Raw genomic sequence first — 72,089 nt, 5'->3', positions numbered from 1 at the left:
TTTGAGAAAACAAAGGAAAACGTATTGAATGAATATTAAACCCCAGCTCATCCATTGATTTGACTATTGAGTTACTAGGTTTTGCTGTGGTATTCTAGGCAAATGTGTCATGGGTGTAACTGCTTACAAAATCAAAAGATTGGAAGATCTAGTACAACAACAGGAAGCACATACCCTAGTAACTACAAATTTGGTCCTAACTCAATTTTGATAATAAAAAAAAGTGAGTTACTAGGTTTTGCCTTTTGACGGGAGACGTTAAAATGTGAAAAATAATAATAATAATCTTATACAATACAATGCTTAACAAGATCATTAACGAGGATAAATTAAATAAAATATAAGCTGAAGTGACAACGTTTGCATATTTCTCTAAAATAGAGAGAGAGAGAGAGAAAGAAGCGAGAGAGAGAGACAGAGAGAGAGAGAGAGAGAGAGAGAGGGGGGGGGTGTAACGTACACTCGATACAAACTAGGTCAATTTTATTCCAATAATTCGCGGCATGAAATCAATTGTTCCCTAAGTAAAAGTTCATCAATTTCAATAACTTTAGACCAGAATTTAATAAATTGACTTTGTGTACAGTGTTATTCTGGAATGTGTGGGCCTAAAATCTAGGCTTTATGTGAAAGAAAGGGATCGAATTAAACTGGGTACCCGGGTTTAACGTCTGCTTCCACCGACGGTGATATCGCAGACAAGTGGTCTTAATTCATACTATTCAGCGCATAGGGACAATATGGTTGAAACACAGATCCTATTTTGTTTCGTTTTTTATACTTCAAAATTTCGTTTTACGTGTCTTCACAACACTAGGATCTGGAAGAGTTGTTATATAACAGGCGTTCTAGTTGATGTGAGGCATTAGCCCATGAAACGGTCTGTTACGGCGAGTTCTTGGCGTGCTCTGCACGGAACTGTGGGTACACCCCTAGAAACGTTAACGCTGATTGATTAATTAATGTCTGACGTCATAGGACCAAAAGCCACTTGTATAACCCCTGACGCGACCTCCCAGTACAAGTGGTCAGATCTTCATGTAGTGTAGGATATCGAAAGTATAAAAAAACGAAACGAAATTTAGATCTGTACTTTAATCAGATTGTGCATAGGGGATCGAAACCACGACCAGAACTGGAAGCGTCACACCCTTTTTTATTCTTTTATCAAGGTTTTGATACACGGAAAATTATTTGTACTTAACGACCTCTAAGTTTCTATGGTTTCTCATTGTCAAGAATGGCTGACACCAGCAGAAACCAATAATCTGACAGGAAGAGACGCCAAGCCGTATTTATTACAGGTCGCTGTTGGCGGGAAAATAAATTATAGAAGATGGTCTGTCTATACAGGAACAATGGCGTTCCACTTTGTCAAGTCATTGATGATTATTGATTCCATTCTTATAGTTACAAGATCCATTAGGTCAATAAAAAAATACCTGGCCGTAAAAATAGGGTCGGTTGGTCGATCGGAAATTTGTATTATTTTCATTATTATCTATTTCCTAGCATTTCTGGGGGCCACAGTGGCTAAGTGTGTAAGACGCTGGCTCGCTAGCATGGAGGTCGCATGTTCGATCCCTGCATTGGCAGAGAAAGTTCATCTGGATTTTCCGACATGGTTTCCCCTTGTCAGTGGTGCAGGATGGAGGGCCTGACAAGGACAACTGTTTAGTCGTTGGAATGGTACGAAAAACCGAAGTCCTATGTATACATTGTCGTGAACGTAAAAGATCCCTTGGCAGTTGGAATTCGCTATAAGAATAGGCCATAGTGCCGCTGCCTGGGCAAAATTTCCCTCATAGCACACTGTGTGGAGTATGCCCGTCTGCATTAGCCCAGTCGAAGAAGGAAAGTAGGACGTTAAGCCCCATTTCATTTTATTTTCCTAGCATTTCAAATTTAATTTGAGAGTGTTGGAATTTGTCTAAAAAAATCACGCCAAGACCGAGTTGTACGGCCTGGGAAATGGAAGATTCGGTGGGGTAACCGTAAAAACGGGTAGCTGTTTCTATTTTGACCTTAATAGTAGATTTTTTCCAATTCTAGTGTTCGTAATAACATCACCATAGAGGCTTTTACCGCTTGACGTCTTACTAATACAATAAACGTAACTTGTCAATCGCGTTTACTATTTAACTCGTTACAGACTGGACAACCGCGGCACACGAAATGAAATGAAATGAAATGGGGTTTAACGTCCTACTGTTCTGCTCCTATACCGGGCTAATGAAGATGGGCATACGCCATACAGTGTGCTATGAGGGAAATTTTGCCCAGGCAGCGGCACTATCGCCTACTCTTATATCGAATTCCAACTGCCAAGGGATCTTTTACGTGCATTCCAATGTATACACGGGACCTCGGTTTTTCGTCTCATCCGAAGGACTAGACAGCTGTCCTTGTCAGACCCTCCGTCCTGCACCACTGACAAAGGGAAACCACGTCGGAAAATCCCAATGAACTTTCTCGGCCAATGCAGCCGCGGGACTCTAAATACGAAAACATGTGAACTATTAACTGACATGCAAACTGGTATAAGTTGTTATCAAATAGAGTAAGTATCATAAGTGTCCCAATACCGACGGATATATGATTGCCTTTTTTTTTAGTATAACCATGAATACGAATATTATCAGCTTATTAACCATTGCTACATTACCATGGGTGGAGGGGGTGGGGCATGATTAATTTCCTCATTAACTCTATGTTTATTCTGGCCCCGATTTCACAAAGCATTCTCAGACTAAAGTTAAGAATTTACTCAACTTTCAATCTTTTTTATCCAGAAACACAATATTGATGTATTTGATACATTAAAACAACAAAAGTTTTATAAAGGGCTATAATTTAGATAAAATAAGGCGAACAATTTTGAGTAAATTCTTAACTTAAGTCTGAGAATGCTTTGCGAACTCGGAGGCGGTCTTTTTTTGAGGCTCCAACATTTCCCAAATTTTCGTTGGGCTGAACATTTTCCACCACAATTACGAGAACGTAACTAAAAACGCTGAAATATACTGATGTGCTTGTTTTTAGCTACGATTGGATGCCTTTAGTTCCTAGTGGCAAACTCAATTTCTTTATTAATGTATGTACCATCTTACAAATAAGTTAATTTTATACTATTAGTACTTATTACACATACGCAGTCCAATCTACTGAAACAACATTCATTTATCAGCAAATATTGACAATAAAGTAAATCAAGCGTTGTTTTTATCAAAATTGATTCGGACGTTCAGAATTACGCCGTATTACTACTGCGCAACTCTGATCAGATGGGTACTCTGGCCGATTTTACTTGAATGTGTTTGGTATTAAACCACTGATTTTGGCTTTATTCTGGTCTTAAGCCATTTAAAGGGCACGCATACATTACTTTTTATTTTCAGAACGACAATCCACTGTACTTGATTCCCCGGTTGTACGTGACAAGGAGTAGGGTCGTCTGTCCAGCCTCGTCGGTTATCTCCGGGTCCTCCGGTTTCCTCACACTGCTAAAGACCCTACGCGCCAGCGAATTATTGAAATAAAATTGAACCATATGTTAGTCCCCAAATGACCTAGTTTGTGTCGAGTGGACATTAAACTCTCTCGCCCTCTCTCTCTCTCTCTCTCTCTCTCTCTACTTGATAATTAACAAGATGTAAGGTTGTTGACAAATACGGGGGGAATATTGTCATGAAATAATGAATATAATATAATAATGAGTGACCAATCATCCTTGTTACCTGTTTGATCTATGACGTGTCTCTCTGCCTCAAGATATATCTGACATTCCAGAGTTCAAATCCACCTAAGGGTAACTCGAGGACTATAAGCACTATTAACGTAAGGTGATTCCGTCTGGGAAGGCCACCGAAGTCCATTTTCAGTTATAGAGAGAACATAAGTAGGATTTATATAGAAAAAAGACAACAATTAAGCTATGGTTATTTGTAATATCAATCTTATCTTTGCTTAAAAGCCCCGGAGATCCTCATTCCAAGTGCAGAATTGTCTGGTTGAGGCTATCGTGCTCTTAGATCATCCGGCCAATCAGCATCACTTCCAATGTTGAACTTTTTTCAACAAAATGGATAAAAAGACCTGGGCCCCGAGCTTACCCAACTTTCAAACACTGTTTATGAGAAATATCTCGGATCCAGAAACAAAAAAAATTTGCACATAGTTTCTTATTGATGTATTTTATACATTAAAACAACAAAAGTTTTATAAAGGGCTATATTTAGTTAAAATAAGGCAAACAGTTTTGAGTAAATTCTTAACTCGGGACCAGACTAATACACTAAAAGCTATTATGTGGTTTGAGAGCTAATATAGATAGTTCTTCTATATCATTAATAGTTTCCTGACAACTACAAGATGAAAGCTAGACGTATAACTTGTCTTTATGATTCTTTAAATTTCAAATATCCTCATGATCAAATAAAGTTAAAGCCACGCCTGTTTCCTTTAGAACAGGCATTCTGAACAGTTTGAATCCCAGAGAGAGAGAGAGAGAGAGAGAGAGGAGAGAGAGAGAGAGAGAGGTTAACGTCAACTCGACCAACTTGACTCGATTTTATTTCAATAATTCGCATGTGCGTAGGGGTCTTTAACAGTGGGGGGGGGGGGCCGGAAGACCTGGCGAAAACCCATGAGGTTGGACTGGCGACCCTACTCCTTGTCACGAACAACCGGGAAATCGAAAAACCGCCAGTTGACTCAATGGCAGAACTTATGATACAGTGCGCGCACGTGCTAACCACTCGGTCATCCAAACCCACGAATGTTCTAGCGCGTGCACTTTAGATCATAATGTATGCCATTGAGTCAAATGGCGCTTTCGATGCCACACACTTGTACGTGACAAGGAGTAGGGTCGTCTACCTAATCTTGTGGGTATTCTCCGGGTCCTCCAGTCCCGCCCACTTCTATTGAACCCCACACACAAGAGAATTATTGAAATAAACAAGAGTACAGTATGTTAATCCCGAAATAACCTAGATGCGTCAAGGGTGTGTTCAATAATTGTTGTTTTTAAGAGAGATTTATATTTGTTAGTCTTGAGTCAAGATGCCTCAATTAAATATAAATGGAATTGAATAAAACTGCTGTAATTGTATATAATAAACACTGGCTCTCTCTATATATATACCACTTTCATAATAATATGGTCATTCTAACCTGATACACAGGTGCGAGCTAGTAATTTTATTATGAATTAATTCTATTAAATTTCTCAACTCTATTTCTATATTCGAGTTGAAACCTGATGATACTGTTTATAATCGGATTAGTGTATTATGTACAATATGATAAACAGCACAGTCTATACAAAGTTTTTACAATATAAAAACTAATCCCTTCTTAACAATTCGTTGTTGTATACCTTTTTATATACATCACAGGAACATCGTCGATAAACCAGGGTTTTGTTGTTCGTCATTTGTAAACATATATTCACTTAGCCTTCCTTAAAGAGGCGTTATGGATAATTAGATGAAAAGCTGACAGTTAAAAACTAGATAATGTAAAGGGAATTTGTTGAAAAGGTCAGTTAAATTGCTCCACGCTGAACCGAGATTTTAGAGATTGAATTGTAGGCCTAGCCTCGACCATCATTACTATATTCGGTACGATAAAAAATATAGTCTCGATTATCCATTTAATCACCAATGAGCGTTGAGCAGCAGATCGGATTCAAATCCAGTGACAATCCGGCACATCAGATGTCATCGAGAGTTGATTAGAGTCTCCTCATGTTAATAAATGTATAATTCATAGTTTATATAACATTTCAGGCCTAAAGAAAGACCTGCAATAGGCAGATTTAGCTCTTGCATAATGTATGTTTAAAAACTGCACAAAGAATACTAGAAGTAGCAGTAGTATTAGCAGAAGTAGTAGTAGCAGCAGTAGCAGCAGTAGCAACAGCAACAGCAGTAGCAGTAGCAGTAACAACAGCAGTAGCAGTAGCAGTAGTAGCAGTAGCAGTAGCAGTAGTAGCTAGTAGCAGTGGTAGTAGTAGTAGTTGTTGTATTTTGGAAATGAGGAAATTATTCATACAATAGCAAATTTTAAATTTAGGCAATAAAACTATAACATGAATTGGGTGATATGATAATAATGTTACATTGCCATGCCAACCGTTTGAAAACACACACACGAAGTGGTTTGTCGAAATATACCTTCATTGTACTCTGGTGGTACGTCGTTTATTTACAGTCAAGAATCACGTCAAAATGTTACTAGAGCCACAATGAAACTATAGCAGATCAGAGCTTGACGAAGATGATCGATCACATTACAACTTTTATGGAATACATTGATCATGGAATTTATTATTTCTTTTTGTCTTCTAATCGGACTGTGTTTTATAAATATTCATGTTTAAAACCAATAAAGTCGGTATAAAATGATTAGGTTTTTGACTCTGATCAAGGTCAATGTTGTCTAGAGATCTGTAAACAACACGATATGTTTCAAGTTGTAAAACGAAAACCCAAGTAATTTTTAATGGAAATCTTCGTGGTAATGAAATGAAATGGGGTTTATCATCCGATTCTTCTGCTCCATCCGCCTGATGAAGACGGGCATTCGTCATGGTTGGAATTTTACCTGGACAATGAAAGAGTAGGCCACAGCAAATGTCCCAAGTAGCACACTACATGACGTAGGCTCGTCGTTAGTCGTTACCCCCCCCCCCCATTCCATCTCATCTCATTTGCAGCTGTCGATCCCAATACCTCCACCAACAATCTGATTAAAATACACATCTATATTTCGTTTCGTTGTTTTTTTATACTTTCGATGGCCTCTACTACATGAAGATCTGACCGGTTGTAGTGCAAGGTTGCGTCAGTGGTCATACGAGCGGCTTTTGACCCTATGACGTCAGACATTTGATAAACCAATCAATGTTGATGTTACAGTGGGATACCCATAGTTTCGTGAACCGCACGCCAAGTTCCATTGGCTAATCTCTAACATAAACCAGAACGCGGGTTATATAACAACTCTTTAGTGTAGTAAAGACAAGTAAAACCAAATTTTGAACTAATAAAAAACGAAACGAAATAGGATCTGTGTTTTAATCAGATTGCTTCAACAAAAAGTATTGACGATGCAAAAGTACTACATACATCTACATAAAAGTGACACCAGATGTTCGTTAAACAATGAACATACTAAGCCTTGGGTACGGCATCCGTAAATACATACGGCCAAATATAGGAACCAAAACAAGTGCTAACAAAAGTGTTAGATATTTCAATTTCCGGAATGCCTGTTAAGTGGTATGGGGTGTTCTTAAAATAATGAACCGATAATTTCATTCTACATCAAATGTACATGTCTTCTGAAACCAGTCAATGGAACCTGCTTTAATAACCCATAAATTTAGTAATGAATTTAGTTCTGAAACATTTGACTTCTAAACGACCTCTTCTCGAGAACCCGTCAGCAATTGCATTAAAAAGTTAGTATCAAATGGCAGACGATGGTCGTCGATATCAAAGCGACTTTTCAGACGACGAAAGTAGCCAGTCATGGACCTTGAAGCCCTCATCAAAATAATATTTTTTTTTCTATCTTTAAATGTAATTGATATTGATTCTTCCAGATTCAACTTGATTCTATTCCTCTATCTTACAACAGGTCGAGATACAATCATTTTAAAGAAATGACTTGGAAATCGTCACGTCGAGAACATCGCCCTCTGTTTGCATACTAGACCTCGATCAATTTCACATGCTTTTCCTTAGAACAAGAAAACCTTTGAAAAAATGCTTGTAGAAGTATGTCCGTGTGGTCGCTATGGTAACTATTTGATTATTATGGGATAATTACTTAATGAGAGTAAAAAGAAATCTGTCAGTGACGTTATTTCGTCATAAGCAATTAGTACCCAATATCATTCGTTCCATACTTCTGTGTTTAATTCGACAAATATCGTTGTTGACATTTCCAAATTTAGAACACTATCGATATTAATAAGCGTTCTTTGCTAATGTATTGAACGTCTCTCCATCGAGGTTTCTTATAATGAAGTTTATGAGAATAAGATAATTGAGAATTAAAGGTTAAACCGCATTGTTGATGAAAGAAGAATAGAATGTCAAAGTCTCAAAGATTGATAGTTGTTGTTTATTGCTTGCAATGTCTGTGTGGTTTGTGCCTTGTCCGCAGGCTTGTCTTATCGGTTTTGTTTGCGTGTAGTGCCGACCCCCTTACACTTACCATTAAACATACATTATGCAAGAGCTAAATCGCCATACAGTGTGCTATGGGGGAGATTTTGCCCGAACAGTTGCGCTACGGTCTACTCGTATTTCGAATTATATCTGTATATATTTTTGGTAACAGCAACTGTTTGCTTCGCCTGTAATAAAGTTAAAGTTCAATGTATTAAACTTCTATCCGCCAATTTGTTCTAAATATATATTTATCATTCTTTCTACAATCAACGAGTAATTCTATCATGTAAATTAATAGTATATGTCAAATTAATTAGTATATGATTTTATGCAACATATGAGAGCAGCTAATTAGATTGAACTAGAAATGTGTCAGTCAGTTTGAAACATAAAATATAAAGAATCTATACAAAGACTTCTCTTCTTTAAAAAAATAATACCAAGTTAAAGTCAATAACTAGCCTTAGCTTTATTAATTCAAGAACTCTCGATAATCTTGCCGTGGGTCTGATCTGAGGTATTCCTTGTTAAATTCGGGTAGGTAACAACTTTTTGTTCACTTTAACGACCGCATTGAGTGTTAATACTTTCTGCATTGATATGTTTCTTGTTGTTGTTTGTGTTTGGTTCTGTAATATGCCTGTATTCTCCAAGTCGTTCTATTAGCCATTAGGAAAGAAGAATTCGCATCGGTTACCCTTTTGGCATATCACACCAAGACTCTGCGCCGAGCTTGCGGCACTAAAAACCAGAGGACACTTCCTTCGGTGATTAGTAATTTTTTAATTGGACGAACCCAATGTCCAGTTTTAAATACTACTTCCTTTCATCTAAGTGTTATTCCCGAAATGGTGTCCCACAGGGCCCAGTCCTTGGTCCAGTCTTATATTGAATCCATATTGTCGAAATTGTAGATAACTTCAAACACAACGGTACAAAAGAAATTGTTCTCTATGCGAACCCCCTCTATGAGTCGAATAATTCGATGAAGATACCACGAATAAGAAGGAATCTTCTGAGATGGTAAAAGCCAACCGTGTAAACAAGGCACCACAGAACAAATAAAATATGAAATGGTATGAAATGGGGTTTAACGTCTTACTGTTCTGCTCCTGTACTGGGCTAATGAAGACAGGCATACGCCATACAGTTTGCTATGAGAAAAATTTTACGTGCACGCCAATGAGTACACTGGACCTCGAATTTTGTCCCACCCGAAAGACTAGACAGCTGTCCTTGCCAAGCCCTCCGGATAAACTTTCTCGGCCAATGCAGGAATCGAACACCCGACCTCTAGACTAGCGAGCCAGCCAACGCTTCACCCACTTAGCCACCGTGATCCCCCCAAAAACAATAAATAATGTACATCATTATGACAGATAAGTATAGGTAATAAGATTCCAGTGCCAATATACGTGTATATCTATATAATATGTACTTAGTTACAGTATGTTTAGGTTACTAACCCACGATAACCCATATATACCCGAAGTACAAAAATACAAGCGTGCTTCATCATATATCTGGTGGAATAGCCACGTACATTAGTAAAGCCGGTGTATGCACAGTCAGGTTTCTATATATCATGAATAGAAATGTCTTATGTGTTAAGAAAATATCAGTAGAAAAATCTCTGACGCACGGCTAAACGTCGATAGGTTGATCATTAGATATGAAATCAGGGTACATTTGGATTTTTGTTTCTTGTTATCATAGTAACGCAGGATTTCACGCGTTCTACAAAACAGATCGTCTTTATTTACTAAATATCTACATTCATTTATCGTTCTACGTAATCAAACTTGTTTTATATCGCTTCTACACATCATGTATTTTAACTGGATTCGTATCGTATTAAAGAAATGTTTCTTATGGTGGATGGAGAGAGAGAGAGAGAGAGAGATATTTCAGACGTCCACACCACTTAACTAGAATAAATTCCTGGACAGTACAAAAACGATAGTTAGTTGTGAGAGAGAGAAATGGGGTTTAACGTCCACTCGACACAAACTAGGTCATTTCGGGACTAACACGTGGTTCAATTTTATTTCAATAATTCACTTGCGCTTCAGTAATGGAAGGAAAAAATAGAAAACCCACGAGGTTGGACAGGCGAATCAATGACAGACCTTATAATACAACGCGCACGCGCTAACCATTCGACCATCCTACGCCCCAATGTCATGCACAAAGCAATTACAGTTTTAACGTTGCCTTTATTATAACTTAAAAATTTTCAACAAAGTCAGGCCGTCATTCTATATAAATTTACCCCAATCCAACTCCCTGCCTACCTGAAAATTCGTGTTTCGATCACTCTAGCTCTAACCTGTACATTCTAAGTTTTGGCAACATAGGACTTTTGTTTCATTAACTGAATTAGAAAAACTCGCTTAGCATTTCTGTATTATCGGTACCAAAAACAAAACAGAAAATCAAACGAGACGATGGATATACCGTGATCCTATTATTCATTAAAAAATCGAAATGAAATGGGGTTTAACGTCTTACTGTTTTTCGTCCCACCCAAACGACTAGACAGCTGTCCTTGCCAGGCCCTCCGTCCTGCATCACTGACAAGGGACATTAAAAAATCGTTAAGGAAATGAAAATATGTGAAAGTTCGAATAAACCCGTCTAGACATCGTTCAGTGACATTTTGTTCAAAATAATTTCAATTATCACGTGATCTTGATTACACGAGATATTGGAGGTTTCTATTTGACTCGAGATAAAATTAGTGGGTATTATACAACCCGAAAGATATTTTACAATTACCTATCAGATATTTATATAGATTGAATGAAAGATAACCTAGAATAATTTCGATAATAAAAAGGTCTAAACTAGAGAATGTCATGTCTCACAGATGATCCAATCATGTTCCAGAGAACGTTGTATTTAACGTGATGTAACATTTTTCGGGCTGTCCGTTCCTAGTTCGAACCAGAGTCAACTGTAACTGTTTATCATTGGGGTACATGAGGTACATACACCTTAAATTTATCTTCACACGTGTACATTGATTATTTCTAAAATATAAATACATGTATCTATATATGACAGGGAGAGGGGTCTAATATAGGCTTTTCCTGCTCCCCATCCATATTCAGACAGAAATCTGACTTCTAAAATATTATCTTTAAAGAAATGTGATGTAACGTATTTAGATGTAACATCATGTCTTTCTTCACCATACTGAATTAAAATTATTAGTGACAAGAAATTCGCCCGTGTATCTGTTATCACTCTTTACTTCAGTCAGTTATATAGAGGGATAACTCGTGTTTTCCTTTTGCGTTCGTCACTTCTGATTGTTGAAACCTTCATTATGCATCTATCGTAGCAATGATCTCTGTGTTAAAATTATATTTGGAACGTGTTTAACCAGTTCTATCACATATGTTATGATGACTGACACCAGTATTGTCCTTTAAGTGAAACAGTCCCATACTCGCCGATGTATTTTAAATAGGGTTTAAAGGAGCTCATCGCTAATATTTGGGATCTAGATATGATTTACATTCAATCGTTTCTGTTTTTACTCTAATTTCCAATCAGTTATGTTCGGCGAAATACGCCAAAAGTCTCAATCGAATGGAAATCTCTAGCGTCTGGTTATTCCAGTCTACACCGATAGTATTTATTGCGCATGCTTTCCAGATAAGAAAATGGCGTCACCGTTTGACATGACTTGTGGAATATGTCTAGCCTCGTTCTTCGGCTCCCTTGTTACAAATTGCGCTGAAACGCACTATGGTACACGATTCGTGTAACAATGGTAAAGTGTTTATTTTGTCGTAAATATTGGATATCAGAAGCCCATCTTTTCCCGGTAAGATCACAACATCAATGTTGATTTAAATTGACAAATAATTCGTATTTTCAATGTCGAAGACTTTGGATGATATTGAGTTAGAGACTTGGCTACTTTAAGCTCTAAATTCTGTAAAAATGAGCCGCGTTCAACTTACATCATAATTGGCATTGATAAATAACATTCTTCGCATTTCGTTTATTTTAGTTTCCTAAATATGAATGCTAATTGATTTTCAGATATAAAGATGAAGATGGCCTTCTTTTTGATTTTCTTGCCGAGTTATTAACGATGTATCTGGTAAATGGAATGAAATGAAATAGGGTTTTACGTCCTACTGTTCTGCTCCGACTGGGCTAATGAAGACGGGCATACGCCATACAGAGTGCTATGAGGGAAATTTTGCCCGGACAGCGGCACTACGACCTACTCATATATCGAATTCCAACTGTCAACGGATCTTTTACATGCACGCCAATGTGTACACGGGACCTCGGGTTTTCGTCCCATCCGAACGACTAGACAGCTGGTAGATAAAGACGTATATTATAATAAGTATATATCTATCTATGAGTTATTTATCCTGTTTACTAAATGTCAATGTCTATTACAAGCTTTGTCGATACTTGTCAATTATTGGTCAATTTATTCACTCTTTGAGCGTGAATTTCACCGATAACGGAATCAACTATTTCTTTGCTGATGATAAGAAAACTAATCGATTGAGACTGTAGACTGGAATATACCAGTTTATTGTATTTTCTTGGCTTTCATTTAGTTGTGTTTATCTAGAGCGAGCGAGGTCGATGATCGATACAAATCTTATTGTCATATAATATCTTCTGGGTTTATATTCTGTATATTCAAGTTTATCTTAAAAAGAAATATCACCCACGGTCGATTTGGAATCGTTTATAAATACTCCATTCCGATAACTCGGTTTTATATAAACGGTAGCAGTAAGATCGGCATTAGCGGATTGATATCTTATTGGGTTTTAAGAATAGGGTATATTTTCAAGGAGTTGGCGGATTGATACATTTATCGGGTTTTAAGTTAATTGGTACATTTATTGGGTTCAAAGAATAGGGTAATTTTCAAGGCGTTGGAGACTTAGTAAATTAATTATTGATAAAAAAAATACAAATGAGTTTAAAGGAGTGGAGGTGGGGGGGGGGTGAAGGGAGTAAAACAGCATATTAAATTTTTAGGGAATTGAGCTTTCAACTAGAATGTCCATGGCTGAAATTACATGTCTTAGTCTACACATTTTGTTTCTCCTAAAAGAACCCATAATAAATGGTATTCATAGAAATATAGATGGAGAAACTATTGACTGGGGATAATTCTCGGCATTGGAAATCTAAACCTACCGAGCTAATTATGGTGGTCATACACATTTTGTCATGGCGTGGTCTCAAGTTTTAAACAAGGATCAAAGTTGAAAGTGGTCGAACGGAGAGATGAAGCTCTTTCTGATTAAAACACAGATCATATTTCGTTCAAAATTTGTTTTACTTGTCTTTACTACACTAGGATCTGGAAGAGTTGTTATATAACCTATGTTCTGGATGATGTGAGGGATTAGCCAATGAAACGGTCTGTTACAGCGAGTTTTTAGCGTGAGGTGTACGGAACTGTGGGTATCCTACTAGAAACATCAACGCTGATTAGCTAATCAAATGTCTGACGTCATTGGGTAAAAATCCGCTCGTATGACTCTGACGCGACTTTCCACTACAACCGGTCAGATCTTCATGTAGTAGAGGCCATAGAAAGTATTAAAAACAACCGAAACGAAATATAGATTTGTATTTTAATCAGATTGGATTCAGCTGTAATTTCCAGTTTATTTCCCTACACTGCACCCTTTCCTGCTACGAGATTAAATTCGGTACTCGTGGGTCTTTCAGTAAAATTCTATACTTTCTATGATTAAGTAATTGTATATGTACGTTCCAAGATTAACGCCTACGCCATTAATTATATTAATAACATTCTGTTTTATAAATCTCACGTAACATTATACTAGACACGAACAGAGATAGTGATATCACATATCTAAAATAAACAGTCTCTCTATCACCATTAAACACTTTATTTAATGTAAATTATCTACTTATTATTATTTATACTATGAAATATACAATCTAAAAATATACAATCTCAGGGCCAAAAACAATCTGATTAAAACACACAGATTTTATTTAGTTTCGTTTTTTTATAGTTCAAAATTTCGTTTTACTTGTCTTTACTATACTAAAATCTGGAAGAGTTGTTATCTAACCCGCGTTCTGGATGATGTGAGGGATTAGCCAATGAAACGGTCTGTTACGGCGAGTTTCTGCCGTGAGGTGCACGGAACTGTGGGTAACCCACAAGAAACGTCTACGCTGGTTGATTAATCAATGTCTGACGTCATAGGGTCAGAAGCCGCTCGTATGACCTCTGACGCGACTTCCCACTACAACCGGTCACACCTTCATGTAGTGTAGGCAATCGAAAGTATTAAAAAAAAACGAAACGAAATATAGATCTGGATTTTAATCAGATTGGACCAAAAAGACATTAAAATATCTGACTGGAATACAACAAAAAAGTTACACAAAAATAAAAGTTTGTTGATTATGTGGACTGCTCAAACGGGAAATAGTGACGTGGTCCGGACAAAAGTTAGCATGTCCAAGGCGTAGGGGTCTATAGCAATGGGAGGAAACCGAAGGAGTCAGAGAAACCCCATGATACCTGGTCTCCATCTATTAGTTTAAAATGTTATATTTATATGGCGAACGGTGGTGGGTGGGGTTTAGATAGATCTGGTCACTTTTATTAAAGATGCATTATGTAAGACTAGATAAAGAGCTGACTGTTCTCGCTATAATAGTTAAAAAACTAGATAATGTAAATAGAATATGCTGAAAATTTCAGTCAAATTGCTCCTCTCTAAACCGGGATATTAGCTTTAGATTTTTAGGCCTAGCCTCGATCATCATTACTAAAGTTGGTATGATAAAAAACAATGTCTCGATTATCCATTTTTACGTTTAATTATTTTTCGATTATCCACTTCTACGTTTAATTATTTTTCAAAAAATGTATTCAAATCCAGTAAATATCGCAGGCTAGCGATGACATCGAGAGTTGATTATAGTCTGGATAAGTTAATTAATGTCTAAGTAATAATTTAGATAACATTTCAGGCCTAAAGACCTGCAATAGACAGATTTAGCTCGTGTATAATGTATGTTTAAACCAGACGCAGTAAAATATCTACAGATAAACCTAACCTGTTATATTAATGCTTTTAAATTTCCGATAAATGATAAAATATAGGTTTTTAGCAACAATTTACACAATAGACATGCAAAACATCTTGCATAATGCATGTTTAATATCAAATTATTCTCCATACTTGTATATGCATACAATATGGTTACGTTTGTAGAAATAAAACGAGAGTCCAATGATTTCCTGAACAAAGCAAACTCTAAGTGGGCCTTTTAACCTGAGATATACAAATGTTTTTATATACTAAATCCAACAGTATTCTTATTAGTTTGATATTAGCAGAGATTCGCTTGAATCCAATCAAATAGGGCCTAATAATGGCAAGTCTTTTAACTTCAGTTGTCACGACGCCATTCTCCTCGTTTGTTTGAAGTTGTACAACAAGTTTGAGATACGTAACCGGTACTACACCATAGGCGTAGGAGCCGGGCGGGGGGGGGGGGGGCAATTTATTTTCGGGCAATGAAAAATTCCACGACCTTTTTTTTCTATTAACGCTTAGAGACAAAATATAACTAACTTATTTCTATGAGATCCACACTGCCCGAAAAGTATTTTCTCGTCTTTTTCTTGTCCACTGCATGCCCGAAAATATGCCCGAAGCTCTCTTATGATATGTATGCCCGAAAAAACGGTATTGATTTCGGGCAATTTTCTCTTATGCCCCCCTGAATTACTTTGAGCTCCTACGCCTATGTACTACACTGTTTGTTTAATTAATTACAGATAAAAGGGAAACAATCTTTCAATAGGGGGAAAGCAAATGGTACTTTTATCATTAAGGCAAACCGGATCAATAGGAACTAATCATTCAGCGATCGATACAGAAGTAGAGATCGGGCAAGGTTATCGTCTAGCGACAGAACAAGATAAATACAGCGTGGATAAAGAAAGCAATCAAAACAGATTATGACCCTTTTTATACGTACATTACCGGCTAGGTTGGCTGGCAAAAAAAAAATCAACTCATAATGGCATTGGAATTAAAACAATGAATCCATAGCAACATTCAAGTAGCCGGTAATGTAACTCTGGTCGATCATTCGCATTACTTCCGGTTTGTTGCATTTTCTTGCCCAGGAGTAACTCACGTGGTTAAGTATGGAAATGAAACGAATGAAATATACTTTAAGTCGAGTTTTAGGTTAAATTGTTTTAAATTAAATCAATAATTGGGTGTAGTTGGGTGTAATGGGGTTAAAACATGCAGAAATACGTGGAGTAAAACGATTTGCTGTTCTGTTAATTACACAGCTTGAATGAGAGAGAGACACACAGCTTGAATGAGAGAGAAAGAGAGAGAGAGAGAGAGAGAGAGAGAGAGATGCTAGATCTTGAACTTTTTATGAGAGAGAGAGAGAGAAATGGGGTTTAACGTCCACTCAACACAAACTAGGTCATTTCGGGATTAACACATGGTTCAATTTTATTTCAATAATTCGCTTGCGCGTAGGGGCCTTTAGCAGTGGGAAGAAACCGGAGGACACGGAGAAAACCACGAGGTTGGACAAGCAACCCTACTCCGTGTTAATTACAACCGGGGAATCGAAATCACGTCAGTTAATTCAATGACAGATCTTATGATACAACGCGCACTCGCTAACCATTCGCCCATTCACCCCGCTCGGCCATTCACCCCCTCGGCTTGAATGATAACGATAGTAACGAGATATAAGCGGTTTTCATGTTCCAGTGTCGATGGAATAACAATTAAAATCAAACCAAATTTCATTTAAAACACTCTTATACTTAATGTTTTACTTAATTCAGCGAGGTTTGTCTTCTTTAAATCAACATATATTTTTAATCTATCACCTTTTTAAATACAACAGAAGTTTCCTTGCACAGCAACATCGTGTTGATCAAATAACTATTTTCAACGACATTGCCTTTCGCCATTATAATATTGACACATTTTTTAAAAACTTTAATATCATTTCTAAAAATGTCAATATCTGTTTTGTAATCCAAGAATTTATTTTCTTTTAACATATTACACAGGTGTTCAATTCTTTGTGGCAATTTCCTGCTTGTTTATTTTTTAAATAAAAACAATCTACGAATACAAATTAATAATTCATCAACATGGGAAGTCCATAACTCGGAATAGATGGCTAATAAGAAACCTAATTTTTATATATTTCAAAAGAGTTTGGTTAGAATTTAAAGTAGCTAAGTCTCTAACTCAATATCATCCAAAATCTTCGACATTGAAAACATGATTTATTTGTCGGTTTAAATCAACATTGATGTGATCTTATGGGGAAAAGATGGGCTTCTGATATCCAATAATCAAGACAAAATAAACATTTACCGTTGGTACACGAATGTACCATGGTGCATTTCAGCGCCATTTTTAACGAGGGACTCGTGGAAAGAGGCTAGATAATATATTCCACAAGTCATGTCAAACGGTGACGTCATATTCTTATCTGGAGAGCATGAGCAATAAATACTATCGGTATAGAGTGGAATAACCAGACGCTAGAGATTGCCATTGGATTAGAAATTGCATTAAAAACAGAAACGATTGAATGTAAATCAGTTTATGTACATTCACATTACATTATTATATACGTTGCTACCCATTTGTATCAATTTCTAGATCCAAAATATTAGCGATTTAGATCCTTTAAGGTGACAGTTGGAGCAAGATAGTCAAGTTGGCATTATCACCATTTATGAATGTTTTGTTGTATAAAATCCTGCTTTGTGGCGAGGGATAACGATGAGAGATAGAGGGGGTTTAACGTCCACTCGACATAAACTAGGTGATTTCGGGACTAACACATGAAGAGCCCGGGGAAGAACGATCTAAGTCACTTTTTCAATGAACCCCAGTTAATGCCGCCATCTGGTAGCAAATTGTATAAGCTTTCTGTGGAACAATCAATTTCAGATAAAAACGATCAGAGTCACATCGAACCAAGGCCCTTCTGAAATGGCCTCCCGGATAAATACAAGTCCATCGTACCCTTTATTTGACTTTAATTTGGCTGAAAAGTGGAAGTCAGTTGTTGTACTGGTAATTATGATTCGTATTAAACATCATTTTGAAGTTGTAATTAAACCCACTCGTTGTTCTGTTCGCGTCAAGCATTCTCGTCCAAAAGTCTGTTTTGCCTTTTATGTGAAAAGACAAAAATGTGACTTAGATCGTTCTTCCCATGGACTCTTCATATGGTTCTATTTTATTTCAATAATTCGCTTGTGCGTAGGGGTCTTTAGCATTAGGAGGAAACCGGAAGACCCGGAGAAAACCCACGAGGTTGGACAGGCGACCCTACTCCTTGTTACATACAACTGGGGAATCGAAACCACGCTAGTTGACTCAATGAAAGATATTATGATACAACGCGTACGCGCTAACCATTCGGCCATCCACCCCTCCCCGATAACGATGAGAGATAGTGCCGCAAATCAAGTCCATCAGCGTTATATATGAAAATATCTGAACTCTACGTTACGTGTCCCGTTTATGTGAAACGCATTCTTCAGTGACATGCATCTCGTGTAATTAACACACGCCATTATAAAACAATTTTATACCATTAGCAACTTGTATGCGATATCATCAAAGTGGGGCCGGACGTTAAACCCCATTTCATTACCTTCACGAATGAACTCATATTTTGGAAAATCACAAAAACAAAAACATACAGAAAAAGACCCCCCCTCCCTCCCCCGCTTCCTCCCCTCCCATATCATTATAGTTCAATATCAAAATTAACACTGATGAGACAATATGGTTAAAGTATTCAGAGTCTACACATCTGTAATAAATATAATAAGTCTGACACACCTTTTTATTTCTATATTAAACTAACTTGTTTACAGCTTGATCAACATTAAAATTAAGATAGACTTTTATATATTGATTAAAGCTTGGAGGCAAGTCTACTGTCATACATGTATATCATTAGTGTGAAATATTGGTTTATATAGGATTGCCTCAGGGTCATATACATCTCCTTAATTTATTTGTACCGGTATAAAACAATATGATGTTTACGAGCGTGTTTTGTTTCCCTGACAAATATATGTAAGGATGCCACATCTCTTATAAACGAGAGAGAGAGAGAGAGAGAGAATTGGGTTTAACGTTCTAGAGAGAGAGAGGGAGAGAGAATGGGTTTTGACGTCCGAGAGAGAGAGAGAGAGAGAGAGAGAGAGAGAGAGTTTAACGTCCTATTGTTCTGCTCCGATTGGGCTAATGAAGACGGGTATACGCCATGCAGTGTGCTATGGGGGGGGGGGGATTTTGCCCGGGCAGCGGCTCTATGACCTACTCTTATATCGAATTCCAACTGCCAGGGGGTCTTTTACGTGCACGTCAATGTATACACGGGATCTCGGTCTTTCGGACAATCCGAACGACTAGACAGCTGTCCTTGCCAGGCCCTCCGTCCTGCATCACTGACAAGGGGGGAACACGTCGGAAAATCCCAATGAACTTTCTCTGCCAATGCAGGGATCGAACACGCGACCCCCAGACTAGCGAGCCAGCGTCTTACCTACTTAGCCACCGTGGCTCCCCCGAATCTCTTATAAACGATAGTAACATATCATGTTGATGTGGGATATTAAAGTTTAGGATAGTGTTAAAATCTTAGACTGCAACATACACAACAAAAAGTACGTAAACTTTCGGAAGCAGTGCACATCAAGAGACACCAGCGTATAAATTAAACAGCGACGATGGTCTTCATATCCATAGAGCCTATGACATTTTAATTCATTAACTGTGTCTAAGTGTTTTTTACTTGTTAGCTTTAAACTATATTATCTGTTCTTTAACTATCTATTCTAGACATTAACTAATTACTTTGTGTAATGGCGTCCTAATTATCTTAGTATCGTAGTTTTTGTTAATGTCTGGCTTGTAATCATAACTCCACTTAAGTCTTTGATCTTTTTTATATGTTCAAACACAATAGGAATTACAGTCCCGAGTTCACAAAGCATTCTCAAACTTCAGTTATTCGCCTTATTTTAACTAAAATATAGCCCTTTATAAAACTATTGTTGTTTTAATGTATCAAATACATCAATAAGGTTTGTGGTTGCGGATCAAAGATATTTCTCATAAACAGAGCTGGGATGTTGATCTGTCTAAGGTGAGTATAGGATTTCGGTGGGGGTCGAGGTGCTGGGGTGTTGATCTGTCTCTTACTATATTTGGATGATCGAAATGAATAAGCTCAGAACAAATTGGCATCTTAATCCCAAAAATAAAACTCCCTCTGATATCGAATTCAATATCTAGAAAGTATTCAAACTGTATGGAGAACTCGGGTGTTATTTTCTTCTACACCATCAACTTGATCCGCCTTAACAACAAAATAATATATCAAATGTTCAATATGGCCGCGAGGTGCAGATCTACTTTAACCCTAATTTGATGTTGTCAATCAAACAGTAACGAAACGAGAAAGAATAGGTTACGTAAGGCAAAGGTACAAGCCCGAACAATACTGTATTCAATCTATTGCGTTACAATTGATACGATACAAAATGATAGGGCAGAAACAATAGGGGTTGAAAAGTGAGAGATTGCACTGTTAAGATTTTGAACGATTAGCGCCTATAGGGGGGCAATATTTACAGGAGGTAAATGAAGTAATAACGCCCGTAGTGGGCAATAATTAACCCTTGCTAGCCAGGTCGTTGACATCTTGTCACTTGTGTAAGTCACACTTGAGCGATCGAGGATTTTATGCTCTTGTCAATCTACATGTCCTACAATATGTGTAGATATGACGAATGTTGAAGGGCAAGCCTTATATCGGTGAATTCGGGTGAAGCACCCAATCTACTTATTTTCGTCCTGTTAATATGAGAGAGAGAGAGAGAGAGAGAGAGAGAGAGAGAAAGAGAGAGCGGGCGAGAAAGAGAGAGAGAGAGATGGGGTTTAACGTTCACTCAAAAATGAAGCAACAGAAGCAAAATAGATACGTAACTGATGCTTTTTCACCCGAGTCCCATGCCCAAGTAACCGAGCGAAACTGGTCACCAAAACGAACAGAGCCTGTTCATAGATGTCAAGGGGGTGGGGGTGTTGCCGTATCGTGAAATGAAATGGGGTTTAACGTCCTATTGTTCTGCTCCGAATGGGCTAATGAAGACTGACGCTATAGACTACTCTGATATCGAATTCCAACTACCAAGGTTTCTTTTAGGTGTTCGTCAGTGTCTACACGGGACCTCGGTTTTTCGTCCCATCCGAACGACTAGGCAGCTGTCCTTAGCAGGCCCTCCGTCCTGCACCACTGACAAAGGTAAACCACGCCGGAAATACCGATGAACTTTTGGCATTTCATATAAAAAGTAGGCCGAAACGCTACTGTCCCGGTAAAAATTATTTCCCATATCATTGTACACGTGACTAAAACAAGTACGTTTTAGTCTCAAAATAACCGAAGAATTCTGTTGACAAGAAGTTGAACTCCATGTACTTTCCTTTTTAATACCTCAAATTTAATCGGGTAAGACGCTGGCTCGCTAGCCTGGCGGTCGCGTGTTCGATCCCTGCATTGGCCGAGAAAGTTCATCCAGATTTTCCGACGTGACAAGGAGAGTTGTCTGGTCGTTCGGATGGGACGAAAAACAGAGGTCCCGTGTATACATTGGAATGCACGTAAAAGATCTCTTGACAGTTGGAATTCGATATAAGAGTAGTCCATAGTGCCGCTGTCCGGGCAAACTTTCCCTCATAGCACACTGTATGGCATATGCCCGTCTTCATTAGCCCAGTTTAGGAGCAGAACAGTAGGACGTTAAACCCCATTTTATTTCATTTCTCAAATTTAATCAAACAGACATTGTCATATTTGATCCAAATCAATGAGATCCGATCGTTGAGCTAAAATATCATTTATATATGATATGTCAGTGAAATGTCCGTGAAATGTATTATCTTACCCCTCCTAGACATTACATTATTTACCCAACTTGAAGTTTCTTTATACCCTAGAGATTAAAATCAGATTGAAAAACTCTTGTTTGTTTAACTGGAATTCAATACATGTTGACACTGTTCCTAAAATAGCTCCATTTACTTATAGAAAATATTATCCGTATATTAACTACTTCAAACATTAAATCACCTTATCCTGTTCGTATAGATATATTTTGGCCAATAAGTATGGATTATTAAAATTTGCATCACCATTCATTCATATTGGTTGACAATATTCATGACAACATCGAAACTTATTTTTTTACTAAATATATGGGGCTGGAGCACCATGGGTATTTTGTAAAGGATGGAGAGAGAGAAATGGGGTTTAACGTCCACTTGCACGTGTATGTTCACTCTTCTTATGAAGAAAGGAGATTATGTCGGTCTGTTTCATCAAATTTATAGTAGATGCTAAACAGAGAGAGAAAAATGGGGTTTAAGATCCACTCGACACAAACTAGGTCATTTCGGCACTAACATATGGGGTCTTTAGCAGTGGGAGGAAACCGGGGTACCCGGAGAAAACCCACGAGGCTGGACATGCGACCCTCCCCCCCCCCTCTCTCTCTCTATTGATAACCTGGCCAAAAGTTGAATGTATATAATCCGGTTCTCTGAATTTAAGATCCGAAAAAATGATTGTATATCGTGATGTGACCATGTATATAAATGTAGATATACGTCTGTGAAGGGGTAGGGGGTCTCCCAGGGTCTACCAAAGTTAAAAGAAACATATCTAGAGGATGTAACATCATCTTGATATAGCGAACAAGCTACATGTTGTTACTGTTGACGAGTCGTTCAAATATCCTGGTGTGAACTGTATACACCAATGAAATACTCTGTCTATTATGACATTTGTGTTTTAACAAATACAGCATACAAGTACTGTCGTCATGACTAAACAACTCGCTCGTATTTATAATATAAAGAGAAAAAAAAATCAACTTTCTGTGCTTTCTTGTGTCAGCAAACTTCTATTCGAATGGCTGACATTTAAAAATAAGCGGTGTCCCCCGTGGTCAAACTTTACAGAATATCCGCATTAAGAGCACGACTACATCGATCAACAAGCAGTTTTACGAGTTTAATTTTAAGTCCGCTACAAGGATGTAAAATCTAGAAAAATTATAGTTTTACATCGCTTCTCTCTATTTTAAAGTGCATTATTTTTCTGTTAGAAATTAATTAATTTTTGCATAGACTATTAAAAGACCCACGATCATGTTGTTGGTGTGAAAATAATTAGCTTATAAATTGTTAAATACGAATTCGATGTTTTTTCGATGCGGTTTCTCCTTGTCAGTGGTGCAGGACGCAGGGCCTGACAAGGACAGCTGTCTAGTCGTAAGGATGGTACGAAAACCCGAGGACACGCCTATACATTGGCGTGTACGTAAAAGATCCCTTGGCAGTTGGAAATCGATATAAGAGTAGGCCATAGTGCCTCTGCCCGGGCAAAATTTTGCCTCATGGCACACTGTATGACGTATGCCCGTCTTCATTAGCCCAGTCAGAGCAGAACAGTAGGACGTTAAACCCCATTTCATTTCATTAAGGAATTCGATGTCAGTTACTACAATAATACATGAAAGTACAAAGCATGGATACTTTCAAAAAAAAAATCAAGGTAATGTTAATTTTAATGGCTACCCTGTTTAAATAAAGCAACCATCGTGGATATCCTGGTGCAGTGAGATATAACACGGTGTCTCTATTTACATTATTACGTGTGTAGAATATTGTTAACTAATTATTGATGTACAGAGTAGTACCATTCAATTCTTAAAATAGATTTAGATTCAACATGGATTCGGTGATGAAATATATGTATAGAATGAATATGTTTTAAATAACTTTATCGACATAAAGTATGGTGTTTATACAGTAATATGATCCTAGATAGGTGCGTTCACGGATACTATCACTAACAGTGTTGTTTGCCATTTACCAGTTTAAAGGAGCTAATTAAGTCGCTAATATTTGGGACCTAGAATTGAGAGAAAGAGAGAGAGAGAGAGAGTCACAACATGTAGAAATACGTAGAGTAAAACGATTTGCTGTTCTGTTAATTACACGGCTTGAATGAGAGAGAGACACACAGCTTGAATGAGAGAGAAAGAGAAATGGGGTTTAACGTCCACTCGACACAGGCTAGGTCATTTCGGGACTAACATATGGTTTAATTTTATTTCAATAATTCGCTTGCACGTAGGGGTTTTTAGCAGTAGGAGGAAACCGGAGGACCCGGAGAAAACCCACGAGGTTGGACAGGCAACCCTACTCCTTGTCACGTACAACCGGAGATTCGAAACCTCGTCAGATGACTCAATGACAGGCCTCGTGATACAGAGCGCGCGTGCTAACCATTCGGTCATCCAACCCCCGGACCTAGAATTGACACAGATGGCCGAGAAAGCTCATCGGGATTTTCCGGCGTGGTTCCCTCTTGTCAGTAGTAAAGGACGGAGGGCCTGACAAGGACAGTTTTCTAGTCGTTCGGATGGGACGAAAAACTGAAGTCCCATGTAAATATTGCGTGCACGGAAAAGATCCTTGCGAGTTGGAATTCGATATAAGAGTAGGCTATATAGTGCCACCGCCCTGGCAAGATTTCCCTCATAGCTGTTCTAGTCGCTGCAGAACAGTAGGAGTTAAACCCCATTTCATTTCATTTCTTGACGGACTATCTTACAGATCATGTCAGTATTAACCCATTGTTTTTATTTGTTTAGCAACGCGTGATATTTTGTTGTTTTTGCGTTTAAATTATCCATGAGCAACAATTTAAAAGTTTGAGCTAAAACTCTCTTCACCTTTTGGTGTTAAATTTGTATACTTTTGTCTCCGTAGACTGAGTGGAAACTGTGATTTTACATTAATAGGATTCTCGAGATTTCAACAACCTTGCGCCATTACTTTATATTTATTTGATTTGTATTGTATTTTGTAGAAGTTTATTAACCACACAGGATATAAATCAAGAAGTTGTCCCCCTTGGGAGGACTGATAATGACACGCTGTTGTACTTTTTGCTATCGTTTGTGAGACAACTCTTTTTTTCGTTTCGCTTTGTAAATTAAAATTTAATAGCATCGCCAGATGATGGAAAAGAAACCGAAACGAAATTGTTAAAATCTGTTCTTTAATTAAAAAATCGAAACCACGCCTGTTGACTCAATAATTTAGCAGTGGGATGAAACCCGAGGACCCGGAGAAAACCCACGAGGTTTGACAGGCGACCCTTCTCCTTGTCACGTACAACCGGGTAATCGAAACCCCGCCATGTAATATAGAAACATTTAAGAAATAATTATTAGTTTCTAACATTGAGTTGTCTGTTTATAAAACGGTTGAAGAGAGAGAGAGAGAGAGAGAGCTGGATTATATATATTCAACTTTTGGCCTAGTTATCACGATGGCGGGTCTTTAGCAGTGGGAGGAAACCGGTGAACCTGAAGAAAACCCACGAGGTTGGACATAAAAACATAAATTAATAAATTAAGTATTCTTGACTCAACAAATTAAATCTGTACGAAGGTTTTCACTATATAATTCTAATAGTGCAGACTTTTACAACCGCCATTTTGTTCTTTACGATTTGACACTTCTGCTGAAATATTGTTTCACCTTTCACCGAGTACTAGTAGTGTAACCGGTGAAATGACAAAAGGCCTGAGGCAAGGTATAGAAAGGACGCTTGCTAACATGAAGTACAATTTTCACGCATGAATAATGTCTCCATTGTAGGTCAAAGTCGAAATATGTTTTGTGAACAATAATGTGTTATAAAAAAGACGCGATTATAACATTGAGTTTGTACATAGGTGGAGGTTGTAGTGATTAAAGGGACACGCCATAAATGTTTTAGAAATAAAATTTGAATCATACTGCTTACGACCTCTTTTGTTTAGGAAAAGGTACATATACTACACACACGGACTCTCTGAAGAGCTCAATGGATATCTAAGACTTTGAAAATATTAACAGAAAGACAAACTTTCTCCAATCGCCTTCAACAATTGGTTACAGTTCTACATTCACAAGATTTGTTCGAGCACATGTTATCACTACAACGCATGCGTAGGACCTAAGATATCTACCTAGAACTTTTAAGTAAATTAAAACAAATAAGCAATCTCATTAAGACACAGATCTATATTTCGTTTCGTTTTTTTTATACTTTCGATGGTGTACACTACATGAAGATCTGATCGGTTGTAGTGGATGGTCGCGCCAGGGGTCATACGAGCGGCTTTTGACCCTATGAGGTCAGACATTTGATTAACCAATCAGCGTTGGTGTTTCTAGTGCGTTACTTACAGTTCCGTGCACCTCACCCTAAAAACTCGCCGTAACAAACCGTTTCATTGGCTAATCCCTCACATCATCCAGAACGCGAGTTATATAGCAACGCTTCCAGATCCTAGTGTAGTACAGACAAGTCAAACGAAATTTTAAACTATAAAAAACGAAACGAAATAGGATCTGTGTTTTAATTAGTTTGACAAATACGTCAACAACCAAGTAATAATAGCGATTATCACCATGTTATATTATTAAGACTAGAAATTTAGAATATTTAATGAATGTATATACCGTAATGTCGAGTTACACAGGAAACATAATTTATCTTTGAACAATGCTGATAATTATAACAGCTTAGAAATGTCATATTTCATTATTTGGTAGATCATCTGCGGTGGCTCAGCGTGTAGGTTGTTGGCTTACTATCCAGGACGACTAGAGACTTTCCATGGGATTTTCCAGTCTGATTTTCCCATGTCAGTGCTGCAGGAAGCAAGGTCGGACAAGGACAGGGTCTAGTTGTTCGGTTAGGACGAAAATCAATTTCCTGTAAGCCCTTGGAATATCCCTTATAGCACACTGTCGGTGCATAAAAGTAGGACGTTAAACCCCATTTCATTTCCCATTCAATAAAAAGACGGGGAATTTGGAATATGTGATGAATGCATATCGTTAACATAATTAGGCTTTAACCAACTTTGTATATTGACACAAGAGTTTAACATAGGTTAAATATTGTTAGAATTTAATTGGTTTAGAACTATAAACAGAATCTTTGTTATGGGTATTGTGTAGATTTCCTTCAACCGTTTTATAAACAGACAACTCATAATAATTATTTCTCAAATGTTTGTATATTTCGAATCCCCGGTTGTACGTGACAAGAAGTAGGGTCGCCTGTCCAACCTCGTGGGTTTTCTCCGGGTTTCCCGGTTGTTCCCACTGCTAAAGACCTCTACGCGCAAGCGAATTATTGAAATAAAATTGAACCATGTGTTAGTCCCGAAATGACCTGGTTTTTATCGAGTAGACGTTACCCTCTCTCTCTCTCTCTCTCTCTCCCCCCTCTCTCTCTCTAAATGACCGTAGGCTATATAATTTACATACTTGACTTCTATTTAGCCCACTGACCTTTTGTGTAAGAAATACATACAATATTTGAAGGTGTACTATTTGGTGTCTGGAAGAATCCAGATACTTGACGAGAACAATTGTATTGTCATCACAAGGTGTGTTTGACTATCGTAGCTCGAGCCCTTTTATATCAGTGGCCACCTTAGACTCAGCTCCTTTACTTCAATGTAAATAAAAATCAAAGGAAATTAATATATACATAAACAGTACAGTATAATAAATATCATTATTTTAACCAGTCATCAAATAGGACAATTTGACTAGCCACATGACAAAAAAAACTCCTTACAGAAAGTGGTAGCTAAGTGTGTAAGACGCTGGCTCGCTAGTCTGGTGGTCGGGTGTTCGATCCCGGTATTGGCCAAGAAGGTTCATTGGGATTTTCCGACGTGTTTTCTCCTTGTCGGTGATGCAGGGCCTGACAAGGACAGCTGTCTAGTCGTTTGGATGGGACAAAAACCCGAGGCCCCGTGTATACGTTGGCATGCACGTAAAAGATCCCTTGACAGTTGGAATTCGATATAAGAGTACGCCATAGTGCCGCTGCCCGGGCAGCATTTCCCTCGTTGCACACTGTAGGGCGTATTTCATTTTCATTTTATTTCATCATGAAACCTCTGCACGTCACTGACAAGATGAATCCACGTCACTGACAAGATGAATCCTCGTCAATGAATATTCGTCAAGCAGAGTATTCATGTCGATATTATCGTATTCATATCACGTGGTGTCAATGAAAAAAACATTCTACAACAAAAACTGATCAAAGTTATATTTTTAAATTCATGTGTCAATGTGTTTTGAAATTGATTTATCTAGATGTAAATGACATGTGATTGACACCTACATTTATAACGGACCATATCTCAATGTATGTTGATTGTATGATTGTAATAAACAGTAGGATGATGTAATATCTAGGACGTGTGAGTTTGATTGACATCTTGTTGCCCCTAAAGCTACACGTGATTTATATAGATTCATTGTAATATTAAAAAATTGTCCACCCCACCCCCAACTAACACCCTTTAGTACAGCGACGGCTTATTGTCCAGATTGGGGGACGGCCGAGTGGTTAGCTCGTGCGCGTTGTATCATAAGGTCTGTCATTGAGTCAACTGGCTTGGTTTCGAATCCCCGGTTGTACGTGACAAGGAGTAGGGTCGCCTGTCCAACCTTCTGGGTTTTCTCCGGGTCCTCCGGTTTCCTCCCACTGCTAAAGACCATATGTTGGTCCCGAAATGACCTAGTTTGTGTCGAGTTGACATTAAACCCTCCCTCCACTCTCTCTCTCTCTCTCTCTCTCTCTCTCTTTGCAATCATTAGAAGATAAAGATAGTGACAACAGTTATTTCATTGATAAAAAGAGTATTTTTTATTTAGCAATCTTCATATTTTTCAATCAGAATAAGAAAAAAAGAAAACGCCACGCAATTTTCGTGTTAACGTGGCATCAAGAGATGTATTCGTGCCCCCGGGTTAACGTAATTCACATAACTGACAAAATGACGTGACAATCTTGATTAATATTTCATAAAACATATTACAGTAAATAACCTGAGGATTATAGTCGAGCACTATCCAGACCATTATAACAACCTCTTACATGCCTTATAACATGTGAATTAACACGAATTCTTCATTTAGGGCTAAGGGGCATTTTGGGAGATTAGATAAAGAGTTGACAATATTCGCTATAATAGTTACAAAACAGATAACGTAAATAGAATATGCTGAAAATTTCAGTCAATCTGTCCTACTCTGAGCCGAGATTTTAGCTTTTGAATTTTAGGCTAGCCTCGATCATCATTACTTAAGTCGGTACGATAAAAACAAAGTCTCGATTATCCAATTTTACGTTTAATTATGTTTCAAAAAGTGTATTCCAATCCGCTAAAAATCACAGACTAGCGATTGCATCGATAACTGATTATGGTCTGGATAAGTTAAACTGCAACTGCAGATGTCCAATCTGTTGTTTGATTTAAAACGAATGAAAGAAATGGGTTTTGACGTCCTGTTTTCATTCACAACTCAGGATAAAGAATACGGACACACGCCATACCGTGTGATATGAGGGAAATGTGGTCCACACAACAATCGAATTCCAACTGCCAAGGGTTTTTTTTACGCGAACGCCAACGTGTAAACGAGACCTCGTTTTCTGTCCTATCCGAACAACTAGACGCCGTTTGTTGTAGAAGAATCAGCGTGTTCTTATCAAATCTACGTTAGTGATAGACATGTATCAAGAAAGGGAGGTAGTGTATGATTGGGTTAGGTCCCCCCCCCCCCCCCGTAGGGCATGGTTGGGTTAGGGTCAGCCCTTGAACAGAAGTACTTTAAGGACGTTTTGAACTGAGGAGTATAGGGCTACTAAGGCCCATGAGCAAAAAGGGAGAGAGAGCGAGAAATGGGGTTTAACGTCCATTCGAGACAAACCAGGTCATTTTGAGACTAACATATGGTTCAATTTATTTCAATAATTCGCTTGCGTGTAGGGGTCTTTAGCAGTGGGAGGAAACTGGAAGACCCGGAGAAAACCCACTCCTTGTCACGTACAACCAGCGCTAACCATTCGACCATGAAACCCCCCGGTTTATATTTGTAGATGTGGTATAGTCCCTTTAATTAAACTGGTTTATATTTGTAGATGTGGTATATCCCCTTTATTTAAATAAATCATGGGTAAAAGTAGTTCAACATAAAATGGATGCTGCATACGAATGACGTCGACGTTACAGGTTAAAAAGATGTAAAAAGGTCAACACAAACATGTAAATTTAACTTGGGTATTGTTCGTCTGCGGTCATTATGCCCTTGTACTGGGTTGCGACTCAAACGTACCAGTGTGATTTTAAACTTTTGTTATGAGATATTCACTCATCTCTTTAGTTACGGTGATAGTTTAATTTGTACTTATTGTGTATTCCCCATAACCTTACCATATTCACATGTAAGCAAAACTGATGTCTACGTCATCAAGCAGACGACATTTGACAAGGTGATAGTTTGCCTTTATCAAGGTTACATTAACTATGGAATAAAACCACATAACAAAATGGCGTTCATATATAACTTGATACGTATTTATTATCTGTTGGATTATTGTCTATTATTGATCCCTTCTCGCTTTCTTTGTATATAATAGCATTACAATTAATCAATGTTACATTACTGATTGGACACGTCGATTGGTAGGCTGTCGGCAAAGATCGCTACTTTCCGTCAAATTACTTAAAATGAAATGAAATGAACGTATCTATATATGATACAAATGTTTGCTTAGAATTATCAAAATTGTGTAAATGTTATAAAAAAAACAATAGCCCGAACAAGCCATAGTCTCGATCACTCTAAAAATATAAAAGTTATTGTACTGACATTGAATGACCGCTAAATCCTATCCCAGTTAATCGATTTCTACTCTCGTTCTTAAAGGACAATTAAGACATGTCTTTCTGTGGGTGTGTTTAATTGTATCTAAATTTAGATTTTTTTTAAATAAGATCCCTTTCTTTATAACATCATCATTTCATTAGTTTGACATTCATGGAGCTCTTATTATTTGTCCTCGCGGTGACAGTGTAATTGTGTGTTATTGTGCTTGAATACACTGCTCTAATTGTTTTTAATACGGACATTTTGTGTTTTTTGTTTAAAGGGAACATATTTGTAAAGGTCTGTTTCTGTATTTGACACCAATAGCTTTTAAATATTGCGAATAATTTCAGGAGTAAACAATAATGTAGGTGGCAAGACATAACGATAAACATCTGATACCACATCCTACAGGTATACCTTATCACTTATCAGTTACTGAGTACACAGTTAGAAGTATCCAGAGAGAGGGAGAGAGAGAGAGAGAGAGAGGGAGAGGGAGAGAGAGAGAGAGAGGGAGAGAGAGAGGGAGAGAGAGCGAGAGAGAGGGAGAGAGAGATGGGTTTTAACGTCCTACTTCTTTGTACCATATCACAAATGTAATAACATATCGCAAGTGTAATAACATATCGCAAGTGTAATACCATATCACAAATGTAGTAGGCCTACCATATAACAAATGTAATACCATATCGCAAGTGTAATAACATATCGCAAGTGTAATACCATATCACAAATGTAGTAGGCCTACCATGTAACAAATGTAATACCATATCGCAAGTGTAATACCATATCACAAATGTAGTAGGCCTACCATATAACAAATGTAGTAGGCCTACCATATAACAAATGTAATACCATATCACAACAAATATAATACCATATAACAAATGTAATACCATATCACAACAAATATAATACCATATAACAAATGTAATACTATATAACAAATATAATACCATATAACAAATATAATACCATATAACAAATGTAATACTATATAACAAATATAATACCATATAACAAATATAATACCATATCACAAATATAATTCCATATAACAAATGTAATACCATATCACAACAAATATAATACCATATAACAAATATAATACCATATCACAAATATAATACCATATAACAAATGTAATACCATATCACAACAAACATAATACCATATAACAAATGTAATACCATATAACAAATGTAATACCGAATCACACGATACCACAAATGTAATACAATATAACAAATGTTATACCATACCATATAAAAAATATAATACCATCTCGTAAATATACGATATTTTTCGTACCATCCTAACGATTAGGAACACCGTCCTCCTTGTCAGGCTGGTAGGCACCCCTCTGACAAGAGAAGACTGAGCTTGAAAAATCCCAAAAGTTTTTCTCGGGTCACGTTGGGATTTAAACCCGGGACATTATAGACCGGTGCCCTGGTTACGACCAGTTAAAGTTGATTTCTAAGTTAAAAAAAATAATAATTGGGAATCAGCCCACCATATATTTAACTGGGATAGAGACCGAAACATCTCGACAGTTACATCGAGAAAACTTAAAGGAGCTAAGTCGCTAATATTTGAGACCTAGAAATTGACCCAAAATGGGTCGCAACGCATACAGTAATGTAATATGAATGTATATAAATTGATTTACATTCAGTCATTTCTGTTTTTACTCTAATTTCTAATCAGTTAGGTTCGGCGAAATACGCTAGTCAATCGAATTTCAATCTCTAGCGTCTGGTTTTTCCAGTCTAAGCCGATAGTATTTATTGGGCATGCTCTCCAGATAAGAATATAGCGTCACCGTTTGACATGACCCGTGGAATATGCCTAGCCTCGTATTTCGAGTCCCCTATTACAAATAGCGCTGAAACGCATTATGGTACACGATTCGTGTACCAATTGTAAAATGTTTATTTTGTCTTAAATATTAGATATCAGAAGGTTATCTTTTCCCGGTAAGATCACAACATCAATGTTGATTTAAAGCGACAAATAAATCGTGTTTTCAATGTCGAAGATTTTTGATGATATTGAGTTAGAGACTTAGCTACTTTAAGCCTAGCCGCAAATGGAATTGTTAGTTTTAGGTAGACCAAGCATACCATATCCGTACATGACACCTGTCGCCATCTGTAACCACAGTTTATATGATATATCAGAGTTAGACCATAACATGATCTCTAGTAAGACAATTGTGGAATAAAATGATTCCATGTTACATCACTGGGGGGCGGGGGAGGATTGATGGCCGAATGGTTAGGGCGTGTGCGCTGTCATTGAGTCAACTGGTGCGGTTTCGATTCCCCGGTTGTACGTACGTGACAAGAAGAAGGATCGCCTGTCCAGCCTGGTAAGTTTTCTCCGGGTTCCCCGTTTTCCTCCCACTGCTAAAGACCCCTACCCGCAAGCGAATTATTAAAATCAAATTGAATCATATGTTAGTCTCGAAATGACCTAGTTTGTGTCAAGTGGACGTTACCCCCCCCCCCCCTCTATCTGTCTCCCTCTCTCTCTCTTTCTCTCTCTCTCTCCCATTGTTCTGTAAAATATCTGTGCTTTTTATTTGCTTGGTTAGATTGTCTTGTCATAACAGTCTGGTTTGTTGCTCATTTAAGTGTAAAAATAAACAATGTTCTAAACTGTAATTTATTACATTGTGCAAATCACATGTGACTAGACATCAGTACACTTGAGTCGAACTTTTATTATATTAGTAATTCACTAAGTACTTCGATATTATTTTAAAACACAAGTCATGTTGGTGGTGGGAGTGAAGTTTAGATATTCAGATCTGGCAGTGAGTCAAATGGCGTGGTTTCAGTCCATGCTTGTACGTGACATGGACCGTTTTCATTAACCCAGTCGGTAAAGAAAAGTAATACTTTAAACCCCATTCAGTTTCATATCACGTGGCAAGGAGTATTGTCGCCTGTCCAACCTCTTGGGTTTTCTATGGGTCCTCCGGTTTCCCCCAGAGAGAGAGAGAAAAATGTGGTTAAACGTCCACTCGACACAAACTAGGTCATTTCGGTTCAATTTTATTTTCATAATTCGCTTGCGCGTAGGGGTCTTTAGCAGTGGGAGGAAACCGGAGGGCTGGAGAAAACCCACGAGGTTGGACTGGCGACCCTACTCCTTGTCACGTACAACAGGGGAATCGAAACCACGCTAGTTGATTCAATGACAGACTTTATGATACAGCGCGCACGTGCTAACCATTCAGCCATCCCCCCCCCCCCGGTTTCCCCCAACTGCTAAAGACCCCTACGCACAAGCGAACTGTGAAAATAAAATTGAACCATATGTTAGGCCTGAAATGACCCAGTCTGTGTCAAGTGGACGTCTTTTCTTTACCTAAACTACCAAAGCTTAGGTCTTACGATTGCACCCCCACCACCTTTGCACTCCCTCCCCCGCATTTCGTCACCCCAACCTTCGATTCCACAGGCAAAAAAGGAAATGAAATTGGATTTAACGTCCTACTGTTCTGCTCCGACTACGCTAATGAAGACGGGTATACGCCATACAGTGTGCTCTGGGGGGGGGGGGGGGATTTTGCCCGGACAGCCGCACTATGGCTTACTCTTATGTTGATTTCCTTGCCAGGTCCTCCGTCCTGCACCACTGACAAGGGGAAACCACGTCTGAAAATCCTGATGAACTTTCTCTGCCAATACGGGGATCGAAAACCCGACCTCCAGACTAGCGAGCCAACGTCTAACCCACTTAACCACCGTGGCTCCCAGATTCCACAGACATGATAATTTCAACAGACTAGCCTCATTAGTGTCTGTTTATAATAAAATACTAAACATGCTTATTAATATAATTAATCACATAACATGGCAAGACGCCATTATATATACAACATCCTTTAACACTGCATATCTCTCAGGTTGGTTAACGTTAAAGACCCACAGCATCCTTTATCACTGCATATCTCTCTGGTCGATTAACGTTAAAGACCCACAACATCCTTTAACACTGCATATCTCTCTGGTCGATTAACGTTAAAGAACCACAACATCCTTTAACACTGCATATCTCTCTGGTCGATTAACGTTAAAGAACCACAACACGGAACACGATTCTATGGAATACAGTTATTGTTTATTACCGAGCGACGTTTCCATTAGGATTCCTTAATCTGTATCAAATAAACATAAATTTTATTCCGTGCACACAACATAGAATAGTGCCATGTGCACAATAGTGTCATGTGCATATAGAATAGTGTCCTGTGCATATAGAATAGTGTCATGTGCATATAGAATAGTGTCCTGTGCATATAGAATACTGTCATGTGCGCAATAGTGCCCTGTACACATAGAATAGTGTCATGTGCATATAGAATAGTGTACTGTGCACTATTACGCACAGGACACGATTGAAATTGATCAATATGTAATTCTAATTCGTGTGTTTAATTTCGAATGTTATAGAAAATACTGAGTTAGAGACTTAGCGCTCCTTTAATTGTTGTTATTGGTGTCATATTATGGTTATTGTAATAGTAGGGTATACCATTAATTATTGTAATAGTAGTTGGAGATTAAGGGTATACCATTAATTAATTGTTGTTTTTAATACGAGTTGTAGATTTTTCTTCTCTTTGAATTCCATCTGATATTACATGTATATAATGTTGATTGTATTATAAATTTTACAGCTGTAGATAAAGCCAGAGTTGGGGTTTTGTAGATAAAGCCAGAGTTGAGGTTTTACAGCTGTAGATAAAGCCAGAGTTGAGGTTTTGTAGATAAAGCCAGAGTTGAGGTTTTGTAGATAAAGCCAGAGTTGAGGTTTTACAGCTGTAGATAAAGCCAGAGTTGAGGTTTTGTAGATAAAACCAGAGTTGAGGTTTTACAGCTGTAGATAAAGCCAGAGTTGAGGTTTTACAGTTGTAGATAAAGCCAGAGTTGAGGTTTTACAGTTGTAGATAAAGCCAGAGTTGAGGTTTTACAGTTGTAGATAAAGCCAGAGTTGAGGTTTTACAGTTGTAGATAAAGCCAGAGTTGAGGTTTTACAGTTGTAGATAAAGCCAGAGTTGAGATTTTACAGTTGTAGATAAAGCCAGAGTTGAGGTTTTGTAGATAAAGCCAGAGTTGAGGTTTTGTAGATAAAGCCAGAGTTGGGGTTTTACAGTTGTAGATAAAGCCAGGGTTGAGATAGAATCGATTGTGTGTTCCACTGTCGACACATTAAGCCAAAAATGAAATTAATATTAATAAACCAGACTGCCACACCACATTTTGCAAAAATAATTGAATATACTACAGTCTGTTTCATTCGACACACAAGACTAACCCAATTCAATATTTCATTCTGGTCCCGTTCCTTTAAACTTAGTATTTTTTTACATTTTCATTTTGACACAAGTGATCTTGGTGCAAGTGACTTCATGTTAACCTAAATTTATAACTTTAATATAAGAATAATTTATAGGTGGGAGTGACACTTTAATATATTTGTTACACCAATTTAAGTATGTTCTGACATACAATTTGCTTATCTAAAAGGACAAATCAACATTTATAATTTAAGACAGGATTATACTTATGTAACCATAAATAAATGTATTTAAAACTCAAGTATGTTTATATGATATATTATAATCCGAATATAGACTTGTTCATCATAATACATGGTGCTATATCACTAACACTTGAATATAGACATGATGAATCAGTATTCAGTTTGTTTTTACATTCTTGACATCGGAACACTACGAAACATAGGTTGTCAGGAAACGACACGTGGTCCACCACCAGCTAAATCGTCCAAACAGTTACAAAACAAGTAGCACCATGGGTCAGACGTGGAAAGCGGGCATGTACGAAAACCGGTCGCCACATCCCATGCACTCTTTTCTTATTACGTATCTTGGAACGGCCTTTGATCGCCCAGTAAGTATTATCTCCGGTTGTATTTGTAATACACTTCTTATGACCCACGTTGTGTATCTTTAAATGACATTCTGACACCCTACGCTATCAGTCCCAAAATATCGTAGGGTTAACAAACAAAATGTCAGGAATAAAAGTACGGTTTCTACAGTTTTATATCAAGCTGGATACATAGTTACAAGCATAGATTATAATAAAGCCACATATCTACTCTCTCAACCCCACCATTTCGTAGAACGAGTTTACTGACGTATCCCAATACATCACATGGCTCTCCTGCGACTTAACGGGGCATTCTGAAACCAGATGGTGTCCCTTGAACCTCTACGGTCTCTCGTCTCTTAGAATCGGCCTGGTGTCTACCCTGGTGTCTACTCAAGAGCGCGCATTCTATATTAATTATATGCTCTCAGATTCACAGCAATTAAAGTAGCTAAGTCCATAACTCAATATCATCCAAAATCTTCGACATTGAAAACACGATTTTTTTTTTGCAATTTAAATCGGCATTGGTGTTGTGATCTTACCTGGAAAAGATGGGCTTCTGATATCCAATATTTAAATAAACATTTTACCATTGGTACACGAATCGTGTACCATAATGCGTTTCAGCGCCATTTGTAATAAAGGACTCGAAATACGAGGCTAGGCATATTCAACGTGTCATGTCAAACGGTGACGCTATATTCTTATCTGGAGAGCATGCTGAAAGAATGAGGCTAGACATATTCCACAAGTCATGTCAAACGGTGATATCATGTTCTTATTTGGAGAGCATGCGCAATAAATAATATCGGTGTTGACTCTAATAACCAGACGCTAGAAACTGGCTTGCGGTTGAGACTTCTGGCGTATTTCGCCGAACATAACTGATGACAATTCACAGTAAAGCGGACACGATAGAATGTAAAACAGTTTATATAAATTCATATGGCATTATTATATGTGTTGCGACCTTTTTGTGCCAATTTCTAGCTCCAAAATATTAGCGATTTAGCTCCTTTAATTATTCTACTGGCTAATTATGATGTAATTAATCATGTGATTGGTCACTCATGCCAAATATGAAATGGTAACTTTCCTATGATGTGTTTTTAGACATAGAATTTATCTTTGGTCTTAGACCCCCTTTTCCTGTTATCCTCACAATATTTTGTAAACAATTTAATTTGTGTTTCAAATAAACTCACACCATAGCTAATATTTTAACAATGGATAATAATCAATCAAGGCTATAATATTATTTTACATATGTGTTCTTTAGCACAAATCTCGACTTAATAGTACTACAAACAAACCAAAATATCACATCATAATTAAAACATCTACAGTGATAACAAATTTTTTCGGAAGTCTTTGAAAATTTTAGAAACATCGGATCATAAGTGAGGTATTTGCAATACCAACACGATGTCGTTACATAGGGGACAGTTGCTAACAAATATTGTGTCAATCTTATTCAAACACAGATCCTATTTCGTTTTTTATAGTTTAAAATTTCGTTTTACTTGGTTTTACTACACTAGGATATGGAAAATATGGCGAGTGTTTGGCGTGAGGTACACGGAACTGTGGTTAACCAACTAGAAACATCAACGCTGATTGGTTAATCAAATGTATGACGTCATAGGGTCAAAGGCCGCTAGTATGACCTCTGACGCGATCCTCCACTACAACCAGTCAGATCTTCATACTGTAGAGGCCATCGAAAGTATAAAAAACGAAACAAAATATAGATCTGTATTTTAAAGTAGCTAAGTTTCTAACTTAATATCATCCAAAATCTTCAACATTGAAAACACGATTTATTTGTCAAATTAAATCAACATTGATGTTGTGATCTTACCGTAAAAAGATGGGCTTTTGATACCCAATATTTAAGACAAAAAAAACATTTTACCATTGGTACACGAATCGTGTACTACAATGCGCTTCAGCCCCAGTTGTATCTAGAGACTCGAGGGACGAGGCTAGACACATTGCACCAAATCAAACGGCGCATGTAGACTGGAATAACCAGACGCTAGAAATTTGCACTCGCTTTAGACTGCTGGCTTATTTCGCCGAAAATAACTGATTTGAAATTGGAGTAAAACGGACACCATTGAATGTAAATCAGTTTATATACATTCATATTACAGTATTATATGCGTTGCGACCCACTTTTGTCAATTTCTAGGTCCCAAATGTTAGCGATTTAGCTCCTTTAATCTGATTGATATTGTATCTTTAAACTCGGATGTTTTTGGTTATTACGTCAGTTATTTGCGTATTAATCTATCAGTTGTTATCTGCAAGTATAAAAAAAAATACCAAATAGACGAGATTTTTATAATAGACACCGCTACAGTCTTTAAGATTGTCATAATATAGTGTATTATATACGTCAGTACGATGATATATGTATTGTAGATAAAAGAACGTGAGTATTAAAGAGGGAAACTATGGTATATATCAAATCAAAGACGATATGTGAGTAATGAAGAAGATGTATGTCGATCGTGTCTCTCCATAAACAATCTATATTTAATATTACACACTTGTTATATATAACCTACTAAATTAAAACAATAAATGTACAAACACATGGTATAAATATGATTTCAACAAAGACTGTTAAATTTCAAATGATGAAATAGTTTAAAATGAAAACGGAGTATTAAATGCCCCGAAACCCAGGCGTAATAGCATCTACTACTCCGAATATTAGCAGTCATAAATAAAATTTTAATAAAGACTGCATGATTTCAAAGAGCACCGGCAGTCCTGGACCTTAGGCGCGCAGTGGCAGAACTAGCGGGGTGGGGGCAGTTGCCCCTGAATCCACTTCCGGTCAAAGGTGGGATCCCTGGCGACAAATAGAGAATGCCGAACCATAGGCACTGACTTAGGGGTGGGTCCCTTAATCGAAATCAGATGACTTACGTTAATACAATTGGGCCCAGACTATTCGTATGAAAAGGGACCCATTCGTTTATCTATGAAAGGTCCTTCATCATTGCTACAGGGCCCCCACTATTCAAAGGGACCTTTAACCAAAGTCAGAAGGGCCCGACTTTAATGCAATCGGGACCATTCGTATGACCCATGCCTCGTCGATCGTCAAAGGGCATTTAATCAATGTTAGAGGACCTCACGTGACAGTAATTGGGCCCACACTACGCATGGGCGTAGGGACCCATTCGTTGATCTATGTGGGGTCCTTATACTCATCTATATGGGCTCAAACACCCACGCATCACGACGGGGCCGTTCGCGCGATCTTCCTGGGCCGGCACACTGTCCGATTCAGAACTTCTTGCCGAGGAATGTGACATTTGAGGTAAACCGAAAGGGGGGGGGGGAGGCGGTCCCACGACGAAGGCGCTGATGACGAACCACAAGAAATAAATGATCACTTCAAATGCAATGTTCATTTGGGTAATTTTAAACAGAGTAATCAATAGCTTCGGTGATCGTTTCTCTGACTCACAAACCATTTTGACGGGAACAACGAAACGGGGATCCGACATCTTGACTATTCGTTACAGCATCAAGAATCCGAAAACCCCGGCGTAGTAGCAATTATAACCGTTTCTAAGTCCGACGCGATGGCGCATGTTGGTAATGTGTTATGGCAGTAATGACGATACCCAGTCGTTACAGTAACATCAGCTCCTAAACGACGATGTGGTTGCAGCACTATGTGCCTCAAGCACGTACTTGGCGTGATACATGTTGTCACCAAACATGATAACAGCAAATGACCAGTTAACAGGTCGTTACTTACAGCACCAACAGGTCGTTACTTACAGCACCAACAGGTCGTTACTTACAGCACCAACAGTACCCAAATCCAGGAACAAAAGCAACAACGACGAACCCAATCGTTACAACATCAACAGCTCTCATTGAACTTGGCGCAGTACCATCTCTCCGCGAATCATCTGACATGTTCATATTGCTACATGAGTTGTTGCAGAATTAGCAAAATCAAAAATACTTTTTACAAGGTGGGTCGTTACAGAATCAGCTATAGCACAAAGACCGTCTTCAAGATGGGTCGTTACAGAATCAGCTATAGCACAAAGACCGTCTTCAAGATGGGTCGCTACAGAATCAAATACATAGCAAAAATAATGTTCACAATATCAATCGTTTCAACAATCTGATTTAAACACAGATCCTATTTCGTTTGGAGTTTTTTATAGTTCAAAATTTCGTTTTACTTGTCTTTACTACACTAGGATCTGGAAGAGTTGTTATATATAACCTGCATTCTGGTTGATGTGAGGGATTAGCCAATGAAAAGGTCTGTTACGGCGACTTCTTAGTGTGCGATGCACGGAGCTGTGGGTAAACTACTAGAACTGTCAATCCTGATTTATTAATCAATGTTTGACGTCATAGGTTCAAAAGCTGTACGACCTCTGACGCGACCTTTTACTACCACCGGTCAGATCTTCATATAGTGTAGGCCATCGGAAGTATAAAAAAAAAACGAAACGAAATACTGTTATTTAATCAGATTGTCGTTTCAGAATCCAATCTAGCATAAATAACGTCTACAAGATTTGTCGTTGCACGAATCAAATATAGCAAAAAGCGCCGCGACAACAAAAATATGACCGAACACCTCTCTGTAGATAAATCATTATCTGGTGACAAATATTCGTAATTTAATCTAATAAAAAATATATGAATCTATTAATAGGCAGGTGCTAAAATAAATCTCCATATGATTCAAGTAGAGTCTTATTATCTGTATTTATCACTTTCTAAGTTGTTTCATATTTCTATCCTATTGTAATTAACGTGTAAATTGAACTGTACAATTAATCATTAGTTTAATGATTCCACGGAATATTAACGGTCTTTCTGTTTGATGATGATATAGCAGCATCTTGTTTCATTACTGTAAATATAGGGCACTGTACATTATATGTACATGGATTACATGTTTGGTTTCAGAATGGGTGGGGGTGTCTGAATGGTTAGCGCGTAAGCGTTCTATCATAAGGTATGTGGCAAGGAGTAGGATCGCCTGTCCAATCTCGTGGGTTTTCTCTGGGTCCACCGGTTTCCTCCCACTGCTAAAGTCCCCTACGCGCAAGCGAATTATTGAAATAAAATTGAACCATATGTTAGTTCCGAAATGACCTAAGGAGAGGACGTTACCCCCCCCCTCTCTCTCTCTCTCTCTCTCTCTCTCTCACACACACACACTCTCTCTCTCTCTCTCTCTCTCTCTCTCTCTCTGCTTGAGAATATGTGAACAATGGCTTTTCTTTTTGGGGAATTGGCTGGTGGGACCGAGGGAATGTTCATATTAGTTGCATCGAATTAACACTCTATTAATTAGAACACCTGCCCCGACTTCTCGTTTGGGGAATTCACATAATATACAAATCTTTCTCTTTAACGTTATTACTAAACCAGATGAATGCTTGAATAACATCAAACTTAATTAATAGTCACGGATATTATACAGTTAATATTCAACACTGACCCTTTAAGCTTAGGAATACCTGGCTGCATCACTATACATTAGCTAAAAAAAAAAAACCATATCCCAAAACAATTTGCACTGTAAAAGTTAGTTTTTATCATTCAGTATTCTGTATGTAAAAACTAAGTCTCCAAAAATCAGACACCAGAATAAAATTGAAGATGGCCGCCAATTTGGAACCTTACCCCCAAATAACGGCAAAACCGTTCACTATGATTTCACTGATCCTAAATGCGAGTTGCTGACAGGAGTGTTGCGGTTGGCGCTGTAGCCAGGAAACCTAACAAGGACACACGTGCCTGTCTTTTGGATAGAACGAAGCCATTGTAATGTGTATGTAAAAGATCTCTCGGCAGTTGGAGTAGGCCATAGTCGTTCTTATGGGACGAAAAGCCGAGGTCTTATATACACAATTCAATGAAAGTGTATGCCAATCTTCATTAGCCAAGTGGGTGCAGAAAAAACCTCATTTCATTTCCTAAATGCTAGGCATATTTAACATACAATACAATCCCGGTTTAAAAATTATGTTTCAGAAATAGACGCGTGTATCAAGTGATGAGTGTCATGTATCATAAACCCAGTTCATTTATAACCAGACACATAAAAATACATGATATACGCACACTGACTGCACACACGCCCTTTTTTATTTCATATATTATCTTTTTTCTTTTTTTTCCTATTTATTCAAAGTTATCCTGTAATTATTCTGGTCAATTTATCAAACAACTATGCCCAATAGTGTCGTGTTTGCCGTTCTATTCAAATCGTGCAACCCCATTTACACTATATGGACGATAAAATTCATACCCTTTATAGACAAGCCAATATTACTACAATACGCTATATACATAACGCACGGTTAGAGGGATTCGCCGGCGTCCCATTCATAGTACACGTGATCTAGTGTGAAAACGACATTCATTACACTGAGACATATAGCTATACATATGTATAACCCTAAAAGCATTAAGCCGTCCAGATAATTTATGACACAGGTAAAAGCAGTTAAATATTTCGGTCACAAATTCTGATTGGCTGCGTCTCCACCAAGGTCAAAAACGACATTAAAGGTTATTCACGAGTGGCCCCCATCTTTTTTATCTCATTTAAAGAAAACTTGAAACTCATCGACGCCGTAACCTTTATAGGTCAGATGTATCTAAACTGATATCTTGTCTAAAAGGACGATTAAAATGTCCGCGATAACGACGAGTTTTATCTATTGATCATCAATAATTGTGACATTTTATAGTTCGTAAGGTTGCAATATTTTAAGTACTTACATATTAATATTGACTATATTCTAATAATTTAGTAGAGGACATACATAACCCTCAAGGGCAGTGAAAATTTATTCATTAGTTGACATGGAAAATGGAAAATAAAGTAGGGCAATAACAAAAAGCGAATTGGTTTTGGAGACCCGTAACCAAGGAGACCTAATTTAAATCACGCATTCTCTGAGCCCATCAACTGTCCCCTCTCCCAATTATTAACGTGGGTCTCTCTATAGTTATTGGCCTAGTAGTTCAGGCAAAATATTGTTTCATATCGACCAATTTAGGCCCACCACCAAGGGAGGGGGGGGGGGGTAAGGGTCGCGAGACCGGATTGTTTAAAATGTAGAATGTTTTTTGAAAATTTCTTGGAACACCATCCGTGAGTATCAAATAATAAGCATATCATCTTGTACATACTAGATAGATTACAATTTAATTCTTATCGAAAGGCATTTGGATCGGCTCATTTCCATCATTACGTCAAAATAAAAAGAAACTTTTCCATCTTTCACAAATAACGAGTAATCACATGAAGTTGAATATATTGAAATCTTTCAAGATGTAATCAAGATGTAATCAGTACAGCGGACGAGGATCGTGTCTTTATTGCGTCTCTCGACAGGGAAATGAATAAACCAAATGGGCCATACTGAGTATGATATGAAATAGTTACAGCCCAGATATATTTAAATAATAACGTACAGATGACACGATGATAATATTGGCCTACTAGATATAAAACTGTTCATTAGTTAATGTATACTGTGTTCCATCTCAGATACAATGATATCAGATAGAAACTCGTTCAAGTGTAACAAACATTTCTAAAATACTATAATGTGTGAATCGTTCCATAAAGACGCTCCATTCAGACGTTAATAGGCCACAAATAAAACTGTGTAAAAGTACCAATACAACGATTTCTATAACTAAACCGTTAGTTTTCAAAGTAATTGACCCCGCAAATCACTAATCGCCATTTGAGGGATTTTGAGTCTCCAGAAAGTTTATTAGTCTAACAATGATTCTGCTCCATTCAATATTTACACATGAATTGGCACCCACCCTGCAAGCGATGCGAACAAGTCAGTACCACCTTAAAGTGCTGGGTAAAATCAGGTTTCACCCGATTGAATCCAAGCACCGTGTGTGTGTGTGGGGGGGGGGGGGATTTAGGGTCGATATTCTCGATTTGTTTGTTAAATCATGTATTCTTCTATCATCGACTTTAATGCACTTAAATTCTCCTATTATATATATTTACAATCACGAACAAACGTATGACAAACCTGCGACGTGTTACAAGGGACATAACTCCTGTTTTAAGAAAATCACCCCTGACCTGTAACATTTTATTTTACTTATATTTCTATAATATGACACAATGGTACCCGTCGAAACATTAATGGTGGAATTTTAATTGATACGTACAGGGTAAGGGTGGGTTGGTTTGAATTGCTTCGTCTTTGGTTTAGCATTTATCTTCCAACCCGAGGGGTTGGATGGTTAGCGTGTGCGTGTTGTATCATAAGATCTGTCATTGAGTCAACTGGCGTGGTTTCGATTCCCTTGTTGTTCGTGACAAGGAGTAGGATCGCCTGTCCAACCTCCGATTTCTTCCCACTGTTTAAGAGCCCTACGCGCAAGCAAATTATTGAAAAAAAATTGAACCATATGTTAGTCGCGAACTGACGTGGTTTTTGTCGAGTTGACGTCAAACCCCATTTCTTTCTCTCTTATCGTCCAACTCAAGTCAGGTAGCAAACCCACCTTCACCCACAGCGTCATGAAAATCTGTAGCCAAGATCTCGAACCCATCCAGGCTGGAATTAAATCCACCGAGCATGCACGTTGGGACCACAGTTTACATCCCTACAATCTTGTAAAACAAGGTCAGCAACTCGACAGTTATCACCAAACCAAAAACCTCTACCAAATCAACTTAATCCTGAAACAACAGGATGTCCTTAAAGGCAATTACATAATGGTTATCGTCCGTCCCTCTCTAACCAAAGGAATGCGAATGCAAACTAACCCGTTCATACATTGGAGAAACCAGAAGACCTATAATTAGATCATTACTGCAAAGAACACCTCCTTATAAGGCATGACATCCGAGAAACAATGGTTGTCACTGAATCACCTAGACATCTGCCAGAACTCTCCACGTCACCCAAGACTATAAGAACAACGGAAGTCATCCAGATGAAAACATTTTAACCAGAAGTCAATAATAGCTGAGGTCTATTTGGAATTTGAAATAAGATTAGTTCGTTGGGCCACTGTCTGGGAAAAAAGTCCCCCATACCACACATCATGGCGTAAGCCTTTCCCCATTATCCTGGTTGGTGAAGAAAAGTAGCACGTTCAATCCCATTTCTTTAGGTCATTTCACAGAATCACCCGGTCGAATAAGGGGAGATAACTGTATTTAAGGAGTCAGGATAGTAATTGGATTTCCCAAATTGACGCCAATAAATGACATTTCACCAAGTTATTTCGCTCTCGGGGAGTATCTAGTGATTTGTCTTACATTGTCTCATTACTACAGGTTGTCCAGTCCTTAATCTTAATTCCTTCTGGATTAACCCATCCGGGGTGGAAGCAGGGAAGGGTGGAATATATTAATCGATATAATGACAAACACGCCAGAAATATCAGTAGCCTTACTTGTTATCACCTATATCACAGAAACATACTTAATAGGCTGTGGGGATAGGAAATGGATACCGTTTTTCAAATGAAATGGGGTTTAACGGCTTACATTTTTGTAACATTTCCCCTTGTCAGTGGAGCATGATGGGGGGCCTGACAAGCACGGCTGTCTAGTCATTCGGATGGGACAAAAACCCGACGTCCTGTGTATATATTGGCGTGCACGAAAAATATCCCTTGGCAGTTGGAATTCGATATAAGAGTAGGTCATTGTGCCGCTGCCCGGGCAAAATTTCGCTCATAGCACACTGTACAGCGTATACCCGTCTTCATTAGTCAAGTCGGAGCAGAACAGTAGGACGTTAAACCCCATTTTATTTCATTTCATTTTTTTTTGTAACAACCAGCCTATTGAAGGAGCGTAAGCATAACAACGCGGTCCAGGATTTCTGGAGGCCGTGGAACCGCCGATTTCCTGTACGCCGAGTCGATTGAAAAGAGCACATTATTTAATTAGAAGGGCCTTGACCACTTAGAGCACCACCTCCGATCCTGTCCGATCCAAAGTAAGCATTAATTGGCTTGATGATATTTAATGATTCTATTGAGTTATTCTCAGATCTTTCTACCAGAAATACATCAATAGCAAGTTGGGCAAGTTGTACACCAAATAACACATTATCCAACAACACTACTATTCATGTATTAGGATTTAGGGAAAAAATAAAACTTCGATTCAAGCACATTAGACCCTACAGATTTAGTAACATTTGGTTGTTGACCACCAACATATATATTATAATATCCTGAAGGTACATTCCATCCTGAGTCATCACTCCATACAAATAAACTAACTGCCACGATTGAAAAGTTCACAGTTAATGTTTTTCCACTATCAATAGATACTCGATCAAATGATACCAGTTGAAGACGTGGTGTAGGTTCCTTGTAGACTGGCCAAGTTATGTAGGTTTGTACTACTTCATCCCCAGCGAAGGGGCCAATATTTGAAACGTCCACAGAACCAATAATTTCAGTCATTAGAGGATAAACCTTTAAGTTGCTATAGCTGAAGCTGGTGTAGGAAAGACCATATCCGAAAGGGTAAAGTGGTTGGTGGGTAAGATACCTGTAAGTTCTCCCAACCATTGTGTAGTTAGTGATAGCAGGGATGTCACTTTCCAAAGCCGGCCAGGTAAAAGGGAGTCTTCCTGCTGGGTTAGCCATTGGTTCAGCCAGTGTTATCATTTTGTAAAGAGCTTCACCCGCAGCTTGAGCTGGATAAAACGCTTCAATAATAGCCACTACTCGAAGATAACCTTCTGCCCATCGTACATCTACAGGACCAGCGTTAAAGAAGATTAACACCAAAGGTGTGTCTGGGGGACTATTTTCAATAGCATCTTTAGCTAACTGTATCTGGTTATCGGGGAGATTTATTGTTGCTCTATCTTTCAGTTCTCCTTCTAGTACTGGACCTGAAAAAAAGAACAATACGCAATTGATTATCTTGCTTATGTAGTTACGATATTGAAAATGATATTGTTATGCTGCAGGAAAGCACCCCGACCGTGGTGAGATTGCACTTGTGTGTGTGATTAGCTTCATGGTTTACCTTGCAACCACCTATAAAAGATTATTTTGTAAAATACTAAATTACACAACATTCAACACCATTGTGTATGTTTCTCTTTGTAAAAAGAATGTTTATTACTTTAATGTTTATAGTTATATGAAGATTTCAGTTAATGTTTACCTAATCCGAGACATACAATAACCACTTTAGAATCTTTCACAGCATCAGCTATAGACTGATTGTCATACTTCAAACATGGTGTACCGTCCATACAACCAGCGGCATACCCGAATTCGGTACCAAGGACTTTGAGCGTATCTAAAGGTGTTTTAATAAATTTAGGATCTGTATTCGGACCGTAATCTCCGAATATCTGAATCTTGTTGTCTGCCATGGGTCCAATGATGCTCACTTTCCCCTGAATCAATTTTCTCAGTGGTAAAAATTGCTCGTTCTTAAGTAATACGAATGATTTTAGTGCAGCTTCTACAGCTAAAGCTTGGTGTTCAGGGCTCTCAACAACTGAAAGATCGAGTGCTTTATAGGGATTAGATTCCGGGGGATCGAATTCGCCGAGTCTCATTCTAGTGTACCACATCGGTTTCATCATATCCCTTATCTTTTCAATTGTTAATCTCCCCTGATTGACAGCATCCACGATAGAGAAATAAACGGGAGTATAGTCGAATTTAAAACTAGCCACAGCTAAGTTCACACCGGCATTTATACTCGCTACCACGGTGTCCATACTGTTATTGAGGTACTGATGACTATGAATGATGTGTTCTACAGCTCCAGCATCGCTAACCACATATCCTTTGAATCCCCACTCATCACGGAGGATGTTGGTTAAAAGTTCTTTGTTGGCGCAAGACGGTATCCCATTGATACTATTATAGCTACACATGATGTTGTATGTTCCTGCTTCCACACATTTCTGGAACGCTGGTAAGAACGTGGTCCTCCAATCCCGGATGGACACCTGAGCGTCAAAGCTGAATCTGGAAACGGGAATATTTTCAGGACCGGCGTAAGCATCAAAATGCTTGCATCCAGAATTTACCAAAAGGAACCTCGGATTATCGCCTTGTAAACCCTTTACGAATTGCTGGGCATGCATTCCTGTAAGATAAGGATCCTCGCCGTAAGTCTCTTGATTTCTTCCCCATCGGGCATCTCTCATAATATTGATCACAGGACTAAAACAACTCAGGCCTTTGTGCATGGTGTACAGTCCTTGCTTCTCAAAGTCGTTATTCTTCGCTCTCACTTCCATGCCAGTTGCTCGTGCTACGCGGAAAATTAAATTGGAGTCAAAAGTTGCAGATAAACCGAGTGCTTGTGGGAAGGAGGTTGCATTCCCCGCCTTAACATCACCTCTTAGGCATTCAGTTATCCACGTGTAATTTTTGATACCCAGTCTTGGGATAGCTGGGACGCTTTGATCCACTTTAGGTAGTTCATGGGCCATCTGTTCCATCATTTCCTGCAGGGTCAACCTGTTCACCAAGTCTTGGACTCGTTCATCCCATGGTAAACTGGTATTTCGGAACGGGAACTCAGCTGAAATCCCTCCCACAACGATAACAGCCAAAATCAATCGACAGAACATAGTTGATAGAGTGACGAAATCTGACTGATAGTATAAACAATGTTTGTCGCTATATAAATTCATATCTTTAGATTTGTCCTTGACGATAACAGGACTGATCAAATACTTGTATCTACGTTAAGTAGGCCATGACTACATTCTCTATGAAATATTCGGAAGCCACGATGGCTCAGTGAGGAATCGCCGAGAAGTAAAGACATCCGGGGTTCTATCCCCTGTGTGGTCGAATTCTTCCATTAGTTAAATGAGCTTATTTTTAGCCGCCACGTATGAGGTGGGGTGGGGTGGGTATCAGATGACTACATAGTCGTAAGGCTTTATGTTAATTAGTGATCAAATTTTAAATCTTATCATCACGAGTCAAATATTATATTTATCTATTTACATACACAAGTTTTAAACACAGAAAGAAAAATAAATAACAATTAAATATTTCAAATAGGAGCAATATTGAAGATTAACACTGGGTTCCCATATAAACAATCACATTTTTTAAAATCATAAATATAGGTTGCTGTATAAACATTTTTAAACCTTGAGTCTGGATTCCTATATATATAAAAGTACATTTTAAAATCTGGGTTTCCATATCAACAAGAACATTTTAAAACAATAAATTTGGGGCCTGTTTTACTAAATTTTAACTACGATAAAAATCCAAATTTTAGTAATTAGATTGATTTTAGTACTTAGCCAATCAAAATTGAAGTATCTACTAAAATTTGAATTTTATCTTTAGTTAAGATTTCGAGAAACAGAGCCCTGGGTTCTTATATAAAGAAACACATGTTATAATCTAGATTGTTTCAAATGTGCTAATATATAAGTGGGTCCAGTCCAGTGGTTCTCAGCCCTTTTTTGCCAACGGCACACCTTGGAACACATGGAAAAATAGCGGCACACCTGGCTAAATATATATATGAAAAATATCTGAATTTTGCACAAAAAAAACATGGCAAGTCAGACGACATACAACCGTAGACAGATACTAGTTATAGACATATAGAATGACTCAAACTAAATAAAGAAAACCTCATCAGTAGACACCAGGGAATACTCAATTGGGATCACGTGGTTTTTCGCATTTTCTAAGTGTGCTGTTCAAAATTTCACGGCACGATTAGAAAGATCTCGCGGCACACTGGTTGAGAACCACTGGTCCAGGCCATCAATCAAATCAAAAAATCCTATGGAGACATTTACATATAGTTTTGAAAATGATTAGGGAATAATTGAGCGACAGCCATCATCCAACAATAAATACCATGATATGTGTCTGTTTGTTTTTTGGTTGTTTTAGTATCACAGTCACTAATTTTCTGAGCCTCCACTACACGGTTAGTACTAAATGATAAGGCCAGCTCAATTTTTCGTCATAGGTCACGAGATGTAAACAGGGCTAGCGCTAATCCCAACCCTAACCCTGGACCTAGCCCCAATGCTTACCATAACCCTAACCTACAATCTCGCCAACAATCACGTGCCCTAACCTTGTTTGCATCTCAGCGACCTTGACAAAAAATTGAGCTGGCCTTAACAAATAGATTTAGCCCCCCCCCCCCCCCGCTACATTTAGATTGGTAATATCTTTTGGTCATTAATCTGTTTTATTAACACTATACCAAACACCACTAGAATAATCTGAAAAATTAAATATAAAAACAAACAATTTTTATTATAAGAGTGTGCAATATTTTTTGAAATAGATTTGATAATCCACAGTGAAAAATATAGTCAAAGAAACGTCGAGGACAATTTGTCGGGCCAGGAATGGGCCTTGTTAATTTAAAAGAACTTTTTAAAAGGATTTAAAAATGAGCTTTAGAAGAAGTTCAAACACATTTTAAATGTAAAGCTATAGATTTTAAAGGGAAGTTTTTCTCCTTCATCTCTTCTATTGTATTAGACAATAACGTGGTTAATGGTTTCTCCTTCATCCCTTCTATTGTATTAGACAATAACCTTGTTAAAATATTGTGATTTATTCACTAAAAAAATGGCACTATATAGGTCGCTAGCCTGGAGATCGCGTGTTCGATCCCTGCATTGGTCGAGCAAGTTCATTGGTATTTTTCCCCTTGTCAGTGGTGCAGGATGGAAGGCCTGACAAGGATAGCTGTCTAGTCGTTCGGATGGGACGAAAAAACGAGGTCCCGTGCACGTAAAAAGATCCCTTGGCAGTTGGATTTCGATAGCACATTGCATGGCGTATGCCGGTCTTTATTAGCCCAGTCGGAGCAGAACAGTAGGACATTAAAACCCAATTTCATTAAACTTTCATTGTCGGGCTATCGAAGGAAATCGTCGACAAATAATCGTTAGTGTGTACATGGCTTTAGTCTAATACGATTAACCTACCTGTATCAGTAGAACTGCACATAATCCTAATATAGCATACAGTCTGTTATCATCTACATACTCATATAGTCTATAATAACAACCCTATAATAACAAATAATATAGTCTATAATAACACCCCTATAATAACAAATAATATAGTCTATAATAACAACCCTATAATAACAAATAATATACAAGCGTTCACCGTATTAAATAATTTCTTTTGGGAAATGTCACATATGCTTAGCAAAGTTATTTCAAATACATTTGATGTTCACAAAGGGGATATTCAAAATTATCTGAATTTGCCCCGAAACTTTCCCCATGGGATAATCAAGAGGGGGGGGGGGCATTTCGAGGCTAACAGATGGTTCAATTTTATTTTAATAATTCGCTTGCGCGTTGGGGTCTTTAGCAGTGGGGGGAAACCTGAGGACCCTGAGAAAATAGCGAGGTTGGACAGGCGACCCTACTTCTTGTCACGCAACTGTATGGGGCTGGGCGACTATGTTTATCAAATCTAAACCAACACCCCCTAAGCCCATGCAAAATGAATTCATTGGTGCTGCCTGACAATAGATAAACTAACATCACATCACTAGTGGTAGCTAATGTGAGGCGTGGTGGTTGGCAAGTTTGGTTATTGCACCTAAGAACCGTACTGGACAGCACCACCTCTAAACATGTTACGACTTTAGATATCCCTTGTGAGAATTTATCAAAATACTTTAAAAATTAGCCATACCATCGAATTTATGTATTTGACGTCGCCATTAACAACGCAATTCTGTAAGAGTGGTAAATGCGAGAATATAGTTTGGTTACAACAAGCTGCAGGAACTTTGGCATTATTTATTATTACGTCTTGGAATGATTCCTTCCAGTTATGGGCTGTCGAGAAGTCATCTGGAGCTTCAATACCACAACATTCCATCTATGGAAAATAAGATTACTATTAAACATACATTATGCAAGAGCTAAATCTGCCAATTGGAGGTCTTTCTTTAGGCCTGAAATGTTATATAAATTATTAATTAGACATTAATTAACTTATCCAGACCATAATCGATGTCATCGCTAGCCTAAGATATTTACTGAATTAGAACCCGATCTGCTGCTTAATGTTCATTGATGATTAAACCATGAAATGGATAATCGAAACTATGTTTTTTTTATCGTATCGACTTTAGTTATTCACATCTTAGCTTTTCATTTGCCTACTGACATCTGCTGGTATGATGGAAACCCAGTGAAATCTAGGATTCTTCCTTTAAAGTGAGCGTTGCCCGAGAAACGAGGTAGCAAATCAATCACAAAAAAATTATTAAATAGCCTATGAGACCAATCTGATTAAAATACAGATCTATATTTTGGGTTGTTTTTTTTGTTTTTTTTTGGGGGGGGGGGGGTATACTTTCGATGGCCTTCACTACATGAAGATCTGACCAGTTGTAGTGGATGGTCGCATCAGGGGTCATACAAGCGTCTTTTGACCCTATGACGACAGACATTGATTAATCAATCAGCGTTGACGTTTCTAGTGATTTACCCACAGTTCCGTGCAAAGCACACCAAGACCCCCCCCCCCCTCGTAACAGACCGCTTCATTGACTAATTCCTCACATCAAGCAGAACGTATTCCAGATCCTAGTGTTGTGAAGACAAGTAAAAGAAGTTTTGAACTATTAAAATTGAAAAGAAATAGGATCAGCGTTTTAATCAGATTGGAGACATACCAGAATGGCGGCTACTCTAAAGTCATTGATTGAAAAATGACCTTAAAAAATGACCTTACCTTGAACATGAGCAGATTGAGTAGAAGTGAAAACATGTCTTCACCAAGTGAACCGGTGTAATCCGACTGTAATTCGTTCTTTAAATTAGTTTTTATTGTTTTATGAATCTATCAATAAATATAAAACAAATCGTAAATTCGGAAAATTGAAAGATATGACATGGTGTAAGGCGTGTGTTCAACAAGGATTATTGTTGTAGATTTTCCATCACAATCGGTGCTGTTAGGTAAGTCTTGTAGCCCCGAGAAATAATGATAGTCCCCTATTGTGCAGTGTCAATGGCGAATAGCGAACGTCAAAAAAATAGGGATGATGCGACTTGATGATCGAGATTCCTTTATTTCCCGCGTATTTTTTTATTCTGCTGTAAAAATTAGAACTACCTGAAAATTCACAACGAAACGAACAAATGCCATATTTTAATGCCATTTATAGACATGTCTTCTACCCCATCCCCTTACCCCCCACCCCCACCCCCACCCCCCCAAAAAAAACAAAAAACAAACGCAATCCTAAAAATGCGTTAATTTTGTTAATATTTCAATTTCTGTCAGTTTTATTTTTTTCAAACGTAAACTAATAGGCCTAATCATCAAGTCGCATTATCCCAATATATTGGCGTTCGCTATTCGTCGTTTTAGGAGAATCACAGCCACTGCTAACTGTGGTCTACTGACCGACAATCCATAGTTGACAAAAACATCAAGGCTTATAAATTCTATTTACAAATGCACGCTTCTAAAACGGAGAATGTTTGTAAAAGTCTTAGCTGGAGATCACTATATTTAATTTTACTTAGTCTTATTGACGAGACTTAAACCGCTGTGCTATTGCAGAAAGTCCTAAATACATTTATACACAATGCAAAATACAGAATGGAGACGAGTAATTTGCGAAATAAGTAATGCATGACTCTCTTATACTGTACTGCATTCTGTATTTTAACACTGTGACATTGGTATTGTGGAGCAATGGAAATTGTAAATCTAAAATTTTGAACTGCTGACATATGCATTTTGGGCCGCGAACACTGAAATATAATCTCAGTATCCACAGTGGTCTCATTCCATTCTACTCCACTATACCCTGGGTTCATCAAGGGGCAGTCACGTATTCTAATTATCTGCCCTTGATCGTAGCTTGATTTTACCAACCAATCAAGAAACAGTTTACAAACCAGTCTTGGCATAATTGGCGACTTCCTTTGTATTTAACAATTGGTTTGATTGGTCGATAAAAATAGCACAGTCACCAAGGGCAGATAATTTGAATACGTGGCTCTCCCTAGGGGTTAGTGGGGTGGAACGGAATAATACCACTGGCGATACAGAGTATGATTGGAATAAAGTGCCGAGAACCCACTTTTGTTTGATATATAATGTTTCTCGGGGGATTATTGTTGGGTAGGGTCCCCTTGATTTTTCCAGGGTGGGTGTGGTCGTGTCACCCTTGGGGAAAATTAATTATTCAAGATGGCGGCCTAAAATGGCGAGAAAAATACAAAAAATCATTTTTCACCTTCACAGGTCGTGTAATATATCGTTTTATAGGTTTTCGGGGTCGCTGAACACGCATACGGGCATATTTTTAACATCCAACCTATTCCGACAAAGATATTCAAAATGGCGGCGGAAGTACAAGAATTTCATACTTCGCCATACTAGGTCGTGTAATATATCGTTTTATATGTTTTGGGGGTCGCTTAACTCGAATTCGGACATCTTATCAACATATGACCCATCACGAAGGCGGAAAATAAAAAGAAAAAAAACAACACAGTTCACACAGCTGGATTTATGATAAATCATTCCAGAAATTTCAATTTTAGCTAAAACTATAAGTAACAAAAAGATACGATATGTAAAAAATATGACCAAAGCAATATTAATATTAGTGTATCATATTGTGTCATCTTCATCATCTTCTTCGTCTTCATCATCACTATCCTCTGTTCCAGTCTCAAATGAGACGGAATTGAAGCATTTGTCTGTATTGGAACAAGAACAAAAACTAGAACATGATAAATCTGATTTTTTTACAGCCATAACGACCGCTTTGACATAGCGGTTCAGATTAACATCCGCATTTTATAACTTTATCAGAATATCCGGTACCATCTTAGTACCATCTGGTACCAATCTGGGCACTAATGAATTTTGAGAGACTGGGAGAGTCCTCATCCCAGCCGTAGTCTAGTGGACTTAAGTCTCGTGGATCGTTTTCGTCCAGGGCTGAAAAGCATACTTTTAATTGAAGGTGGCTCGTTTCAGGCTCATCTTTACAGCTTCGTCTGTTTAGAAGCAACTGCTTGATTTCTGCGTATTCTCGATTTCATCAAACTTTTCTTGATTTATCAAAAGTTTTCATTGTATTCTGCTATGGATGCAGAAATCAAGCAGAGGCTCCTAAACTTGAGACATTACCTCCAACAGACGAAGCTGTAAAGATGAGCCTGAAACAAGCCTTCCTTGAATTAAAAGTAGCTTTTTAGCCCTGGAAACTTATCCACCATACTAAAGTCAACTAGACTACGGTTGGAGTGAGGACTCTTCCAGTCTCCCAAATATCACTAGTGCCCAGAATGGTACCAGATGGTTCTAAGATGGTACCGGATGTTCTGATAAAAGTTATAAAATGTGGGTGTTAATCTGAGCCGCTATGTGAAAGCGGTCGTTGTGGCTGTCAAAAGTCAGATTTATCATGTTCTGATTTTTGTTCTTGTTCCAATTCAGACAAATGCTTCAGTTCTGTCTCATTTGAGACTGGAACAGAGGATAGTGATGATGAAGACGAAGAAGATGACACAATATGATACACTAATGTTAACATTGCTTTAGTCCTAGCTCGCTAGCCTGGAGGTCGGGTGTTCGATCCCTGCATTGGCCGAGAAAGTTCATCCAGATTTTCCGGCGTGGTTCTCCCTTGTCAGTGATGCAGGACGGAGGGGCTGACAAGGAAATCTGTCTAGTCGTTCGGATGGGACGAAAAACCGAGGTCCCGTGTACACATTGGCGTGCACGTAAAAGATCCCTTGGCAGTTGGAATTCGATATAAGAGTAGGCCGTAGTGCCGCTGTCCGGGCAAAATTTCCCTCATAGCACACTGTATGGCGTATGCCCGTCTTCATTAGCCCAGGTTAGGAGCAGAACAGTAGGACGTTAAACTCCATTTCATTTCATTTCATATGTTTTACATATCGTATCGTTTTGTTACTTCTAGTTTTAGCTAAAATTGGAATTTCTGGAATAATTCATCATAAATCCAGCTGTGTGAACTTTTTTTTTTTATTTATTTTCCACCTTCATGATGGGTCTTATATTAAAATATGCCCGTATGCGTGTTCAGCGACCCCGAAAACCTATAAAACGATATATTACACGACCTGTGAAGGTGAAAAATGATTTTTTGTATTTTTCTCGCCATTTTGGCCGCCATCTTGAATAATTAATTTTCCCCAACGGTGACACGACTACACCCACACTGGAAAAATCAAGGGGACCCTACCCAACAATAATCCACCGAGAATCATTATACATCAAACAAAAGTGGGTTCAGTGATAATTTGGCATTTGACGTCCCGACTATTTGGGGACTATTATAAATTGAAATAAGAGAACTAGGTTAGTTAGTACTGACTATTTCACTTTAACGACTCTTGACCTTCAAGTATCAAGTACTTATTTTAAACATGTTTTATTATAGCTCTCAGAATCTAAGTATGCTGTTGCCTGTCAATTGAAACCTAGACTGATCTCCAATCTATGGAAACACAGGTCATTCAGTGTTACTCTACTAATTTGAGAGCAGAAACGAAATCATACAAGGAATATTTCATCACCTGTCATTCCGACCCAAGACAGTAAAAAAAGATTATTTTCCCGAGCAACGACTTACAATTACAAAGGTTTCTTGCCTTGTGTAAAGTAATACTTCGTAGACAAACGGAATAATTTCTATGGAAATATCTTTGTAAAACATCAACGGGGATTGACCCTATTATAATGGAGTGATAATCTGACAATGGCTAAGATAATTAATGTGTCTTAAATTAGAAACTTTAAGATCAAGTCGGTAACCTGTAAGCCGTCATTGAGTATTTAAAGAATTGAAGAATCATTCCAAGTCTGTTATATCCGAAGAGAGGAATTTACACCTCTAAACTACTGTATTTTACACCTCTAAAATACTTCGACAGTTTTGTCTGTTCAATAATATGCAAATCCAATATCTATCTGATATAATCCAACTCTAATGTTGCCATGTGTTATCTGGAAGATAATGCACACACATGGTTTATTTTTGGCTTAAGTAACACTTCAAACTTATTATAAATTTAATTTTTTAACCCTATGGACTTGTTACAATTTTCATGCGTGCCAATGGTCACGTAATAATCTTTCCACTCTATGACCCAGACTTGAGTATCGCAATTAAACCCATTAAGACAATAGTGTATATATTTGCCTGACACTTACCGGAGAATCTTTAGCAATAAAAAGACCACCAACCACTGCCTGGGTTATTATAATTACTGACATGAATATTACAAACTGAAATATAAAAATATGATCCTGGTGTGAATGTAAAACACAGATAAGAATGATGAGCTTATTCTGGTACAAATAGTCAATGCTTTTATTCTGGGAATTTGAAATAAGCGTAGGTCATAGCGTAACTGTTCGGGCAAAATGTCCAACATAACACACTATGTGTTCCAACAAAAAATGTATTAAGCAACAGTATATCTGAAAGTGATTTAAGGTAGCTAAGTCTCTAACTCAATATCATCCAAAGTCTTCAACACTGAAAACACGAATTATTTGTCAGTTTAAATCGACATTGATGTTGTGATCTTACCGGGAAAAGATGAGCTTTTGACATCCAATATTGAAGACAAAATAATCATTTTACCATCAGTACACGAATCGTGTACCATAAAGGGTTTTAGTGCAACGAGGCTAGACATACATGTATTCCACGATTCATTTCAAACGGTGACCTCATATTCTTATCTGGAGAGCATGCGCAATAAATACTATCGCTATAGACTGAAATAACCAGACGTTAGAGATTGCCATTCGATCGAGACTTCTGGCGTATTTCGTCGAACATAACTGATTTGAAATTAGAGTAAAAAGGGAAATGATTGAATGTAAATCAATTTATATGCATTCATATTACATTATTATATGCGTTGCGGACCATTAAAAAATTTGTGTCAATTTCTATGTCCCAAATATTAGCGATTTAGCTCGTTTAATGAATTTGTGGTCTTACAATGCGGGTTCCGGGGTCAGATATCCCCAGAATACGAAAATTACTCATTTATCTAACATACATTTATTACAATTAATCAACAAAACTGTATATGCGATGATCTAAAACTTTGACTCCAGGGGGATCTATTTTGATTTTCGATTATTCAGTTAAACATACATTATACAAGAGCTAAATCTGCCTATTGCAGGTCTTTCTTTACGCCTGAAATGTTATCTAATTTATTAATTAGACATTAATTAACTGATCCAGGCCATAATCAACTCTCGATGCCATAGGATTTCTCCGATATTAAATAGATTAGAACAGTTCAGCCATATTTTGATTTAAGACAAAAATGGAGGAGCGAGACTTAGCTTCCAACAACCAGTACGGTGGTTGAAATTATTGCACACGTCTTGTCAAACCTTCAAAGGCTAATATCTTCGCTCGCAATAGAGTAATTTGAATGAAATTTTCATATTATTCATTTTACATTATCTACTTTCGAACTATTATAGCAAGAATGGCTACCTCTTTTATCATCATCTCAAGACTAGTTTTGAACTCGTAGACAGAAGTTGTGACGGGTGTCGGACACGTGGCAGGGTTGGCCATAATACTTACCACAATCAAAAATATTCTCCATTTACAGCAAGCTCCACAACAAGCGAAAAATGAAATGATAAACAGAAAACATCCAATGGCTATCAGGGCAACACCCAGATCATCTACAAGGGGCAAGAACTCTAGTGTATCAGGAATATGAAACGGTAGAGTGCTGACTAGCGACGATGTTATAACGTTCAATAAGACGTTAAATATTTTACCGGGAAAGAATTTTAAGATAACTCCCACCGCGGTCAATGCCACAGCTACGAGCTGAAATAAATGAAAATAAAATTATTTTGTATAAAATTGTTTCATGAAAAATTACCTTTTTTTCTCTCGCTTTCATTTCTAACTTCGGGTCTGAATTCTGCAAGTAATGTCGGTTGTCGTTAATGAGTCATTCGAACTTTTTCTCTGTCAGAATTCTTGAGAAAAGTTAATGTATTGTGACCGAGAGGTCCGTCAGATATTACAAGAAAAAAAGCTTGACGATGCACAATAATATGCATACATTATTTCCACTGGGCACAGAATCTTGCCAACACTATGGGTACATAACTGTATATATCACTAAAGCCAAACTAAAGACTAGATTAATGCCAATAAGTGGAGAGAGAGAACTATGGTTTAACGTCCACTCGACACAAACTAGGTCATTTCGAAACTAACATATGGTTCAGTTTTATTTCAATAATTCGCTTGCGCGTAGGGGTCTTTAGCAGTGGAAGGAAACCGGAGGACGCGTGTAAAAGAACCAAACAACAGATATGTATTCTGCTATCATTATGGTATTTGGCGACACCAATCACGATCTTTATACCCAAAACGATGGATGATTTATTTTTATACTGCTCGAGGTTTGCTGACTTGTAATTAAATTAACAATAATTTGTTAGTATATCTTTAATGTCAGAATTTCAGTTTTTATGAACCCCAGGTGACAGGGTGGCGTATTCCCTTCTGATCACGTAAGTTGTAAACAACATGTTGTTAATATGACTCACGTAGATCCAACATCCGTACATAGTTTAAATGTATACTGATATATATGTGACTGTCTTTTGTTTGTCTGTCTGTTTGTTTGTCTATCTGTTCAGGATTGGCGGAGACACTAGGATTGTCCCGAGGTTGAAATTTGGTGTATATGGGTAGCTCGGACCGGGGAGTAACACGGGTCTGGTGGCAGGGGCTAAGTGAGAGGGACGAAATGACGAGCTTTGCGTCATGGTTTTGAGTTTTTGTGCCCCCTTGAGATTTTATGACCCTCGCAAATGGCAACAAATCACGCTGTTCCAATGCGGTTTTCAACATTATAATCATAATGCCCAACCAGTGTCAAACATATAACATGGGTCAGATATGCTACAGATCAACTTTATAGCATGTTCCACACAGCTCAATATTACCCGGCGGCACTGGGGGGGACCCCCGCCTACACATATAAATATTGTTTTTTGGGGCTTGTTCCTCATGCAAAATCGTTGGTCACCACGCCCCTGCCTAGTGGCGCTGGACTGACACTTCCGGTTTCGTATTTATGCTACTTCCGGTTCATGGCGCTATACCCGTGTTACACCGGGTTAAAGATTAATATATATTAAACTAACGACCCGGAAGTAATTGTACCTGTCTTCTATGGTTTCATTGTTGGTATCCGTTTTCAAGAACATCCCCTAGACCTCGGTAACTCTACAGTGTAACACAGCGTATTTATTCACCAGCGTATAGGCCAATAAATGTCACGGATTTAACATTGAAGAAAATGGACAGTGCTACCTGTGCAGGTAGTTCAGACCACTGAAATCAATGTCCCAATCATTGTACCAGTATTAACTCAGGGTATAATCCAGGAATTTTTGCAAGAGGGGGTTTGCCTAGAAATGGTTCCACTACTGATGCCTTCCGCCTTACTCCAGCCACAGTAGTGGCTCCACACTGATCCGCAGTGAATATTCGCTTGGCCGCTACAATCACTGATAAGGATGACATCGATGCGACTTAATGACTACAAAATATTAACTTTTTTCTTTCGACAAATTAAATTCTGAAACATTTTTTTTTAGTATTAGAAAAATAAATAAAGGTGTTTGAAGTATATCTTGATAAAAAATATTCCATATTTAGCGTAAATAGGTACAGAAAATAGTACGCGGAGGCGTAAAATGGGTAAAACGATATAATTTTGCCCGTACCAGTTCATATTACTACGTTCGATGTGAACAACGCACGTGTGACCATCAATTTGACGTTTTTTTCTGTTTGTTTACTCTGAATTCTTTCAGAAGTACATTTTTTACCGTCTAATCTGATTGACCTGCTCGTGTTTGTTTTAAAACAACAAAAACAAGCCACAGAAGTAATCTTTTTTGGTGTTATCGATGCCACCTTGCTTTGTTGGTAAACATCGTGATGTGACGTCACCCTTAGAACTACAGCGGTCTGACCTTTTAAAGGTCAGTCATCTTGGACAGAGATAAAAGACGGATGTCGCATTAGGTCTGTAAAACAGATTGTAGTGGCTCGTCCTACAGAGTTCCTTTGCGCAAGTTTTTTAGTGAAATCACTACAAAAAGGTCACTGGCCTATAGCTCCCTTAATTTACACATAAACTAACCCAAAACAGTACTGCACCTAGCTTAACATATAATATACCTATTGAAATAAAGGTGAAGCCTTACCGCATAATTATATGATTTGATGAAACCCAACTGCTACGCGAAATTTCAACTGGCTGGTGTCATGGCGGCTTGTGTAATACGTCATTACAAGAAACATCGCTTTGCAAATGTAGAACGCATAACCACAAAGAAAAACTGTTCGGTTAGTGGTCCAGTCTTCACCATTTGACATAGAATTACTTATTCCAATACAAACTGTAATGATATGTGTTGACAATTGTGCGTTTGAACCTATTTGAACTTGCGGAAGGATTCTTAGACTGTATCAATTGTAACGTTAAACAAACAGTTTAACGTTACAAGTATAGTAACTAGGGTTTGCCAGGTTCCTGAGAAAATGTATCCCCCCCCCCCCCCGGCTTGAATTTTGGCGTGCATACATACACATTGAGCTTTTTAAACAGAGAAATCCAACACCCCGTTTGACGTCCATTTTTATTACGAATTACTACGATGACATTGTGACTCAATTTTATTGATGCAAAGCATTAATTGTGATATCACATATGGCTATATCATTATCTCGAGAACAATTGTGACACTTTTCTCATAAAAAAGGTTGTTTTACAAAAAATTATGTGGATCTGCCCCTGTAACTCGTATTCCATAAGAAATGTTATCTCCGTTTACTAAACCAAATAATTAAAATTAAAAGAAAGAAGATCACATTTTATTTGTTACGAAACAGCGACTATCCATTGGTAATGGAAAATCGCTAAAAATTAAATACAAATCTGCACAGACTTTTTTTTTTAATAGATAACACTATTACTTATACTTCTGTATAAACTTAAACAAATAGGCCCAGCTCCACCACAGCCGCCCACTTCAACCGCGTTGTTGGTTTTTAAAAGTATGGCGTGAAACCTCATTTCAACGCCTGTGCATTCAATAAATTACATATTTAAAAGTATGAAGTGAAACTTCATTTCATTTCAACGCCTGTTCAATTAATAAATTACACATTTAAAATTATGACGTGGAACCTCATTTCAACGCCTGTTCAATTAATAAATTACATATTTAAAAGTATGAAGTGAAACCTCATTTCAACGCCTGTTCAATTAATAAATTACATATTTAATAGTATGACGTGAAACCTCATTTAAACGCCTGTTCAATTAATAAATTATATATTTCAAAGTATGACATCAAACCTCATTTAAACGCCCGTGCTGTTAATAAATTACATATTTAATAAATTATATATTTAATAAATTACATATTTTAAACTAACTTACCAGGATTATAACATTTAAAAGAATTAGTATAATACGGCCAAAAGAAGCACAAAATCCCATGTTTATAGTAAAACGTATTGTTTTTACACAAATAAAACAAGACTGTGGTTAAGAAGGAAGCTGTATAGCGATATGACGCATAAGAAACAAATAAAATATGAAATGTATTAGATTAACATTTCCCAGCAACCAGGGCTCGAGAAAAAATGTTATTATAGCTTTTTATCATTTTAAATCTACAGCACGTGGGGTATGTTTAATTTATGCGTAACAGATTGGAAAAGAATTTTGTTTTATTCATTAACGTATGTATATTTGGTGACCTAGGCCAATGGCTGTTAAATATCTTAAAGTAGATGATCGCCATTTGTAGTTTTCGGACAATATCTAATTATTTTTCACGACTTAATTTACGCTAAAATGTTGGGGTGGGGTGGGGTCCGAATGGTTAGCGCGTGCGCGGTGTATCATGAGGCCTATCATTGAGTCTACTAGCGTGGTTTCGATTCCCCGGTTGTACGTGACAAGGAGTAGGGTCGCCTGTCCAACCTCGTGGATGTTCTCTGGGTCCTCCAGTTTCCTCCAACTGCTAAAGACCTCCTACGTGCAAGCGAATTATTGAAATAAAATAAAATAGTTTGAAGGGGTTAAAAATCAGCAACTTTAAACAATATTCGATTATACTTGACCGAGAATTAATTAATTAAGAAATCCGAGTAGTTATTATTCTCGATTGATCTTGTTACAAGCTGGGTGATGAGATTGAGAAGCGATATACAGCCATTAGTAACCAGAAACTATACATATTATATACTGGTCATTAATAATAACAATACACACAACGAACGCTATCTGATTTACCAAATTAAAGAGTAGTGCTTACTATGTCTTAAGATAACTACAAAGAATGTTAAAAGTCTAGACTATAGGGTGGGGCCACGGTCGCTAAGTGGGTAAGACGCTGGCTCGCTGGCCTGGAGGTCGCGTGTTCTATCCCTGCATTGGCCGAGAAAGATCATCTCGATTTTCCAACGTGGTTTCCCCTTGTCAGTGGTGCAGGATGAAGGGCCTGATAAGGACAGCTGTCTAGTCGTTCGGATGGGACGAAAAACCGAGGTCCCGTGTATACATAGGCATACACGTAAAAGATCCCTTGACAGTTGGAATTCGATATAAGAGTAGCCCATAGTGCCGCTGCCCGTGCAAAATTTCCCTCATAGCACACTGTATGGCGTATGTCCGTCTTCATTAGCTCAGTCGGAGTAGAACAGTAGGACGTTAAACCCCATTTCTTTTCATTTTCCAAATGCGCAATTTAGGGCTATCTGCTATTCAGATACCTATATTTATTTCGGACCACCATCTTTACTGTCGGTGTCCGTAAAAAACAATCAGCCTACACATATAAAGTTTATTAATCTCTTTTTCATTTATAGTCCATGTGACAGGCAGATATTCATTACCAATTTGATGAATTGGTTTAACTATGATTTTCAGTTAGCCTTAGGTCTAAAGTGTCCAAAATTGGTTGATGGACTTCCGGGTCACTTTGCCAAATGTCAGTTTGGCGGCCATCTTTAAAAAAAATGGCCGCCGTTTTTTTTCTTATTTGAAATAGTGCGAGTAGGGGAAGCCTTCATAACTCCTCAACAGTTTCACCTATATGGATATGTAATATATCTCAAAATGTTCATAATATAATTCTGCATCTGCTGGTATATGATATATGTTGTTTAATCAATACTATCAGTTTTTAAAATAAAAGATTAATCTGAAAAAAGCAACATTTTCGATTTTTTTTTTCATGTCTGTTCGTATGTTTACTAACAAATCGTGTTCAGACCCATATAAGCCAAATTATCTGTTTGGTCAACTTAAGTGATTGAATAGATATCAGAAACATTGATCATAAAAAATAATCTCAAATATGAGTGTCCCAGATCCAAGATGGCGGAAATTCAAAATGGCGACAAAATTTCCTAAAATGGCCAATATGTCAGATAATAGTCATTTCATTGTTTGATATGACATGTACTATCCAATGAGCTTACAATTAAAGATTCATTACGTAAGATTTAGATAAAGAGCTAGCCATTCTTGCTACAATAGTTCGAAAATAGATAATGTAAAATGAATAATTTGACAATTTCATTCAAATTACTCTATTGCGAGCGAAGATATTAACCTTTGAAGGTTTGACAAGACACGTGCAATAATTTCAACCACTGTACTGGTTGCTCGAAGCTAAGTCTCGCTCCTCTATTTTTAGATTAAATCAAAATATGACTGATACGTTCTAATTTATTTAATATCGGAGAAATCCGATGCCATCGAGAGTTGATAATGGCCTGGGTCAGTTAATTAATGTCTAAATAATAATTTAGAAAACATTTCAGGCCTAAAGAAAGACCTGCAATAGGCAGATTTAGCTCTTGCACAATGTTTGTTTAATCTAAACAAAGAGTTTTAAAAATCCAAGATGGGGAAAATTCAAAATGGCGGTCAGAATTTCCATAACATGAATGACTGTTTTATATAGCTTATAATGTCTCTTTTATAAGGTTTTCAGAGTCACTGAACATGAATAAAAACTCAAAAGTAATGCTGAAAATGATGTTAGTGATACTGCTAAAAATGACACATCCTATGCGAGCCCCGCCCCCCCCCCCCCACACACACACCCCCCATAAACAATACAATGGGGCATAATATGGAATTGATTATTTTGTATCTCACAGATCACAAGACATTTCACCAAAATAGTGAGTCATTTTAATTTCATCTACTATGCCTTTGCACCATTTTAAGCCGTATTGAGAATTATTTATGATATATCCAGTTGTTAAGAATTTAAGATCTCTTATTCCGCTACAAGGTCCTCCCTATTAAACAAACTATACATATTTGGAAAGCTTATAACACCAGGAACACAAATCCAATTAAAATGTTTTAAGGCCAGATGAAAATTGTGATAATTGTCAAGTAAATGTTATATTTATACTGACAATTGTGAAGTTGACATAAAATTACACATATGATACCTAGGATAGGACAGGCTTATCTTTGCTCCGTGAGGTGAACGACGGGGTTCTCTACAACCAGGCTCGAAATTTCTTTTGAAAAAACTGACTGTAATTTAAATGGTACTTTCTAGAGTATATCCTGGTGTTTTTAGCTTATGCATATATCCTAATAATTCATCAAAAACGACATAAATTCATAACTACGCGAGAACATTGACTAGTTTAGGGACCCCCGAAACTACGATACTCCTTTTGAGTGTCCATCCCTGAAAAGGGAGGCAAAAGATATGATGTTAAAACGATAATTCATATATTATTTTACAGTTATATATATAAAAAAATGTCTCCTTTTTATCCAATGGACAATTTATTGTTAGTTCATGTAGAATAATATGGTGCTTATAAACGTGTTGCAAATTTCCGTATTACATGGTAGACTTCAACGTATCATATACACAATAGGTATTTATTTTACAAGTATAAAAAATGTTTCCGTTTTATCGAATGAACAATTTATTGTTAATTCGCGTGGAAAGATATGATGTTAAACATGTTACAACTGGTATATTAGTCGAGTATTTTACATTTTACAGAAAGTTTACGTTTAATCGAAAATTCCAATAAACAATTTATTTTTAAGTTGAAGGGAGTGTCCTACAGGTGGTAGACCATATTAAATGCTGCTTGAATGTGTATTTTCATAAACTTTGTATGCATATAGATTATTATACTGAAGGTTCGTCTGGATAGAAAATAAGATTTTGTGTGAAACAGGTGTCCTAGAAAAAATGGGTTCACTAACATCAAATATCTGGTTCTACAAATTGTATTTTTCCCTTCTAAGCTAATACCTGTGCGGAACAAACCTTTCCGTTTCATCGAAAATTCCAATAAATAATTCAATTTTAAATTCAGTGGCTGCGAAAACCCTATACATGATATATCACAAGCCCTACCTTGCATGATACTATAATAATAATAATAATAATAATAATAAAAACTTTATTTATTGAGGCAACGTATTTAGTTTGCAAAAAAACTAATCTTCCATAGGTCCCTCCTAAGCTACAAAGACATATATACATGTAATATCAGGATAAATTTAAAATCATTAGAAATGCAATAGCATTTTAAAGTGGGGAGTTTGATAAGTCACTCCCAAACTTCAAAACATATACATTATACAAGTAGAAAATAGGAAGAACACTATAATTACACACAAAATAAAATAGAATGCTGTTGCAAGTTAAAAATAATAAGTATGTCGTCAGTTGAATATTATGGTTCCTTCAGTGTGCAAAATAAATGACTTTTCAGTTTAATCTTAAAATTTTCAACATTTTTACACATCTTTATATCAAAAGGCAGATTGTTCCATAAAAGATATGCAGAATAATGAAAAGTACGTTTCATGGATTCCGTTTTGCAATTTTGAAGAAAAAGAGATTTACTGGTCTGTGAACGGAGCAAGATATCCGTTTTGGAAACAAGAGATTTTTCAATAAAATAGAAATTTAGATAAAGTGGAGTATTAAATGTAATAATTTTGAATGCTACGACAATTTTATTGTAAAGAATCCTCTGTGTAAGGGTAAGCCAACCGAGTTTAGTAAATAAAGAGGTGGACGGATTTTCAATCGGTGCATCAAGAATAGTTCTTGCTGCCCTCTTTTGTAATTTTAAAAGAATGCCTAATCTACTTTTGGTAGCATTTCCCCAAATAATAGAGCAATAATCAAATATTGGTAGTATGTAACTGTTATAAAACAAAATTCCTGTCTCGTAAGGTAAATGATCTTTTATCTTATTTAGGAGAAATATTTTTGATGCAAGTTTTTTTAGACATATCTGCTATCTGTGCTTCCCAATTAAGGTCTTGGTCAATTTGAATTCCAAGTAATTTTGCGGTAGTAACCGTCTCAATTTTCTCACCATGGAGTGATAAAGTTAGGTTTTTCTGATTTCTTTTGTGTTTTGATGAAATCGGCATTGATTTTGTTTTCGAAGGATTGATTACCATCCCATTGTTTTCACACCATTTAGCAACCAAATAGAGATAATTTTGGAGATTATTGGCGATGGATTAAATATCTTTGTGTGAACAATGCAGGGTACTGTCATCAGCACACAAATCTATCTGACTTGATTCAATATTGAGTGGGAGATCATTTATAAAAATAAGGAATAGGAGAGGACCCAGGATCGACCCTTGTGGAACCCCGCATTTGACTGTAGTAATTGAGGAGGTAATTGATCCTAAACATACTTTTTGCTTCCGTGAGTCAAGATATGATTCAATCAAAATTTGTGAATTATTATCAAATCGATAAAGATGTAGTTTTTCAATAATAAGCTTATGATCAATGAGATCAAATGCTTTGCTAAAATCAAGATACACTATACAACTCATCGCACCATTATCGATAGCATCAAGCCAATTATCTGTCATTCGGATCGGTGCAGTAGCACATGAATGATTTGATCTAAATCCAGATTGGTAAGCATAAAGAACATTGAAGGTTTCCAAATAAGTTTGAATATGAGTGCTCAAGTGCCTTTCGAATATCTTTGAAATTGTGGGGAGAACTGAGATTGGCCTATAATTGTTCGGATCATCTTTAGCTCCCTTGCGGTCATTTTGGACATCGGACAGAACCCCAACCGAAAATAACGTCACAAAAGTGACATAATCTCAAAATTGTCTTTAGGGACAAATTTTGACATAGAAACAACCCGTCCCCAAATATCGTTTCGATTGTGACACACTAGCTAAAAGTTCACTAAGTTTGTGCCCTGCCTCGCCGACGTTCAACATTTTAAATTTGACAGTCTACTTACGACTTTTGTTGAGTTTGCGGCCACCGCAGCTGTATAGGGAGGACCACTGGGCGTATTTGTTTATGCTAATTGAATAACTTAAGAAGACCACACACATAATTTGGCTAAAATTACTCTGAACAGGATTTGGTAGTAAACTTATAAAATAAATCATGAAAACCTGGGAAAATAAAAAGGCCAAAAGGTTGCTTTTTCCAGAATAATCTGTTGATTTGAAAAATTTATGATTCATTCAACAACAAGTATCATATAGCACCAGAAGAAGCATTTTCTTGTGAACATTGTGAGCCACATTCCATATCCATAGGTCGATCTTTTCAGGAGTTATGAAGGTTTCCCCGATGCGCTCAATTTCAATGAAATAACGGCGGCCATCTTTAAAGATGGCCGCCAAAATGCAATTTAGCAAAGTAACCCGGAAGTCCATCAACCAAATTTCAACACTTCAGCCACCAGGCTAACTGAAAATCATGGTTGAATTTATTCATCAAATTGGTAATGATGTTCCAAAATCCCAGGTCTGTCACATGGACTATTAGACATAAAACGGATGCCTATGGTCAATAAATTATAGGCCTGCTTAGAGTTTACTATTTACATTTAAGATGCTAACGTAATATATGTTTGAGGAGGAGGTGGGGGAGTGTTTAGCAAAATTGAGAACCACTGATGCACAGTCCCAATACGAGTGACGCTGTCATGAGCCGAGCACCGTAGCAAGAGGCAAAGCAGCCAGTATTAACATATAAGGCAATGGGGAAATTAAACGTGGTCTATCCGCAGCGGTTGTCATAGTTGTCTCCCTTTAATAATACACGCGGGCTTCAAATAGAAACGAATTGAATTGAATTGATGACTAACCTTTTATGATCTTCCACCGATCGAATACATCTTCAAATCGAATACACGAGAGACAGAGAGGGAGAGAGAGAGAGAGAGAGAAATGGGGTTTAACGTCCACTCGACACAAACTAGGTCATTTCGGGACTAACATATGGTTTAATTTTATTTTTTTATTATTTCATTAATTCGCTTGTGCGTATGGGTCTTTAGCAGTGGGGGGAAACGGAGGACCCGGAGAAAACCCACGAGGTTGGACAGGCGACCCTACTCCTTGTCACGTACAACCGGGAATTGAAACCACGCCAGTCGACTCAATGACAGACCGTATGATACAGCGCGCACGTGCTAACCATTCGCCCCCCCCCCATAAAACAAGAAGATGAATGCCATTTGTATAGGACTTTCCTGTGATATAAGTCATATAAGCAAGTGCTCAAACAGCCACGTGCTTACAGTGCACACAGAGTAACTATTATTGCGAGAGACTAAAAATTACCACGATGACGTCACAGACGGTGTATTATTTTGTTAATTAATGGCGAAATGAGTTGTACGTGGTGCTCTATTTAGTGAGTTAACTATAAATAATCTGTCTGGAATTAACCAAACTCAGTTGACATAGAATCGATAAAGCTAACTTTACTTGCTACACTTTCTTTAGCGATTCTAAATTGACAATTAAAACTATTGTCCTGTAAATAAAAATAGCTGCTATCTTTGTACGTAACATTTATTTAGTCAAGTTGTGCAAATGGACAAATGTAGCAGATTTTCTATAGAAATTTTCTGATTATGTTCGAAACTGTGGCAAATAAACTGATATTTAATGGTCATAGCAAATGCAAGACATGTGTTGATCTAAACCGTCAAATTTTATGCCATAGTAAATGTATGGAAGCCGATAAGTACCCCATCGCTCCTTCATATTGTAAGCTTATCGGTCAGGCAACTTCGAGGCAGATTTAAAGTAGCTTAGTCTCTAACTCAATATCATCCCAAGTCTTCGACATTGAAAACACGAATTACTTGTTAATTTAAATCAACACTGATGTTGTGATCTTACCGAGAAAAGATGGACTTCTTATATCCATTATTTAAGAAAAAAAAACACATTTAACCATTGGTACACGAATCGTCTACCATAATGCGTTTCGGTGCTATTTGTAACAAAGGACCCGAAGAACGAGGCTAGACATATTCCACAAGTCATTTCAAACGGTGACCTCATATTCTTATCAGGAGAGCATGCACAATAAATACTATCGGTATAGACTGGAATAACCGGACGCTACAGATTGCCATTCGATTGATACTCCTGGCATATTTCGCCGAACATAACTGATTTTAAATTAGAGTAAAAACAGAAACGATTGAATGTAAATCAGTTTATATACATTCATATTACATTATTATATGCGTAGCGAGCCATATGTGTCTATTTCGAGGTCCCAAATATGAGTTCCTTTAACCCCCGTGGTTAAACTGGTTTGGCTTATAGTAGTACGTGTGAACGCAACACGACCCTGTCTTAAAAACCTCGGCGATTATGAACTGGTTTAAAAATAAGCGTCTGAACAGTAACTCATTGTGATTCCAGGTCTCTGGGGACACGCTGTTATATCTAGATGTGATGACATTTAAGTATTTTAAACTGAATGATGTGTATTAAAGATAAATCGTACACCTTATTAATAATAAATGAACTTACAAATAATACAAGAATGTTAAACTTATCTGTTCTAATGTAATGTCATAATACATTTGCAGAGCTGAAATCCAGCATTGGTGCTTCTATATTATGAATAACATTCACGAACACGTTTAGGAAACAACGACA

At 37.6% G+C, this 72,089-nt stretch overlaps 1 protein-coding gene and 1 long non-coding RNA gene across 3 annotated transcripts; both read right to left on the bottom strand.

Annotated features, from left to right (window-relative positions):
• Positions 1–46,863: 46,863 nt before the first annotated feature.
• Positions 46,864–49,884, bottom strand: LOC126831051 (uncharacterized). Its single transcript, XM_050561657.2, has 2 exons — positions 48,194–49,884; positions 46,864–47,915 (listed from the first exon to the last, which is right to left on the bottom strand). Exons 1-2 carry the CDS (start codon positions 49,686–49,688, stop codon positions 47,143–47,145), a joined length of 2,268 nt encoding a protein of 755 aa, XP_050417614.2. The 5' UTR covers positions 49,689–49,884; the 3' UTR covers positions 46,864–47,142.
• Positions 49,885–50,035: 151 nt separating this feature from the next.
• LOC126831082 (uncharacterized) lies at positions 50,036–63,675 on the bottom strand. Of its 2 annotated transcripts, none has more exons than XR_007684127.2 (7): positions 63,549–63,675; positions 59,645–59,899; positions 58,237–58,311; positions 53,761–53,868; positions 52,711–52,899; positions 51,984–52,067; positions 50,036–51,266 (listed from the first exon to the last, which is right to left on the bottom strand). It is a non-coding gene; the product is annotated as an uncharacterized LOC126831082 (long non-coding RNA). The 2 variants fall into 2 exon arrangements; XR_007684129.2 differs by lacking the exon at positions 63,549–63,675 and adding an exon at positions 62,308–62,394.
• Positions 63,676–72,089: the final 8,414 nt, after the last annotated feature.

This window comes from Patella vulgata, chromosome 8 (assembly GCF_932274485.2).
Source record: "Patella vulgata chromosome 8, xgPatVulg1.2, whole genome shotgun sequence".
NCBI lineage: Eukaryota > Metazoa > Mollusca > Gastropoda > Patellidae > Patella > Patella vulgata.
The sequence above is the reverse complement of the archived record's forward strand: the minus strand, read 5'-3'. Positions and strand labels throughout refer to the sequence as shown.

Bases quoted from the DNA above. Each gene is read 5' to 3' on its own strand.
- LOC126831051 (XM_050561657.2), bottom strand. From the start codon at position 49,688: ATGAATTTATATAGCGACAAACATTGTTTATACTATCAGTCAGATTTC. The intron at 47,916-48,193 runs GTAAACATTAAC...TCTTTTTTTCAG, and splicing joins TATTGTATGTCTCGGATTAG to GTCCAGTACTAGAAGGAGAA.